The sequence below is a fragment of the Orcinus orca genome, chromosome 2, assembly GCF_937001465.1.
Source record: "Orcinus orca chromosome 2, mOrcOrc1.1, whole genome shotgun sequence".
NCBI lineage: Eukaryota > Metazoa > Chordata > Mammalia > Artiodactyla > Delphinidae > Orcinus > Orcinus orca.
The window spans coordinates 78,989,302-79,061,390 of record NC_064560.1 but is presented as its reverse complement, the minus strand read 5'-3'; the positions used below and the strand labels follow the sequence as shown (position 1 = coordinate 79,061,390).

Sequence of the window (72,089 nt, the reverse complement as noted above, 5' to 3'; positions counted from 1 at the left end):
CCAAACAATCCTATGTATATTAGTAGAAATTCTTGTGCACAGGAATATTGGGCGCTTCCTTGAGATCTTCAATTTGGATTCAGTTTAGATACAAAAGTAACAGTAAATCAATTTCCAGATTGTCTATAAATTCTTTATGAGGAGGGGAATCCTCAGGGACTTGAGGCCCAGACCATCCAGAGAGTGTTTAGTTTGCAATTCCATTTGTACAGTAAATCTCTACCTAGCAAGAAAGCAGAGGTGGTATTACAGTGGAAGAAAGTGTAATTTAGTTAAAGTCTGAGGGTGATTTGTCCTAAGCTGGAACATGGGGAACATGGAACATGTGAGAGTTACTGGAGAAACCTACCACCTGAATACTTTGTCATTTCTGAGGACCAAATTGTGAAATGCATGTAATAGTGGTAGTGTGTAAAATTGATATTGTAGCACCAATATTAATTTTTTAAATTGCAAGTTTATCCTTTAACATTTAAAGAAAGTTTTCTTTTTGACTTTAAGGGTAAAATGGATTATTATTTGCTTGATACACACTTGAAGCACCTTGATTGATTACTTATTTCATTTTTATTTTCTGTTTAGATTCTCAGCTAATGCAGGACAATTATTTTCCCAATGTACTTAACGTTTACAGGTGTCTAGGATGAGAGGATGTAGTTTTGTCTCTAGTCTGATTTTGTTTTTATTATAAAACTCAAAATGATAGTGAGGTAATAGAGATCTGATAATGTGACTATTTCCCATTCTAGGGTGGTTTTTTTTCATATTAAATCCTCTATTTCTGGCTTTAAGTTTATTTGTATCCTGTTCCATGATTTTTAGTACTTATCATCTAATATGAAGTACTTTATTTAATATTTTTTAATGAGTGTCTTCCTTCTTGCCCTAGAATGTAAACATGCTGAGCATAGAGACTTTTGTGTGTCCTTTACTATACTAATACCATAAAAATTAACTTAAATTTGAAAATCAATTGCTAAATTTACTTCAAGTTATTAGTCTGGTAAAGGAGAAACTGCAAGAGAAAATTCAACTTTTTGCTTCTTGAAGAAAAAAGCAAAATTACATAGACTTTTGAGGATGAGTGGAATTTAGGCCAAATTTATAATAAGCAGTATTTTGGGTAGATCAAAGCAAAAGTGGAGTTGGTTGGATGGAGTTGATTTGATCAAAGCCAAATAGAGATGATTGGAAGGATTGGAGAGCAAGTCAGTTCCAGTAGTGTTTGCTAAATGTGGGGATTTAGTTAAAAACCACTTTTGACCACTTTTGCAGCTTCCTGAGTACTGGGTAATTCTACCACGGGAAATTAGAATTTGCAGTATTTTTGTATGTGTGGATGATGTCCTTCAGGCAAGGGTGGCATTTGTTAAAATCTAACCATCAAAACCTGGAAAAGTACAGGGAACATAAAAGTGGGAACATAATGTTCATAATCATCTAGATACTCTTATTTGCCTTTGTAAATAATTGCAGTTTTCCTAAATTAAATGTCTTTAATATAAGTAACATTTGAAATCTAACTTTTTTTGCCCCTTAATAAATACAGTTGACCATTGAACAACATGGGTTAGAGGTGCAAGCAAGTCTCCTCTCCCCAGTTGAAAATCTGCATGTAACTTTACATTCGGCACTCTGTATCTGTGGTCCTGCATCCTAGGACCCACATTCACAGATTGAACCAACTGCAGATCCTGTAGTACTGTAGCACATATTTACTGAAAACAATCCATGTATAAGTGGATCTACACAGGTCAAACCATGTTGTTCAAGGGTCAACTGTACCGATGAAATAGGAAATTTCCTTAAAAATATAACTAGTGAAAAAATCGCAGAAAGAAATAGAAAGTATAAATTGTCCTATATCTGTTAAAGACATTGAATCCAAAGTGAAAATCTTTCCAAATGAGAATACTCCAGGCATAAATATTCTCACTAGTAGATTTTTACAAGTATTTAAGGAAAAATATATTATTAATTCTCATTTTCCCAGAATAACTTAACTAAACCTGATAATGACAGTGTAAAAAATGAATTTACAGAATATGACTACTATGAATATAGATGCAAACATCCTAAATACAATAATAGTAAATCAAATTGCATAAAACATGTCAAAACAAATGCATCAGAACCACTTGGGGTTTACTTATTTAATAAAAGTTTTTCTTTACATTCAAAACGTTATCTAAGACTTCTGATTCCAAATCTGACATGTGAAGGGATCAGAAATCATTATTTCTGCTCTTACAAGATAAAGGTGGGAAAACTGAGAAAATCAACTGATTTCCTAGGATCCATCAGAGACCTGAAGCTGCAGGGAAAACTGCCACCCCAAATTCTGGAGATACAGACATCCATTGAGATACAGGTGAGATTTGCTTATCTGAAACAGAAGCTACAAATTGGTAGGAAAACTTGAGTGGCAATTTAGATGAATAGCTGGACTGAATGTGGACTAGAGTGAAAGGGGGAAACTTCTGGAAACTCTCACACTTCTGTGGGCTTTACCTAGAAGAACCTCACATGTTTCTTATGGTAAAGATTTAAGAAAACCCCCCAAGATGCCCTTAATGGCTCTGGAATTGGAGTGCTGGGGTAGAGTGATCATTGTGAAATACACCCAAAGAAATTTCCATGACAAAGGCTAATCTTCAAGGGAAAGACTTGGGCAAAGTATTATCACACTTGAAGGAAGGGCATTCATCTAACTCTGGTCTCTAGCCATTCTATCTTATCAATCAGAAAACAGACACACACACACACACACACACACACACACACAATTGTCAATAGAGGTCAATGCTTCGAGGAAATAGATTGGGAACACTAGAGTCAGAACAAGGAGAAAAAACTATATTACTGAAGAAATACTTGTGAAGGTCACAGTTCTAAGACACAGGCACATAAAAACAGAGAAAAAAACGTTGTGGATCACCCAACTCCCACACAAACTTACCATTCCACCAATAGGCTTCACTATAATAACAGTGGATTAGAGTTGAAAGAGCTGAAAGACACCAACTCTCTCAGGGGTACTTAGGGAAACCCAGAGTCAAGAGAGGAGACAAAAACAAGCACACTAAAGGAATTTGACACTTCTGATACCTCTAGCAACAGCAAACATTAAACAACATAACCCCTAGTTAGATTACTATAAATCTCATACTAAAGGCTTATTTATCTCAATTCCTAATGCCAGACACAACTCAACAAACAAATACAGTGAAGTTATATGGCAAGAAAAAAAAAAAAACTCTGAAGAGACAAAACAATTAGTGAAACCAGACTCAGGACACAGATGTTGAAATTATCAAATGGGGAATGTAAAATAAGTGTGATTAATGTGTTAAGAGCTCTTAGGGGAAAAGAAGACATCATGCAAGAATAGATAGGTTATATAAGCAGAGAATTAAAAACTGTAAGAACCAAAAGGAAATGTTAGAAATAAAAATCACTGTAACCCAGATGAAGAATGCCTTCAACAGACTTTTCACTAGACTCAACAAGATAGAGGGAAAAAAAATCAGTGATGTTGAAGAGTCCAATAGAAATTTCACAAAATGAAATAGAAAAAAAATAATGGAAAGACAGAACAGACCATCCAAGAACAGTTGAGCAATTTTTTAATGTAATAGACATAATTGGAATACCAGGATGAGAAAAGAGAGAGTACAGAGCAGAAGAAATTTTCAAACTATTATAATAATCATCAAGGATATTTCTAAATGAATAACAAACATCAAACCGCAGGTGCAGGAAGTTTAGAGAACACAAAGCAGGAAAAAATGCAAAGCACACAGACAATAACAACATTAAAGCCCAGGCATATCATATTCAACTGAAGGAAACCAAAGACAAAGTCTTCGAAGAAGCTAGAAAAATACCCACAATGCATTACCTATACAGAATTACAGTGGACTTCTTATCAGAAACCAGGAAAGTTAAAAGAGAGTGAAGTAAAATATTTAACATGTTGCAGGAAAAAAATTCTATCTAGAATCTATATCTAGCAAAATTATACTTCAAAAGTAAAGGAAAAAAAAAAAGTAAAGGAGAAATAAATACTCTCAGACAAACCAAAAATGAGGGAATTCTTGCCAATATACCTGCCCTCCAAGAAATGTTACAAGTTCTTCAGGAAGAAGGAAAATTATACAGGTCAGAAACTTGGATCTCCATAAAGAAAAGAAGAGCATTGGAGAAGAAATAAATGAGGTAAAATAAAATGATTATTTCCATGATTCTTAAATAATCTAAAAAATGTCTAAAATAATAATAGTAACAAAATATTGGTTGATTACGGCATATGGATAGTGAAATAAATGACAGTAATGTCACAAGAGATGCGAAGGAGAAGTTGAGAATACTCTGATCTATGGAACATGTACTACACATGAAGTGGTATAGTGTACTTTTAAAGTGAGTTTGGGTTAGTTGAAAATTTTTATTGTTAAGTTCTAGAGAAACTAATGAAAAAATGAAAAAGGAAGAATAATTGATATGCTAAGAGAGGAGATAAAAAGGAATCATGTAAAAAGATCAATTAAAAACAGAGAAGGCAGTAAAATTGGGAAATGAAGAAACAGAGTAGTGCAGTGACTAGAAAACAGTTATAAACATGGTAGACACTAATCCAACAATATTAATAATTATTTTAAATGTGAATGGTTTAAATTAAAATACAGGGCTTGCTAGAATGAATAAAGAAGCAAGACTCAACTAAATGTCTACAAGAAACTTACTTTAAAATTAAAGATTTAGGTCAAAAAATATAAAGGGATTGAGAAAGGTACATCATGCTAAAACTAATCAAAAGATAGCTGGAGGGCTTCCCTGGTGGCGCAGTGGTTGAGAGTCCGCCTGCCCACGCAGGGGACACGGGTTTGTGACCCGGTCCGGGAAGATCCCAGAAGCCGCGGAGCGGCTGGGCCTGTGAGCCATGGCTGCTGAGCCTTCGCATCCAGAGGCTGTGCTCTGCAACGGGAGAGGCCACAACAGTGAGAGGCCCGTGTACTGCAAAAAAAAAAAAAAAAAAAAAAGATAGGCATGAAGATTATTTAATGTTAAAGGATCAGTTCTTAACAAAGACATAACAATCATAAATGTGTATGTCCCTAATGACAAAGTGTCAAGATAAGTGAGGTAAAAGTTGAAAGAACCAGAAGTAGAAATAGACAGGTCCACTATTACAGTTGGAGACTTCAACACCCCTCTGGCAGTAATGGATCAAGCAGGCCGAAAAACAGTAAGGATATAGGTGATCTAAAGAGCACTATCAATTAGTTAGTCCAGCCGATTCTTATAGACTACTTCATCCATCAAAAGGAGAATACACATTCTTCTAAATCTCATATGAAATAGTCACCAGAATAGATCATATTATGTTCCATAAAACAGACCTTAACAAATGTAAAAGATTCGAAGTTATACAAAGCAACAATGGAATAAAACTGGTAGTTGATAAAGATACAGCTGGGAAATCCCCAAATATTTGGATTAAAAAAAACATTTCTAAATAACAGATATATCAAAGAACATTTGAGAAATTTTAAAAATATTTTGAGTGAAGTCAAATGAAAATAATTATCATAATTTGTCAGATGCAGCTAAAACATTGCTTACAGGGAAAAAATTTAACATTAAATTTATGTTAGGAAATATAAAAGACCTAAATCCACAATCTCAGCTTTTACCTTAGAAAACTACAGAAAGAACACTTTAAGCCTAAAGCAAATAGAAAAAAATTAATAACAATAATTAGAAGTCAGTAAAATTAAGAAAAGGAAAACAGTAGAGAAAATGAACAAAAACAAGAGGTAGTTCTTTTAAAAGCCCAATAAAATTGCTAAAACTCTACCCATGCTAAGCAAAGGAATAAAAACACAAAAATGACCAAAAACAGAAATAAGAATCATCAGTTCTGATGCTATGGATATTAAAAGAATAATAACATAATACTATGAACTCTATGCTCCCAATTAGATAACTTAGATGCAATAGACCAATTACTCATAAGACAAACTACCAAAATTCATACAAGGACAAATACATATTCTAAATAGCCCTAAATCTACCAAAGAAATTAATTAATAGTTAATAACCTTCAAAAAAGAAAACACCAAGCCCGGATAGTTTTGCTGGTTTATTTTGCCAAACATTTAATGAAGAAATAATACCAGTCCTCCACCATTGCTTCCATAAAATAGAAAGAAGGGAGACACTTGGTAATTCACTGCATTAAACCATTATTACCCTAACACCATAACCAGATAAAGACATTACAAGAAAGAAAAACTGCAGACCAATATCTGTCATGAGCCTCCTCAAAAAATATTAGCAAATTAAATCCAGCAATGTATAAGAAAAATTGTACACCACAACCAGGTGAAATTTATTCCAGGTATGCAAGGCTTTTTCACCATTCAAAAATCAATCAACATAATCCATTACATTAAAAGGCTATAAAAAAATCATATGGTCATATGCTATGAAAACTTTTGACAAAATCCAATATTCATTTAACATAAAAACTCTCAGTAAACTAGTAACACAGGGAAATTTTCTGTTTGATAAAGAACATCTACAGAAAGCCTTATAGCTAATATCATACTTCCTGATGAGAGACTTTATGATGCAACATCATACTGGAAGTATGATGCAACATCATGCTGGAAGTCTTAGCTAGTGCAATAAGACAAGAAAAGTATTAAGAAGCATACAGATTGAAAATGAAAGAAATAAAACTGTCTTTATTCAGAGATGACATGATTATCTATAGAGAATCCCAAAGGATCTACTAAGGTAAACAAAACAAACACCTCCTGGAATTAAGTGAGATAAATGAGTATAACAGAGATAAATGATATAAGGTTAGTATTTAAAAAGTCAATTGCTTTCTATATACCAGTTATGAACAATTGGAGTTTGAAATAAATAATATTTTTTTAAATCTCATTTACAGTTGCAATAAAAAAGAAAAAACTTCGGTATACATCATACACATGCACACACAACATGTGTGTGTATATGATCTAAAGGCAGAAAGTACAAAATTCTGCTAAAAAATAACAAGGAAGATATAAATAATGGACAGATATTCTGTATTCATGGATTGGAAGACTCAATATTGTTACCCGACTTTACATATAGATACAATTCAATCCTATTCAAAACCCCAGCAAGTTGTTTTGTAGATATCACTGAATTGATTTTAAAGTTTATATGGAAAGACAAAAGAACTAGAGTTAACCAACCTAATACTGAAGGAGAACAAATTTGGAGGACTTGCACTACCTTATTTTAAGACTCTTATTATAAGCTTACCATAATCAAGACAGCATGGTATTGGCAAATAAATAGACATAGGTCAATAGTACAGAATAGAGAATCCAAAGGTAAATACACACACTTAAAATTACCTGATCTTTGACAGGTGTTCAAAGGCAATTTAATGCATAAAAAATAGTCTTTTCAATAAATGATGCTAGAACAGGGGATGTCCATGTTCAAAAAGGGGACCTAGACACAGACCTTACATGTTACATATAAACTAACTCAAAAGAAACCATAGAACTAAATGTGAAATATAAAACTATAAAACTTCTAAAAGTAAACATAGGAGAAAATCGACATGACCTTAGGTTTTGTGGTGAGTTTTTAGATACAATACCCAAAGCACAAAACCATGAAGAAAAAAATGAGTTGAACTTTATTAAAATTAAAAGCTCTGCTCTGGCAAAAGACACTATTAAGCTAATGAAAAGACAGGACAGATTGGGAGAAAACATTTTCAAAATACATATGTGCTAAAGGCCTTCAATCCAAATATACAAAGAACTCCTAAAATTCAGCAAAAAGAAAATAACCCATTTAAAATGGGCAAAAAATCTGAATAGAGACCTCACCACAGAAACATACAGATGACAAATGAGCATAGGTGAAGATGCCCTACATTATCTGTCATTAGGGAGATGCAAATTAAACAAAAAGATACAGCTACACACCTAGGAGAATGGCTAAAATCCAAAGAACTGGCAATGCCAATTTGTGAAAATGCAAGCAACAGAAACTATTATTCATTGGTGGCTAGCATGAAAAATGGTACAGCAATGTTCACGACAGTGTGGAAGTTTCTTACAAAGCTAAATGTTCTACATTAAGCCACTGTGCTCCTAGGTATTTAACCAAATGAGTTGAAAACTTAGGTCCACACAAAAACTAGCACATGAATATTTATAACAGCTTTATTCATAATTGCCAAAAACTGGCAGTAAGTAAGATATCCTCCAATAGGTTAATGCTTAAAAACCCTGTGGTACGGGGCGATCAGCTCGGTACTTTATGACCACCTAGAGGGGTGGGATAGGGAGGGTGGGAGGGAGGCACAAGAGGGAGAGGATATGGGGATATATGTATACATATTACTGATTCACTTTGTTATACAGCAGAAACTAACACAACATTGTAAAGTAATTATACTCCAATAAAGACATTAAAAAACAACAACAGCAAAAAAAAAACAAACCTGTGGTACATCCACGTTTAAAAATATATATATACACAGATGAATCTTAAATGCATTTTGCTAAGTGAAAGAAGCCAGTTGAAAAGTATATATATGGTGTGCTACCATTTATATGACATTCTGGAAAAGGCAAAACTAAAGATACAGTAAACACATGTAGTTGTCAGGGGGAAGGCAAGGGCTGAATAGATAAAGTACAGCGAATCTATCCTGTACAGCAGTCCCCAACCTTTTTGGCACCAGGGGGACCGGTTTCATGGAAGACAATTTTTCCACCGACAGGGTGGGGTGGGGATTGGTTCCGGTGGTAATTCGAGCGATGGTTGAGGCGGTAATGCAAGTGATCTGGGGAATGGCTCAGGCACTAATGCGAGTGATGAGGGTGCTGATTCAGGCGGTAATGTGAGCGATGGGGAGAGACAGATGAAGCTTTGGTCACTAGCCCGCCGCTCACCTCCTGCTGTTCGCAGCCCAGGGGTTGATACTGTATGATACTGTAATGGCATATACATGACATTATGCATTTGTCAAAACCCACAGAACTTTACAGCACAAAGAGTAAACCTTAAGATACATGAATTTTTAAAAAACCATTTAGTAGTTGGGGGATCCCAGGATGGAATATAAAATGTGAGAAAAGGATTTACTGTATTACAAATGCATGAAACAACCTCACTGATGGGGTTGGAAGGAAAAGGTGCTAATTTAAGTAACTAGGGGAGTTAGTGTAATCTGTAAGATTAAAGGCAAAACAACTGTCCATAGCCCTGTACTTAACTAAATAAAGTCATTTCTCATCGGTGTATGAAACCACTACATATGTATACTAGATTTAAACAATTAAGTAAATGGTTGACAGATGGTGTAAGGTTTCTTGACATTGGAGTAGAAGGTTACAGACAAACAAAAAGTGGTTAGAATTATCCATGTAATAATGGATTCGAGTTGGAAACTTCACTGTGAACTTATGTTCTATATATTGGGTTAACCAAAAAGTTCGTTCAGGTTTTTCCATAACACGAAAAACCCAAACGAACTTTTTGGCCCACCCAATTATATACGTATATACATACGTAGTTACACATATGAATAGTTATAAATATACGTATACACACAGTTACTGTGCACGTACATTTTTCCTTAATCTATCAGTTAAGAAAGCCTAGAAGCAATGATAATCTAGTAACAAATGTCACACCTAGAACCCATATCTTGGTTTCTAATACCACTCTCCAATAAAACAAGCCAGGGGTCCTTTCAAAAATGGCTGATTCTATGAAGGAGCAGGAAATATAAAAGATGAACCTGGAGCATCTTAGATGGCCAGAAAGTAAGGAAGTGCTCATCTCTGTCTCTCGCTCTCTCTCTCTCTCACACACACACACACACACACACACACACACACACACATTGATGGAAGCATGTCAAAGTGACAGGAGCCAACCAAAAAAGATTCCAATGATCAAAGCTGGAGCAATTTGAACAAATAAATACTATAGTATTGAATTAGAAACCAAATATAATTATCCATGAATCGACACTAATATAAAAAAGTGAATAAATTCATTGGTAGAATAGACAAATTTCTTATGCAGAATAATTAAAAATAAATTTTGTAGATACTTTGACTTCAAGGACGTGCAACACAACTCCTCACTCCTCAAGTGTGATCTGTGCATAGTGACTTCCTTGCAAAGAATACAGTATTAAAATGGCAGGTGGGAGGAAAAATAACTTTACAGTGGAGAAACCTGACAAACACTACCTCAGCCAGGTAATCAAGGCTGATTAAATAGTCATGTCATGTTGATAGAATGTACCCTTGATATGAGAGGATGAGAATGGTACTTTATCTCTATGGTCTTCCACCCCAGCATACCCCAGCATAATCCATTACCCCAGCATAATCATGAGATAATAATTAGACAAATCCCACTTGAGAGACACTGTACAAAACACTTGACTAGTTCTCAAAAATGGGAAGACCATCAAAACAAGGAAAATCTGAGAATGTGTCATGGTCAAGAGGATCCTAAGTAGACATGACATCAAAATGTAGCATCCTGTATGGGATCATGGAACAGTAGTAGGTCATTAGGCAAAAACAATGGAAATCTGAAAAAAGGCTAGACTCAATAACAGTGTACCAATATTGATTAGTTGTGTGACAAATATACCATACTAATATAAGATGGTAATAATATGTGAAATGGGATATGGGATATTTGGTAACTCTCTGTGCTATTTTCACAACTTTTTTTTTCACAACTTTTTAAAACAAGCCTAAATCTATTCTAAAATAAGTATAATTTTAAGTAATTAAAAATCATTCAATGTAATTCATTGTAGTAACACAACAGAGGGGAAATATCATATGATCATCTCAAAAATAAAAAGCATTTGATAAAATACAAAACCTATTCCTCATAAATCTCATGGAACTGGGAACTTACCAAAATTCTTTAATGAGATAAAGAGTATTTACAAAATAAGTCAATTGCAAAATCATTGATAATGGAGCTATTGAAAGTTTTCTCCTGAAATTGAGAATAAAACAAATCTTCTATCACTATTTCTATTCAACACTATACTGGATGTTTTAGTGCAGTAAGTCATGGAAAAGGAATAAAATGTGTATAAGGATTAAAAATGGAAAGGTATATGTAGACATCATTATTTAAAGACAACAAAGTGGTGTTTATATGTATATGTGTGTTAATATATATCTCTATCTATCTATATATATATATCCCCAAATGACTTGAAGTAAACAAAATTAGAAAGTTAATTTAGCAAAGTTGCTGTATTAATAAGCAAATAAGTGTAATGAAATGTGTTTACGCAAAACAACAAATATAAAAAAATAAAGATTTTTAAATATAACATTTTCAGGAACATCAAAAATATCAATTACATAAGAAAAGATCAAATATATCATTACAAAACATTATTGAAAGGAAGTAAGTAATACCGTGCAAATGAAGAGATGTATTCAGATTGGCAGGTTTGATTTATATAGATGTTAATTCTCCCCCAAATTCATTTTAAATATTCAATGGAGTAGCATTCCAAATCCAAATCCCATTAGGTGTTTTGTAAATTGTCAGTCTGATTTCAAGAATTACATATAATGCAAAGAGCCAAGAAGAGTCAAGTTTGAGCCATAAAAAGAAACAAAATTGAATTATTTTAGTGAGGTGGATGGACATAGAGTCTGTCATACAGAGTGAAGTAAGTCAGAAAGAGAAAAACAGCTACTGTATGCTAACACATATATATGGAATCTAAAGAAAAAAAATGGTTCTGAAGAACCTATGGGCAGGACAGGAATAAAGACGCAAACATACAGAACAGACTTAAGGACATGGGGAGGAGGAAGGGTAAGCTAGGACGAAATGAAAGAGTGGCATGGACATATATACACTACTAAATGTAAAATAGATAGCTAGTGGGAAGCAGCTGCATAGCACAGGGAGATCAGCTCGGTGCTTTGTGACCACCTAGAAGGGTGGTGTAGGGAGGATGGGAGGGAAACGCAAGAGGGAGGAGATATGGGGATATATGTGTATGTATAGCTGATTCACTTTGTTATAAAGCAGAAACTAACACACCATTTTAAAACAAATATACTCCAATAAAGATGTCTTTTTTTTTAAAAAAAGGAACATGTTAGTTTTTTTCTAAATGTCAACAACTTGAAAAAAAAACTTCATAACTTACATGACAAAATTTCAAAGCATTTCATAAGGTTACAGTAGTTAAGACTGCGTGTACTGACAAAAGATAGAAAACTAGCCTAATGGGAAAAAATAGAGACTTCACAAACAGATCAAATGTTATATGGTTACTTGATCTATAATAAAGATGTCACTGTTGCACATGAGGAAAAATAACTTTACAGTGGAGAAACCTGACAAACACTACCTCAGGCAGATAATCAAGACTAATATAAATAGTCATGTCATATTGATAGAATGTACCCTTGATATGACAGGATGAGAATGGTACTTTATGGTCTTCCTTCCCAAAACCCATAACCCCAGCATAATTATGAGATGATAATTAGACAAATCCCTCTTGAGAAACACTCTACAAAACAAATAACTTTTGTTTTGAGTCCATTTTCCAACCATGCTGAAAAATAATTTCTAGGTGTAATGTAGACACATATGAAAAGCAAAACAATAAAGATTATTGAACATAACATAGGAGAGTAGTATAATGATTTGGTGAATGCAAAAAATTAAAATTGAATAACAACAGCACTAACCATAAAGGAAAAATTGATGAGTTGGTTTGCATCAAAATGAAAACTTCTGTTTATCAAAATGAAAACTTCTGTTTATCAAAGTGTATATTCAATGAAAGACAATTATACATAAGACATAGTAAACTTATACATGTCAAAAATTGAGAAAGAAGACATTTAAACAGGTCCATCACAAAGGAGGATATCCAAATGGCTAATAAGCATGTGAAAAGGTACTCAAGGTCATTAGCCATGAGAGAAAAGAACATTCAAACAATAAACAATCACCAAGATATATAAAAATTTAAAAATCTTCCTATATGTCTATTTAGAATACTCTTAGACTGTGTTCACAAACATAATCCCAGGTACAAGAAAAATTCATATATCTATGCCCTAAAAACATACACATGAATGCTTACAGTAGCACCATTTCTAACAGCAACAACATTGAAAATCAAGTGTCCATCTCGAGTTGAAAGCATAAGTAAACCTCAGAATATGCACACCTTGAAACAACAGCTAGATCTTGGGGAAATAAAAATAGAGAGGCTAACACAGTAGAGGAGGGAGAGCCTCAACAGGGGCTCTCTCACATATAGAATGACCACATTTGTTGGAGCTGGACCAAGAAGCACAATGCTGCTTTACTAAAATCTGGACTGCACAGGGCTAGATAATAAATACCTACACAATGTGGAATAACAAGCTACAAAGCTAAGCTAAAAAATTCTTTAGCACAGGAATAACTCATCCACAGTTTTCAGAGCTGGGTTGAAAAAAGAGTCTGCAGTAGCAATAGGTATGAAGTACAAGTAGAATGAGAACTAACAGAAATGAAAATTAATCTGGACCCTCACCCTCTTCAGTGATTACAGAGAGCTATAATTCCAAATAGATCTATGGACTAATAGAGACTAGCATCTAAGGTGTTTAGGTTAGTTCTTTAAGGAAATATGGATATTATTATGGTTAATTCTTCTCCATGAATGACTCATATTGATGATATGATATGAGAAAAAACTTTAGTTCGTACCTGAGCTTTGCTTTGATTAAATTTGAAAAATCTTATCATTCACTAGTATTATTTCTATGGTGCATTGTTTGGTTAGATCTAAATTCATATATAGACAAATTTACTTGTTAGATTATTTTGAGTTTGCTGAGGTGTTGTGATATTTGTGCATCATAAATGAACTATTCACAATTGAAGGGCCATGGCAACTGCAGCGAGAGTTTTAAGATTCAGGTATAATAAGTGAGATTGAATAAAATTATAAGCAGCCTGATACTGATATCTAACTTCTGAATATCATGTGGCTTCATTAGATTTATTTTAAGTGGAAAATCCATGCTATGAGTGATGCCATTATTTTTTCTGCTCTGGCTTCCTGGAAGATACAGCCAAAAGCTGGTTAATAGCAAGATTTTATTGCTGCATAAAAGCTCCTGACAGGTTCTTGAGGCCAAGGTATCTTATTTGTTTCAAGTTGAATATGTTAGGTGAATCACTTGTCTATATACAAAGGAATGTGGCCCTGTCTTTTTTTTTTTTTTTAGTAATATCCTTCCTGTATAAATCACAGAGGAACATATGAGAAATGCAAACATGAGATACATAGTTTTCTTCTTTGACTACCGCCCTGATCCTTCCTCACAGACAAAAACAAATGGGGAAGAAGACACTTGAGCTCACTTTCCCTGGGGCATGATTAACTACCCAGTTGTCCCGCACTGAATCTCTCAGATCTCCAGTCAACTTGGGACCCAGAATTTAAGGATGCCATTAGTAAAAAATTACAGGACAAAGAAATTATAGGTGTGGGTGATGCCATGGTTTGAGTGAATGAGGACATCATATCTTGAGGAGATGTGATTGCATAAAAATCATGCTTAATAAAATTACTCTGGGGCCCAGCAGAGGTGACAATCCTGGATTACAAAGTGGGAGTGAGGGTTCTTAGCTTCACTGTAGTAGAAACTCTATTCATGGACTTCAGGTAATAAAGCCCATATGGGAAATTTGTTTCATCCACCTCTTCTACCTCTTTCCAGGTAAACAATGGTTTCTTTTATATTAATCAGATTGTGGTGGTTTATTCTCATATTTTTTGAAATCATACCTCAACTCTTTTTTTTTACATTGTGTGTACATTAAATGGATTAGGCTGCCTTTGATAACTGGTAAGTGTGAAACACACTTCTAAACTAGTAAAGACTTACTTCTAGGGCATTTAGCTTTATTCTTTCTGATGATATAAATATCATTATGGGTTCTTTTTCTCCATGAGTGATATATATATAATGGGATCTTCATCAGAAGAATTTCGCTTTTCACCTGAGTGTGCTTTACTGGAAGTTGCAAAAGGTTTGTGATTCATCAATACCAGCTCTATGGTGCAATATTTGCTTGGTTCTAAATGTCCAAGTAGAGAAATTCAAGCCTGTTATATTATTTCAGAGTTTTAATGTGTTACACTTGTGGATCGTTTTTGGACTATGACTATTCAAGGATTCTGGGAAGGGTGAATCCATGCGATCCAGATATTTGTTTTCCTGTGGATGTAAAAATCAATAAAATTAGGAGCTTCCTGGTATCGTATTTACTTTTTAGGAATAATACCCATGAAATACAGTTTTCATTTTTGACTACTGTCCTCTTAGACAAAGACTACTGAGAAAGATGACTTTCTGTCCTGCTACACCAGGGATACATGAAAGCTACACAGACTAACTTCACTGAATCTACCCAAACCCTAATCTACTTTGGCACAAGGTTTTTAAGAAACCCAACCCGGGTTAGACTTTTCAGGATCAAATAAATGTATAAGGGAAGTGCCATGGCTTATGTCATTATGTTAATCCCCAGCATAGGCGCCATTCTTGGGAAAGAATGTAGGAGTGTTCTAGGCTATGCAAAACAGAGCTATGGAAGCAGATATGATTAAGAGTAAAACACAAGTAGTCATTGAAAAGTTGTGTAAGAGACTGTGTCATAGAATGAAAACATGAGGTTGGGCAGTGGTTGCCTAATGACCTGGAAGAAAGGGAATCAAAACAGTCATACTACTAAATGGCAAAATGAGAACTGAAACTACATTGTCATAGAAAAGAATTTATTTTTCATTTCAATAAGAAGAATATCAGCCCTATACTTTTGTATCTCCAGCAACTCAAATAACTGGTAGAATGTGTTAACGGCTGCTGGAAGGACTAGAAATAGTAAGAATCTATATGCCCTTTTCCCTAGTGCTCTGGAGAGATCCACAAAATTTTCCGGAGGTGATCTGCACTGTGTTTTCAGTCTACGGCCCTATACATGGGGATGCATACTGGCTGCTACACAAACTGTTGCCTCCAGTTGACTAATGGAACAGGCACAATGAAGGTAAAATAGTAATCTCCATATTAGGGAGTTCCAAGTCCTCAGGAATCCAACTGTACACTTCCTCCAACAACTCAGGCTATTCTATTCTTTGTACCTTGGAAACCTAACATGAGAGACTACTGACAAGATTCCTCGAAAGCTTTCTGCAGAAGGTAAACTGAGAGAAGCTAAATGCTGTACTCAGAAGCTGAGTCCTTCATTATTTTTCAACACAGTTCACTGAGGCATTTTATAAGTTTACATATATAAATCCATGTGAAGATCAGAATAGACTTATGGCACTTTTGTTGCCAGGAATTTAAATACAAGTAGGAGAAAAAGTAGGTTGATGATAAGAACAGATAATTTCTCAGATACTGGTGGCTACAATCCAGCTTTGAGAAAATATGTAGAAAGATTAGCCGTAAAGAAACTTAAGACTGCAGCTTAGCTGCCTAGTTATAATTATTTACAAGGGAACACAATATTATCTGGAGACCCCAACAAATAAAAAGGCACACCTGATGGAAAGTCAATAATTCACTATTGAAAAGTCAAGACATTGGCAGAAATAATGCTGGAACAGACTGAGGAAGATGCAAGGGATACAACCTAACTCTGAAGCTTTACCACCTCCTCAAGAGGTTCTTTCCCACTCCAGGAAATCAGACAGAAAGTAATTGGCAAATGGTGCAAACTTATGGACAAAATTGACATAATGAGAGAACCTTAGAAATGGGAATGGAATGAACTTACATTTCTGTTTCTTTTCCCCATTTTAAACTTTTCCAGTCCTTTCTTGTGGATACTGAAGCCATGAATTCTGCAATTTCTACTACCTTTCTTGTTTTACTCTAACTCAGAAAAATATCCAAGATATGGGTGTTTCTGGATGACCTATCTGTTCTTTCTCCTCTGAAGTTCCCATGCAAACAGGTATTTCCGTAGAAGAATATGCCTTGTCTTCTGATGTGCTTGATAATTCCAAAAAGGGACTTAACTATGTAACAAAGGGATATGATATTCTATATTCTGGATAGAGTGTTGTTGGAGCACTTGGGATGCAAGGCATCTAGGTTAGTAAATAAGTGCTTTCAAAAACAAAAGGGGGGCTTCCCTGGTGGCGCAGTGGTTGAGAGTCCGCCTGCCGATGCAGGGGACACGGGTTCGTGCCCCGGTTCGGGAAGATCCCACATGCCACGGAGTGGCTAAGCCCGTGAGCCATGGCCGCTAAGCCTGCGCGTCCAGAGCCTGTGCTCCGCAACGGGAGAGACCATAACAGTGAGAGGCCCGTGTACCGGAAAAAAAAAAAGCGGGGGGCGGGGGGGGACTATGGGAGAACAGCAGTCTCACCTAGTGCTGAAAACGTACACCCAAATTACAGGAAATCTATATTTATGGGCGGAAAAAATAGAGAAATTTAATAAAAGGGACGAATCTCATTGTTATAGTTTACAATAAAGAAAAAACATGGCCATGTATAAAACATATTCTCTATCTGTAGCTCAAATACAAGGTATAGAACCAGTAATTAGAGAAATGTGAAAATAGGCATAATAAAGAAAGTATATTTACCTTATAATTCTCCCATATTACCTTAAGAAAGAAAGAAATATTTTACAAGGTCAATCTGTTTATAGATTTGTCCATGATCTGAGAAGAATAAATAAGTCATAATTGGTCTGATACCTGTGGTACACATTCTTGCTACTACATTAACTTCTGTGTCTGAATAAGCTAATTATTTTTATGTAATAGACTTATGTTCAGCTTTCTTTCCTTTACCTTTAGCTAAGGAGTCAATGTTCCTACTTGACTTTACCTATGTAGGCTTTTAATATTTGTGGCAATTGATTCCCCAGAAATTCAGAGATTTATTTACTGTATTCTCTAGGTATTTACAAGAAAAATTAACAAATTGTCTCTGCCTTGATGCTCCAAACTAATTCAATGCTGGTTGATTTATTGATAGCTGCTAATATCTTACATGTTAGTAAAGAAGATACTTTAGCTTTACTAAATTTCTTAGTCTCCCAAGACACAATGTCTTCCTGAATATGTTGCAGTATTATCAAACTGAAGTCAAATATTTGAGATATGTATTATTGGCCAACAGACAGAAGATGGTTGTGTCCTGAACTCAGCCTAATATACAAATGAAACAATGTTAAACACACACACACACACACACACACACACACACACACACACACACACACACACACACACACCCCTCCACTGATTTTGAGAGTTGGTTGTGGATCCTTGCCTTTTATGAAAAGGCTAAACCTCTCCTGCTATGTTACATGAAATACCAAAATTGTAGTACAGACAAAATCAAGAAGCCTTTCACATTCTTAGAATAGCTGTTGTTTCTCCATGTGTATTAGTTTTTAACTTTGATAAAACCTTCTACATGTTCTGTCATAAGATTTAGGGTGCTTCTAATAGCTTATTCAAAACTTAGGCCCTAATTATAGGCATATTGCTTACTTTTCTGTGTTATTAGATTTTGTTGCTCTGGGAATGCAAAGGTATTTATAAGGCATGATAGCAAAAACTCTCTTGATTGAAAGACTCAGGCTTTAATCTTGGAACACAATTTACTTATAGATACCTCATGATGTTACTATTTTACAAGTTTTTAAGATTCATTTCTCACTGTGTTGCCAGTCTAGCTATGAACAAATCTTATTTTCTAATCCTAATACTACTCTGGGCAAGTGTAGCCTCTTGAACCCAGCTACTATGTTGCCTTATCCTGAAAAAACAGGTTGAATATGACTGTCTCACAGTCACTGATGTAGATATTGGACCTTGGTCTGATTCACCTAATATTCCTATTCCCAAAGCTGACTTAATATTGTTCACCGACCCACAAGAGACTATAATAGTATGTTATGCAGTAGTCAACCCTCATGAGATTTTAGATGCTTCTGTTTCCTCAAACATAAAGTTAGTCCAAGTGGCAATGTCTCCTCTTTCATTTATAATTTTATTTGTGTTGCTTTTTTCCTCAGGTAGTCTAGCTAAAGGTTTGTCAATGGTGTTTATCTTTTACAAAAAAAACAGCTTAAAAATATTTATATTGCTTTGTCTAGTCTCTATTTCATTTATTTCTGCTCTGATCCTTATTATTTCCTCCCTTCAGCTAACTTGGAGCTTAGTTTTTTCTTTTTCTAGTTTTTTGAATTGTAAAGTTAGGTTATTTGAGATCTTTCTTTTTTTCTTAATGTAGGCATTTATTCCTATAAAATTCCCTCTTAGAACTGCTTTTGCTTCACCTCATAAGTATGTTGTGTTTCCATTTTCAGTTGTCTCAAGATATTTTTAATTTTACTTTTTATTTCTTTTATGACTTTTTATTTCTTTTTGTGACCCATTAGTTGTTCAGGAGTGTGTTGTTTAATTTCCACATATTTGTGAATTTTCCAACATTCCTTCTGTTATTGATTTCTAGTTTCATACCATTGTGGTTGGAAAAGACACATGATAATCTCAATAATCTTGATTTTGTTAAAACATGCATTGTGGCCTAACATATAATATATCCTGGAGAATATTTGTGTACTTAAAAGAATATGTATTCTGAAGCTATTGGATAGAATGTTCTGTATATATTTATTAGGTCTATAGTGGTCTATAGTGTTAAGTCTGATGTTTTCTTATTGACTTTTTGTCTGGATTATCTATCTATTATTGAAAGTGAGTTATTAAAGTCACCTACTATTATTCTATTGTTGCTATTTCACCCTTCACTTCTGTCAAATCTAAGTCAGCTAGGTGCTTTGATGTTGGGTGTTGGGTGCATATATAATCATAACTGTTACATCGTCTTGTTGAATTGGCCCTTTTATCATTGTATAATGACTTATTTGTCTCTTATTACAGTTTTTTTGTCTTAAAGTCAATTTCCCCTAATGTAAATATTGCCATTCCTGCTCTCTTTTGTTGTCATTTGCATGACATTCCTTTTTCCTTCTCACTTTCAGCCTACATATGTACATAAATCTGAGTCTCTTGTAAACAGCATATGGTTGGGCCTTGTTATTTTAGAGGACATTCAGTCACTCTATGTCTTTTGAATCATGAGTTTAATTCATTTACATTGAAAGTAATCATTGACAGGTAAGGACTTACTATTGTCATTTTGTTAATTGTTTTCTGTCTGATTTGTAGTTCCTTTGTTCCCCTGTTCTCTTGTGGTTTGATAATTCTTTTTGCAGTTATACTGTTTATTTTCTCTCCAACTTTTGTGGATCTACCATAAGTTATTTCTTTTGTGGTTTCCATGAGGCTTGCATTGAACTATCTATAGTTATAATGGTCTAATTTAAACTGATAACAACTTCAAATGCATAAAAAGCTCTACACTTTTATTTTCCCCCATATGTTCAACTTTATTTATTGATGTTGGATTTTATTTCTGTTTTTAAATTGTGAATCTATTAAAAAGTTCTTGTGGTTATAGTTATTCTTAATAGTTTTGTCTTTTCATTTTTATACTATGTAGCAGGATGAAACTAATTTATACGTTATTAAAACTATTAACACTATTCTGTGTTTGTCTATATATTTACTTTTACAAGTGAGATTTGTACTTTCATACACTTTTGTGTTCCTGTTTAGTGTTTATTCATTTCAACTTGAAGAGCACCCTTAAACTTTTCTTGTAAGGTAGGTGACAAACTCCCTCAATTTTTTATTTAACTGGGAAAGTCTTAATATCACCTCTATTTTTAAAGGACAGTCTTACCAGTTTAATATTCTTGATTGGCAAAGTGTTTTTTCCTTTCAGTATTTTGAATATATTATTTCTTTCTCTCCTGGCCTACAAGGTTTCTGCAGATAAATCCACTTATAGTCGTATGTGAATTCCTTTGTGTGTGATAAGTCACTTATCTTTTGCTGATTTCATGGATATCTCTTTGCCTTTGCCTTTTCCAATTTAATTATAATGTGCCTTGGTGTAGACCTCATTGGGTTCAAGCTATTTTGTGACTCTTAAGCTTCATGAAATCCATTTCTCTCCACAAATTTGGTAATTTGTCAGCCATTTTTTTAAAAATAGAATTTTTGTCTCTTTCTCTTTCTCTTCTCCTTCTAGAATTCCCATAATGCAAATATTGTTCCATGTGATGGTATTCCATACTCCTGTAGGCTTTCTTTTTTTTTAAATTCTTTTCTCTTTTTATCCCTCTGACTGAATAATTTTAAATGACTTGTCTTCAAGTTCACTAATTCTTTCTCCTGTTTGATCAAGTACACTGCTGAAGCTCTCTGTTGAAATTTGTAGTGCAATGATTGTATTCTTTAGCTCTAGAATTTCTGTTTGATTTTTTCTTGTTTCTATTTATTTATTGAACTTCACATTTTGTCCAGGTATTATTTTTCTGATTTCATTCAATTGTTTATATGTGTTCTCTTTTAGTTCTCTGAGCTCCTTTAAAACAATTATTTTAAGTTCTTTATCAGGTTGTTGGTAGATATCTATTTCTTTAGGGTTAGTTATTGTGGCTGTATTAGTTTCCTTTATACAAACTCATTAAAGCAACTCATTAAATCTTGGCTTCAGAAGAAAGTCATTCACCAGTCAGCTCAACCTGGGATTATGGGAAGGCCAGTTCTTGGCACCCATAGACAGGAGAGGCAAACTACCAATACTCTGATGTTGGGTGAGGACACTTGCTGGGATCTGTCATAGGGGGAGGTGTGAGTTGGGCCTTATAGTTGGACAGGGCTGCACCTGTGTTCTCTGGTTGGGTGGGATTGGTGGGAGACTCCTTGTTCTAACAATGCTGGTAGCAAGGGCCCTGGTTGGACAAGGCAATGTTGTTGTTAGGAGCACAAGGCTTCTGTAAAGATCTGCAGTATAAGTTACTGTGAACCCATAACCCTTTTCCTTGTTCCTAGCTGTCCCCAGGTGGTATACCAATGCCAGTTCCCTCAGTGTTCCATGTGAGCTGAGAGATAAGTGGGCCTCTCAGACAATGCCCTGAAACCCTGGGGAAGTTGGATGTATGTCTTAATTTCTCCTTCCCCAACTGGAGAAATCATGGGCCAAAGAGATCCTTCTCAGTGTGTTGCTGTTCCAGCTCAGGGAAGGGGGTGACATGTAAAAAGTGAAATGTTTATTCTAACCCTTTTTGATGTAGTTTTCTTGTTTTTCATGCTCCACCAGTGTACTATATATAGCCTTACCCCTGAGGTGTCAGGCATTCAGGACAGCATTTTCATCTGTGTATAGTTGCTAAATTGTTTTTCTGTGAAGGAACTAGGGACAGGGATGCCTATTTACCATCTTGCCAATGTTACCTTAGACTAGCCTTTAGTCTTAAAATGAATATCTATGCTGATAATAAATATCTTTATGGTCTGTTAGGCCACCAGCAAACTTTGGAAGAATGGAGGTTTTCAAACGTTGGTAGAAACTAAAATATTACATGGGAAATGAATCACCAATGTATTAGAGTCATTGAAAATTCTCTAACAGAATTATATTATTGATTGTAAAATTCATACTCTGGAAAAAAATTATCTAAAAAAAGAATTTTCAGACCAAGTTGTGAAAAGAGCTACTGAGTTTTGGACTGGAAAAATTAAATGCCCATTATTTCTACCCAGAAACTCCTATTCATAATTTCAGAAATATCTAACTCTATAATAATTAGAAAATTATAAAGCAAGGGTAAATAAGAATAACACCATAGGAAAATGGGAATTACATGATGGGAATTTTTCTTTACAATATTTCCATTGTATGCTTGGGTGGCTTTTCCATGCTTTTTCAAACAGAAGGAATATACTGAATATTTTAGAATATTGCAACATCTATAATTCAGTAAATAATACAAAGATGTGTTGTTTGAAAAAAATTATTTACAGGTAACACCTAAGATAAATCAAGGAAGCCATCTAAAGCCAATGTTACCTGGAATACGGTGGCAAATGGACTTGATCAAGATTAGACCTTTAGAAGGTATCAAATATTTTTAGTAATGTTGAGTATGATGTTTAGATGGCCAGACATGTTTCCATAGGCTAAAACTGATGCTCGAGCAGTGAAAAACACCTTTCTAAATTATATCGTCTCAACTTTTGGAATTCCTAAATATCTAGAATCCAATAGAGAAAGTAATTATATATTTTGTAATTTAGGAGCTTTGTAACATCCTACAAGTACTCAAATTTTGCCTACTTTTTATCATTTCCAGTTCCTGGACAAGTGGAATTAATGAACCATATCCTAAAATTTATTTGGCTAAATTACATCAAACCACTCACTTGCAGTGGCTCAAAGCCTTACCATTGGTTTCATTAAAATTAGGTTAACTCCTTCTAGTAAGCAAATTTCAAATTTCAATTAGAAGATATTTGAATTTAGGGTTTAAGCCTAACCCATTATCTGATGCAATAAAAAGTAGTCATGATCAAATATAATACTTAAAGAGTTTGCAGGCTTCCCTGGACTTATTTTGCCAGATGCTGGAAAAATTTCCCTGAGGAGGTATGCCATCAATATTGAACAGGAGACCTGGTATATATCAAATTGTTCCAATATCAGACTGATGGTCGTCACACCAGACAGAATCCTACCAGGTTTGTTGATAATTCACATCAAGGTGAAGAAGAAACCCAAGTAGATGCATGCTTCTCTTGTGAGACCAACACCTATGATTGAGTGGGCCACAATTTCCATTAAGAACCTTAAGGTTAAATCCTCTAGATAGTAATTTAAAATAATATGCAGGCTGAAGAAAAAGTTTGTCTAGTGGACAGACAGTAGGAGACATAGATTGTTGTGTTACTTCTTAATTACCTTGACCATTATAATTTTGATACTTATTCTATTTTATATCAGTTGAACATGAAGCTTATAGTATTAGACCTTCTTCCTTTAAAAGTGAGTATATTAACCTCAGGGAATTTTGAATTGATTACAAATGTTCTGAATATGGAGTGAGGACTCACGAAATACATATTTTGCCATAATACTTCAGATCCTTCAATTGGATAGTTTAAATTTAGAAGAATGAAACCCACAGACTATCTATTGATCTATTTACCCAAATAAAACAATCTTAAATATCACCCTTTGTGTTATTGAATATACTAATGGGAAGAAATTTTTAACCAGTCGAACTAAATACAAGTATATTCAAATTGAAAGTCCTTGAACAATAACACAAAACTCCAACTGCTCTCTACGTTATATAGCCATTGGAGCCCAGTTTGACAAAACTGGAATGAATGTACAATGAAGAAGACATATCCCAGCCCAAATTATATAGCATATTTCCTTTAAAAGTCCCAAAATATAGTGTCCCATTAAAAATAAGCCTACCTTATTTAGAACTTAGCAATCTCCAGTCTCCATACTTAAGGTTTCTAGGGTCATTAAATGGACTATTGCTTTTAATATTACTACTTCTAATTTGAGTCAATTCAACTCAATTCTACTTGTATGCAATAGGCTTTATGACTATGAAAAGTGTTTACATGAATATTAAAATGTGTCATGATCAAACTAAAAGAGATTTACTAAATACCATATTTATAGGTAAATAGAAGCTGGGACAACAATTGCAAACTCTATTGATATAGAAATATGGACAAACATACTTAGTGCCTTGGGACAATTGCAGAAAGATGTAATTCAGATGCAAACAGGGTGGAATCAAAACCTAATACAGAATACAACTATAGAGAAAAGTGAAAATGGAATTGAGAAATAATTTGGAATTGGACACCTGGGAATGAAACCCTGCTGCAAAAAAAAAATGTACCTAAATATTTTTCACAAGCCTTCACTCATATAACTGAACAATTAGTTATTCAACAATTGCAATATACACTTACTAGTACTGAAATACAAGATTGCACATACTTAGAACATCAGTTAGATTTGGGCGTGTTACTATATATGGAGAGATTAAATAATGTTGTAAAAAGATTAATCATAGAAGAGCTGAAACTTGGCAATTGCAGACTGAAACTTCTGAAAACAAAACTACTAAAACTAACTTCACTAAAAAACATAAGTTTTCTCCTATACATATGTGAAACTAATATGTTAGATGGGTGCCAGTCCTTCAAGGAGATATATTTGAATTGAGACAATGGTGCCTTAAGAAAAACATATGTGTCTAAATCAATCTATGTGCTTATAAGTAAAGAAAAATTGTTCATCTATTAAGCTTTGTTTAATGATTTATAATTCCTAATAGTGTTGCACCTTTGGGTTCTAGCCTTCGCTCTTTTTCTCTCTTTACATATTACAGTAAGATATACTGCTAAGAGTTACACCTTCTCATTAAGTGACAAATGACAGCCTTACTCATAAATTCATTCCAAATAGATCACTGGACTAGAGAAGTTTCACCCTAAAGCACTTAGACTTATTCATTTAGTCAGCCTGAATATTGATATGGGGTGTTCTTATTGATTGACTGATCTACTTGATGTAATCTTATGACAAAATATTTGCTTATTATTTGAATTTTACATGATTAACAGTTAAGAAAAATTTTGTTAACTGGCATATAGATCAATGTTCAATACTCATCTAGGTCTCTATAATGACTAGACCAATATTTATATAATATTGAATGGGATCCTAATAGTGTCTTGCTGCTTTAGGACCATTGAATAACTTTTAATAAATGACAATTCTGCCAACATAGATTAAAATGTGAAATTCAGTAATTTTCTGTTTCTATTAACCCTAAAGTTGATTATATTAATGAGGAAACTCATATATAAATTTCAGTGCCTGAATATCATGTTAATGCATTATTTTCAGTGTAATGATGTATGTGCTATGAATGATGGAGGCTGCCTGGAAATGAATACTATTTCCGGTAACCTGATACTTGATTTGTAAACTCCAAGTTTCAAGTGGCTTCAGGTGTGCCATTTTAGGAGAGTTCATATGCAATAGACAATGCCAAATATTACCAGTATGGCATTTTGATATATAGATAAATGATGATAATTGGGATGCTCTTGTGTTTTCCTGACATGTTCTGAGTGGTTCTCCAAAGAAACTTGTGTTCTGTGTCATTCTTGTGTAGGGTTGTCAATAGTCTACAACCTCTATACTAGGTCATTTTCTGAGTATTTATCATATTGCTCCATTAAGGAAAAACTTTCAAGAGCCATGTTCCATGAAAGACTTAGTTCTATATTTTGATACTTGTCCTACTCCTGTACACTTAAATAATGAGTACAGAGGAAGAGCATGGTTTGACCTGCAGCCTTGGAGAATTAATGTGAGTCAGGTACCTACCACTGAATATGTCAATATGCCAGTCCAAATTGGTGCCATAATTGGCTGGTACATATATTCAGGTCCAAGTGTATATATGTGTATGGAAAGCCAGGGCTTCAGTCAACGATGAGAACTTACAGTCTTGAAGTGAGATGATGACTTGGAAATCATGATCAATAGAATTAAAATGAAGGTAAACCTAGGTGACAATACAAGGAAATATATATGGAATCATTATTTCCTTTATAGGCATTTTGTTTGGTGCTTGAGACAATGAAACCTTAAAAGAAACTTATGTAAACCAATCCTGTCTATCTACTAAAAAGTAAAAAGAAATACTCATCCTATAAACTTTGTTTCAGAAATTTATAATTTTTAATAGTAAGGTACATTCAGGGATTAGTCCACTGTTTTCTTCTCAATGTGTCTTTGAGTAAGACATTAAACCAAGGAATGCAACACTGCATTGATGATAGGTGTCTAGATTCCTTTAGTCATAGTTATATTCCAAATAGAAAATTGACTGGAGAAGATGCACTCCTAGAATAATAGATTTAAGCAGAAGGTAAACTGAATAGGAATATGGAATTTCCTTTTGAAACAGTGACTGACTTACTTGATGTAAATTTATAAGTTTCATTTGAACATGAAATTAATAATATTGAAGTTGAGAAATTTTGATTCACTGGTCCCCAGTACAATGTTTAATCTACTTCAACAAACAAGATGAAAACAATATTTTTATAATTTTACAGGATTCTAAAAGTAGCTTTGCACTACTTTGAAGTACTAAAGAATCTCCCATAGCTGAAGGAAAATGCCATTAAAGAGATTTGAGATACAGTAGTTGGACTGTTAAAGAGCTAAAATTTTAAGCTTAAAATTTAGTACTTACACTAAGAACAACACAAAATTACAGATCTTAATATGGACCAACTGTATATAATATAATAAACAATTTTCTATAAATCAGCAGTCCCCAAACTTCTTGACACTAGGGACAAGTTTCGTGGAAGACAATTTTTCCACAGACAGTGGGGGAGGGGTGGGATAGTTTGGGGGATAATTCAAGCTCATTACATTTATTGTGCACTTTATTTCTATTATTATTACATTGTAATGTATAATGAAATAGTTATACAACTCACCATAAAGCAGAATCAGTGGGAACCCTGAGCTTGTTTTCTTGCAACTAGATTGTCCCAGCTGTGGGTGATGGGAGACAGTGACACCTGAAGTGTGTTGTTTATGTCCAGTCTACTCCATAATCTCGTTTTGGTTGCTGTCACTGCAGAAAACCCTGCTGCACAAAGACAGGATGTTGGAAATGGAAGCAGGCTTTTCAGTGCTTTTGTGGCAATGTCAGGATATTACGTCTTGACTTTAATCCAGAACGTATGGAGATTTGAAGTTGTCTCAAACATACTTTTAAGGCCACCGTAATTTGCGATCTCAAGCAGTTGATCCTCTTCTAGCACGGACAGTCAATTCACCTGGTTTATTCACAAATGTGTCACGGATCCATTCCTTCCCAGTTTAGGGTATTTTGTGGTTCAGAAGTAATGCTCAAACTTTTTTGAAAGCTGAGATAGGTGATCATGCACCAGCTGGGAGGAAGAAGTCCCTGGCTAAGTGTCTTTCAAAATCTCTGCTAATGTTTGAAACATGTCAAAAAGCCATGTTCAGTTATTGCCCCCATAACTCCAGTTTGGCTTTGAATGCAGCCACTTTATCTGCTGACTTGAACACAGTTGCCATTCTCCCCTGAAGTGACAGATTGAGTTCGTTGAGCAGATTGAATATGTCACACAAGTAAGCAAATTTTGTGACCCATTCTGTGTCACTGAAGTGTGCTGCCAGTGGTGACAGTTTTTCTAAAAGAAATCCCTGGAGCGGCTCTCATAGCTCAAAAACTCAGGCCAATGATCTACCTTTAGAAAGCCATGTCACTTCTGTGTATAGGAGAAGACATATGTGCTCTGCATCCATCTCCTCCCAGAGCTGCGCGAACAGACGTGAGTTAAGGGCATGTACTTTAATACGGTTGATAATTGTAATCACATCCTGTAAAACGCTAATAAGTTCAGGTGACATTTTCCAGCTAGCCAGCATTTCTCTATGGATGACACAGTGTGTAGACTCACATTCAGAAGTGACCTCTTTGACCCGAGCAGTGAAACCACAAAGCCGTCCAGTCATGGCAGCCGCTCCATCCATGCATATACCAACACAAAATGACCAGTTCAGTTTTCCTGATATGTAATCATTCAAAGACTTGGATAGTTCTGCAGCTGTGGTGTTGGTTGGCAACAAAAGTACACATAACATCCTCATGCACATCCTCCTGGAAAATATATTGCACAAAAACAAGCATTGTTGCCTTGTGGTCAACATTGGTAGACTCCTCAACCTGGATTGCGTACCACGGTGACTCATTAATCCTCTCTAACAATTGTGCCTCAATATCCTCTGCTATTTCATCCATTTGTCTATTTATGATGCTAGCTGAAAAAGGAACATGTGCCACCTTTTGAACTGCAGCCTCTCCTAAAAGTTCACAACCAATGTCCTAAGCAGCAGGCAAGATCAACTTTTCACCAATAGTAAGGGGCTTCTTAGCTTTAGCAATGCTGTTAGCCACTAAGAATGATGCTCTCAGTGCAGACACATTTGATGAAGTTGTGGCCTTCAATAATTACTTCTGTTCATCGTGTTCATGTTTTGTTCTTTTGAAAAACTCCAAAGTCTTGTCTTTTAATTCAGGGTGATTAGTCTCCATGTGGTGAAGCAGTTTTGAAGGTTTCAAGGCTTTGTTGGATAGTCAGTTGCCACATATAATACAAAGTGGGCTTGGAGAATGTGAATCACCTGTCGCAATGAACCCATAATTTAAGTAGGACTCTTAGTATTTTCTTTTAAATACAGCTTTTTTTATTTGGCAGTATTGGAGTCTTCTGCTGTCTCATCATTGGGTCTTTCCCAATTTTCAAAGAAGCTCTCCAGCAAAGTTTGTTTTTTATTCATTTTGGCTAGGGTTAGTTGTGGGCTTACCAAAACTGTGACTGAGAAAAGTGCGCAGTATGGGAAAGAGTTGTGGATGGAAGTAGTAAATAAAATAATGGGCAGGCCACGCGCAGACTAAAATGATTGTTGAATTCTGACTTAAAGCCTGCCACCAGATGCAGCTGTACAATTGAAGTACATCAACTCACTTGCCACTATAAATCTGCCACCAGATGCAGCTTAATTGTCACTTGCCACTCACAGATAGGGTTTTGATGTGAGTCTGCAAGCAATTGATTTATTATGGTCTCTGTGCAATCAAACCTCTCTGCTAATGATAATCTGTATTTTCAACCACTCCCCAGCTCTAGCATCACCACCTCAGCTCCACCTCAGATCATCAGGCATCAGATTCTCATAAGAAGCATGCAACCTAGATCCGTGGCATGTGCAGTTCACAGTAGGGCTCACACGCCTATGAGAATCTAATGCTGCCACTGATATGAAAGGAGGAGGAGCTCAAGTGGTAGTGTGAGCAATGGGGAGTGGCTGTAAATAGAGATGAAGCTTAGCTCGCTCACCGGCCACTCACCTCCTGCTGTGTGGCCTGGTTCCTAACAGGCCAAGGACTGGTACCAGCCTGTGGCCTGGGGGTTGGGGACCCCTGCTATAAATGATGCCAGAAGATTCTCATTTACAATTGACTATGCTAGTGTCACTGAATGAGAAGTATTTTTTCTCAATGAGTGACCAACTAACTTTAAAGAATTATCAAGGGCAAATCCAATATTTTTGATGAGATATTTACTGATCTGTGGTTGCCAGGTGATGATGTGATTTTTTTAACTAAATATATAAGAAGGCATATTTACATTGATTATGAAATTCATTTCTTCTGTACCTACAAAGTGGGTAAGATATTGAAGAAAACACACAATATAACAATGGCTTATTAACCATGTTCAAAAAGGCTAAAATTCATGTTCAAGCATCACTAAAAAATCAAAATGACAACTGTACTGTTATTTTATTTGTAATCCAAAGACTCATGTGGCTTCAAAAATAGAACTTGAGGAAGTTCTTATGCAAAGAGAAAAATACAGAGATAACAATATAGATCAGTGTTTAATAAAATAAAATTGATCAGTGAAATGACCTCATGTTTCCTAAACACTAAAGGTGGAAAAAAGGAAAACTAATTCACAAACATTCTAATTCTACAGGAAAAAATGAAAGGTAAACAAAACTATAATAACATTCAAAAAATATATAATGATAATTAAAAAACAGAAATATTTAGGATGTTTAAATGAACATATACAATTACATCAACCCGAAAATTGAGAAAGTAAAAAAGGAAAGAACAAAAAATATTGTATATAATAAAAAATAACACTAAAAATATTTCTTCTAAATGTCAAAAAATATTATGGAAATAATATTCAGCATAATGTATTAATTTTAAAATATTTTGTGGTACGCATGTTGAAGAAAGAGGAAAATGATACATGAAAATAGCAGAAAAGATTAGAAAATAAAAATTATATTATCGTCAAGAGAGATGATGGTCTAAAAATCATGCTCAACAGGATTGTGCTGAAGCACAAGGGAATTGGTCATCCAGGGGCAGGAGGATGCAATCTTCCTGTCCCTTCCAGAGCCCTTGGATGTGGGTGTGGATGCACCCTATCCTTCTAGGAAAGCATGTGAGACTTTACCTTGTCTAGGGACTTCCATGTGGACAAGTCATGGTCCTGTCTTTGGCTTTCTTTCCTGATTCCTAGTTCCACAACCCGCCCAGAGGCCTTAGGCGGGGCCTTCTTAGCCCTTTCTTTTCAAATTGTGTCTTTCAGTCAGACTTTCTGGCAAGGGTCTCGCCACAGCCTGAATGATTCGAGGTGAGTGGCTCTCTTTGGTCCCTGACACAGGCCTCAAAGGACATTGGATTATGTGGGATGCCCAACTAAAAGCAGTCAAGAGAGAGGAGTCCTTTCAGGAACCTCAGTCGTCCCAAAGGGGGATTTCTGCTGTGGCACCACAACTAAGGGCTACGATCTTAGGAAATGAAAAACCTTTCATTAGACCTGAATTCTAATCAGATTGCACATGGAAGAAATGTTTCCTTCCCTGGGCCCCTGAGGAGCACACCTCAAAGCAGAGTACTCTGATCAACTGAGGGGACAGTCATTTGTGGTGTGTATTTTGCAGTCTCCAAAGAACCATTGGTAGAGAAGAATCATGCCCCAAGACAGGAGATGGTGAGAGGCAGGCAAGAACCCATCCACCAGGTCTTGGCATGTAGACGCTGCTGGCTATTGAGAGAGCTGAAGGGCAGCCCCTGGGTTTAATGGGACTTGGGCAGGTAACTTTCAGGGATGGTGGGGTCTCAGTGAGGTTCATTGTTCCTGATACTCCCTCTGGTGGATTTTGCTTCAACAACTAGCAGCCATTGCATCTCCTGTGGAGTTCTTCCACTAGGGGAGACACTGCCCTCAAAGAGAGCACCTTCAAGAGGAGAAACCCCTTTTGAGTGTGCCTACCTAGTAAGGTTGTTGAGAGCCCTTCTGAGCCCTGGTATCATCTCCATTGTGAGGCCCTGTTGCCCGAAGTGGAGGGGGACCAAATGATGTGGGCCAAGGAGGGAGTAGTTGCACTGCTGTTCTTTGGGGGCCTTCGATGGTCCATAAAATGGGCTGCTGCACCAAAAGATGATGGCTCTTATTCCCGGCCTGAACGTTCACATGCAGGGCTTTGCCAGGTTGACTAGTGCTCAGCCCATGGGCCCATCTCCAGATAATTTCTTCTTCAAGCATCCATTCCATGGGAATTCATGGCCTTGTTTTCTGTGTTTTGGCAGGCAAGTGGCCAAGCCGAATGTCCCATTGACTGCCCCATGCTTGCATGGACCAGAATCGAGCCCAAAGGAACATCTCTGTTCCCCAGCACACGTCCAGAGAGTTTTGGTGGCCAAGAAGCCATGGCAACAGGCCTTCTGATGGGAGGTGAGCAACTGATGCTCTGCCTTCTCTCAGCAGTCTTTTAGATATTCGTCATTTCTTCATTCCTTGACACATTTTTTATGTATGCATTCATACACAGATCCACACGTCCACTGGTTCATTTATGTTTGTTAGTATATATAGAAGGAGGGAGGGAGAAAAATAAGGAGCTAGGGAGGTAGGGACCTAGAAAGGTAGGTAGGTGGGTTGGTAAGTAGGTTGGTAGATAGGTAGGTAGGTAGGTGTTAGGTATGCGTTTCAGATAGATACTTATGTCAATGCATATAGGTACATTTGGTCACTCTGTGTTTATGCATGTATCCCTGTTGGTATGTCTTATAGTATCATCCGATGCATGAAGATGTACATGCAACTACACCCAATGCCTAACGCTATGGACTAGGAGTTGACACAAATGTCCTACTCCTCTCTAAGCAGAAAACGTCACCAGGAGAAGGAAGATATGAGTTTGGACTGCTGCCTATGGTGAAATCAATGTCAGCCTTTGTCCATCACCTGGAAGAGATAGAAAGTCACGTCTTTTTGAGCATCCTCATTTCCAGAAAGCATCTGAGGTAAGACTACTCAAGTGCCAGGGCACAGAGGTGTGGGGATTGCCTTGGTCGGGTCAACGATGAGAACTCATATGGTCCTGAAGAGACATTATGACCTAACAATCATTCTCAATAGGATTATGCTGAGGCCCAGTGGAGGTGGCCATCCAGGGGCAGGAGTTTGTGAATCCTCCTGTCCCTTCCAGAGCCCTGAGGTGTGGGTGTGGAGCCCTCAAGGAAGCCCTTGAGACTCTACCATGTCAAGGGTCTTCCATGTGGCGAAGACATGGTCCTGTCTTTGGCTTTATTTCCTGATGCCTGGTTCCACAGCCCAACCAAAGGCCGTAGTCGGGGCCTTTCCTTAGCTCTTTCTCTTCAAATTATGTCTTTCAGTCAGACGTTCTGGCAAGTGTCTCACCATGGTCTGAATGATTTGAGGAGAGTGGCTCTCTTTGATTTTTGACAGAGGCCCCAGTGGACATTGGACAGTTGGGGAGGCCCGGACAGTTGGGGAGGCCCATCTCAAAGCTGTCAAGAGGGGGGAAATCCTTTCAGGAACCTCAGTCTTTGCAAAGGGAAGATTTCTGCTGTGGCACCACATCTAAGGACTAGCTTCTCAGCCACTTAAAAGCCTTTCATTAGAACTGAGTTCTAGTCAGGTTGCACATGTAGGCAACGTTTCCTTCCCTGAGCCCCTGGGGAACATCCAGACGTACGTAGGTAAATAGTCGTTAGGTATGCGTGTCAGGTAGATGTTTATGTTAATGTGTACAGGTACATTTAGTCACATTTTTTGTTCATGGAAGTGTTCCTGGATGTACAAGACATGTGTTGGTATGTCTTGTATCATCATTCGATGCATGAAGGTGTACACACATGACCCCCAATGCCTAAGGGTTGGACTAGGAGGTGACACAGCTGTCCTACTCCTCTCTAGCCAGATAACATCCCCAGGGGAAGAAAGATCTGAGTTAGGCCTGCTGCGTATGGAGCAAGTGTTGTCTGCATTGGTCCAGCACCTGGAAGAGACAGAAACTCACGTCATTTGGGACATCCTCATTTTCAGAAAGCTTTGGAGGTAAAGCCTACTCAAGTGAGGGGGCACGAATGCGTGGGGAGTGCCTCAGTTGGGTCAATGATGTGAACTCATATGGTTAAGAGAAATGATGGCCTAAAAATCATGTTCAATAGGATTACGCTGAGGCCCAGTGGAGGTGGCCATCCAGAGGCAGGAGGTTGGGGATTCTCCTGTCTCTCCCAGAGACCAGGGGTGTGGGTTTGGAGGCCCCCTATCCATCTAGGAAAGCCCTTGAGACTCTACCGAGTCTAAGGGCTTCCACGTGGCAAAGACGTAGTCCTATCTTCACCATGCTTTCCTGATCCCTGGTTCTGATGCCCACCTGGAAGCCATAGGCGGGACCTTTCCTTAGCTCTTTCTCTTCCTATTGTGTCTTTCAGTTAGATGTTCTGGCAAGGGCCTTACCACGGCCTGAATGATTCGAGGTGAATGACTTTCTTTTTTAGACGGTGGGCCCAGTGGATGTTGGACTATGGGGGTGGGCCATCTCAAAGCCTTCAGGAGGGAGGAGTCCTTTCGGGAACCTCAGTCCTCACAAAGGGGGGAACACTGCTGCCCCACCACATCTAAGGACTAGCTTCTCAGGCACTTCAAAGCCTTTCATTAGACCTGTGTTCTAGTCAGGCTGCACATGGAGGCAACGTTTCCTTTCCTGGGCCCCAGTGGAACATCCACACAGGTCTGTGTGTACCTCAAGGCAGAGGATGCTGATCTACTGAGGAGACAGTCACTTTTGGTGTTTGTTTTGCAGTCTCAAAAGGACCATTGGTAGGGAAGAACTGAGCCCCAGGACAGGAGAAATTGAGAGGCAGGTAAGAAACTGTCCACAGGGTTTTGGCAAGTACATGCTGCTGGCTACTGAGAGAGCTGGAGGACAGCCCCTGAGCTTAAATGGAGCTTGGCCAGGTCACTTTCAGGGATGGTGGTGTCTTGGTGAGGCCAATTACACCTGATGGGACATCTGATGGATTTTCCTTTGCCCAATCGGGTCCAGTGATTCTCATGGGGAGCTCTTCCTCTCTAGGAGCCACTGCCTTCAAAGAGAGCACCCTCAAGAGGAAATAACCCTTCTGAGGGGGCACTCCTAGTAAGGCCGTTGAGAGCCCTTCTGAGCCCGGGGATCATCTTGATCGTTAGGCCCTGTTGTCAGAAGTAGAGTGGTGGCCACATGATGTGGGCTGAGGAGGGAGTAGGTGTACTGTTGTTATTTGGGGGCATTCGGTGGGCCACTAGAGGGGATGCTGCACCAACAGATGATGGCTGTTGTCCCCAGTCTGAAAGTTCCCATTCAGGGCATTGCCAGGTTGACTGGTGCTAAGCCCATGGGCCCATCTCCAGATATCTGCTTCTTCCAGCATCCATTCCATGGAATTCATGGCCACATTTCCTTTGTGTTGCTGGGCAAGTGACTAAGTCCAATGTCCCATCGGCCACCCCATGCTTGCACAGACCACCATCGAGCCTGGAGGAACATGTCCATTCTGCAAGACACGTCTGTAGAGTTTTGTTGGCCAAGAAGCCCTCACCCCAGGACTTCTGATGAAAGGAGAGGCAATGATGCTCTGCCTTCACCTGGGAGTCTTCAGGGATTCATCTATTCTTCCTTCCCAGAAACATTAGTTTAGTACCTATTCATGCACAGATCCAACTGTCCACTGGTTCCTTTATGTTTCTAAGTCTGGATGGAAGGAAGGAGAGAGAAAAGTAAGGATAGGAAGATAGGGAGCTAGAAAGGCAGGTAGGTGGGTCCGGAGGTAGGTAGGTTGATAATTGTTAGGTATGCATGTCAGGTAGATGCATACAGGTACATTTAGTCACATTTTGTGGTCGTGGAAATGTTCCTGGATGTACAAGACATGTGTTAGTATGTCTCATAGCATCATTCAATACATATAGGGGTACATGTATTACCCCCCCAATGCCTAACTAGGAAGTGACACAGCTGTCCTACTCCTCTCTAGCCAGATAACATCCCCAGGGGAAGGACGACCTGAGTTTGAGCTGCTGCCTATGGAGCAAGCGATGTCAGACTTGTTCCAGCACCTGGAAGAGACAGAAAGTCACGTCCTTTTGGGCATCCACATCTCCAGAGAGCATCTGAGGTAAGCCTACTCAGGTGCCATGGCACCGATACGTAAGGAGTGCCTCAGCTGGGTCAATGATGAGAACTCATATGGTCATGAAGAGAGATGAGGACCAAAAATCATGTTCAATAGGATTACGCTGAGGCCCAAAGGAGGTGGCCATCCAGGGGCCAGAGTTTGGGGGAATATCTTGTCTCTTCCAGAACCCAAGGGTTTGGGTGTGGAGACCCCTTATTCCTCGAGGAATGCCCTTGAGACTCTACCGTGTCTAGGGGCTTCCAAGTGGCAAAGACGTTGTCCTGTCTTCACCTTGCTTTCTTAATCCCTGTATCCAATGCCTGCCTGGAGGCCATAGGCGGGACCTTTCCTTAGCTCTTTCCCTGCAAATTGTGACTTTCATTCAGACAATCTGGCAAGGGTCTCCCCACGGCTTGCATAATTCGAGGTGTGTGGCTCTCTTTGATTTTTGGCAGAGTCCACAATGGAGGTTGGACTATGGGGGAGGCCCACCTCAAAGCTGTGAAGGGGGGCATTCTTTTCAGGAACCTCAGTCCTAGGAAAGTGACGGATTTCTGCTGTGGCACCACATCAAAGGACTAGTTTCTCAGGCACTGAAAAGCCTTTCATTAAACCCGAGTTCTAGTCAGGTTGCACCTGGAGGCAACGTTTCCTTCCCTGGGCCCCTGAGGAACATCCACACAGGTCCCTGCACACCTCAAGGCAGAGCACACTGATCTACTGAGAAGATAGTTACTTGTGATGTGTGCTTTGCCATCTCCAAAGAACCATAGGTAGTGAAGAATCATGCCCCAGGCCAGGAGATAGTGAGAGTCATTCAAGAACCCATCTACCGGGTCTTGGTAAGTACATGCTGTTTGCCATTGAGAAGCTGAAGGGCAGCCCCTGAGCTTTAATGGGACTTGGCCAGGTCACTTTTAGGGATGGTAGTGTCTCAGTGAGGCCAGTTGTTCTTGATGGGCCCTCTGATGGGTTTTGCCTCCCACTCTCATCCAGTGATCCTCCAGGGAGTTCTTCCTCTGTGAGGCCACTGCCTTCGAAGAGAGCACCCTCCAGAGTAGAAACTCCTTCTGACTGTCCGTTTCTAGTAAAGCTGTTGAGAGCCCTTAGGAGCCCTGGTATCATCTCCATTGTGAGTCCCTGTTTCCCTGAAGTAGAGTCATGGCCCCATGATATGGGCTTAGGATGGAGTAATTGCACTGCTGTTGTTTGTAGGCCTTGGGCATGCAATGGATGGAGAGGCTGTGCATCAATAGACAGTAGCTCTTTTCCTGGCCTGAACATTCCCATTCAGGGCTTTGCCAGTTTCACTGGTGCTGAACCCATTTGCCCATCTCCATATATCTGCTCCCTTGATCAACCAATTTTGGGGACTCATGCCCTTCTTTCTGAGTGTTGGTGGGCAAGTGGCCAAGCCCAATGTGCTGTCAGCCACCCCGTGCTTGCACAGACCAGGATCAAGCCTGGAGGAACATTTCCATTCCATAAGACAAGTCCATAGAGTTTGGTGAGCCAAGAAGCCCTTGCCCCAGGCATCTGATGGGAGGATAGCCAATGATGCTCTCTCTTCACCTGGGAGTCTTTAGCAATTCATCAATTCTTCCTTCCCTAATACATTAGTTCTGTATTTATTCATGCACAGATCCATTGGCCAATGGCTCATTTATGTTTGTAAGTCTGGGAGGAGGGAGGAAGACAGAAAAGTAAGGAGATAGGGAGGTAGGGAGCTAGAAAGGTAGGTAGTTGGGTCGGGAGGTAGGTAGGTAGATAGGTATTAGCTGTGCATTTCAGGTAGGTGTTTATGTAAATGCATACAGGCACATTTGGTCAGATTTTGTGTTCGTGGAAGTCTTTCTGGATGTACAAGACATATGCTGGTATGTCTCGTAGCATCATTTGATGTATATAGGGGTTCATGCATGACTCCCTGATGCCTAACGGTATAGACTAGGAGTTGACACAGCTGTCCTACTCCTCTCTAGCCAGACAATGTCCCCAAGGGTAGGATGATCTGACTTTGGCCTGGTGCCTATGGGGCAAGCGATGTCAGCCTTGGTCCAGCTCCTGGAAGAGACAGAAAGTCATGTCCTTTGGGCAGTCACATTTCCAGAGAGCATCTGAGGTAAGCCTACTCACATGCCAAGGAACGGATGTATAAGGAGTGCCTCGGTTGGGTCAGTTATGAGAACTCATATGGTCCTGAAGAGAGATGATGACCTAAAAATCATGCTCAGTAGGATTACACTGATGCCCAAAGGAGGTGGCCATCCAGGGCCTGGAGGTTGGGGATTCTATTGTCCCTTCCAGAGCCCTGGAGTGTGGGTTTGGAGGCCCCCTATTCCTGGAGGAAATCCCTTGGGACTCTACCTTGTCTAGGGGCTTCCACATGGTGAAGATGTGATCCTGTCTTTGGGTTTCTTTCCTGATCCCTTGTTCCTCTGCCTGCCCAGAGGCCATAGGCGGGACCTTCCTTAGCACTTCCTCTTCAAATTGTGTCTTTCAGTCAGACATTCTGGCAAGGGTCTCGCCACAGCCTGAATGATTCGAGGTCTGGCTCTCTTTGATTTTTGACAGAGGCCCATTGGAAGTTGGACGATGGGGAAGGCCCACCTCAAAGTCATCAAGAAGGGGGAGTCCTTTCAGGAGCCTCAGTCCTTGCAAAGGAGCGGATTTCTGCTGTGGCACCACATATAAGGACCAGTTTCTTGGGCACTGAAAAGCCTTTCATTAGACTTGAGTTCTAGTCAGGTTGCACCTGGAGGCAATGTTTCCTTCCCTGGGCCCCTGGGGAACATCCACACAGGTCTGTGTGCACCAGAAGGCAGAGCACACTGACATACTGAAGGGACAGTCACTTGTGGTGTGTGCTTTGCCGTCTCCAAAGAACCATCAGTAGGGAAGAATCGTGCCCCAGGACAGGAGAAGTTGAGAGGCAGGCAAGAACACTTCCACTGGGGCTTGGTAGGTAGATGCTGCTGGCTATTGAGAAAGCTAAAGGGCAGCCCCTGAGCTTTAATGGGAGTTGGCCAGGTTACTTTCAGGTATGGTGTGGTCTCGGTGAGGCCAGTTCTTCCTGATGAGACCTCTGATGGATTTTGCTTCACCCACTAGTGGTCAATGAGTCTCCTGGGGAGTTCTTCCTCCCCGGGAGCCCCTGCCTTCAAAGAGAGCACCCTCAAGAGGAGAAACCCCTTCTGAGTGTGCATTCCTAGTAATGCTGTTGAGAACCCTCCTAGCCCTGAGATCATCTCCATCTTGAGGGCCTGTTTACCAAAGAAGAGGGGTGGCTCCATGGCATGGGCTGAGGAGGGAGTACTTACATTGCTGTTGTTTGGGGGCCTTCCATGGGCCACAAGAATGGACACTGAACCAACAGACGATGGCTCTTGTCCCTGGCCTGAACGTTCCATGAAGGGTTTTGCCAGGTGGACTGCTGCTGAGCCCATGGGCCCGTCTCCACATATCTGATTCTTCCAGCACCCATTCTGTGGGATTTCCTGGCCCCATTTTCTGTGTGTTGGTGGGCAAGTGGTCAAGCCCAGTGTCCCATCGACCACCCCATGATTGCGCAGACCAGGATCAAGCCCAGAGGAACATCTCCATTCTGCAAGACACATCCATAGAGTTTTACTGGCCAAGAAGCCCTTACCCCAGGCCTTCTGATGGGAGGAGAGCCAGCGATGCTCTGCCTTCACCTGGGAGTCTTTAGTGATTCGTCAATTCTTCCTTCCCTGACACATTAGTTATGTAACTATTCATACACAGATCCACTTGTCACTGGTTCCTTTATGTTTGTATGGAGGGAGGGAGGGAGGGAGAGAGAAAGGCAAAGAGGTAGAGAGGTGGAGAGCTAGAAATGTAGGTACGTGGGTTGGTAGGTAAGTAGGCAGATAGGTAGGTAGATGAGTGTTAGGTACGCATTTCAGGTAGGTGTTTATGTTAATGCATACAAGTACATTTGGACACACTTTGTGTTCGTGGAAGTGTTCCTAGATGTACAAGACATCTGTTGGTATGTCTCATAGCATCATTTGATGCATGTACATGTACACGCATGACCCCCTAATGCCAATGGTATGGACTTGGAGTTGACACAGCTGTCCTGCTTCTCTCTAGCCAAAGTCCCCATGGGAAGGAAGATCTGAGTTTGGTCCACTGCCCATGGAGCAAGTGATGTCAGCCTTTGTCCACCACCTGTAAGAAACAGAAACTCAGTTCCTTTTGGGCATCCTCATTTCCAGAAAGCATGTGAGGTAAGCCTACTCATGTTCCAGGGCACAGATGAGTGGGGAGTGCCTCGGTTGGGTCAATGGTGAGAACTCATATTGTCCTGAAGAGACATTATGACCTAACAATCATGCACAATAGGATTACACTGAGGCCCAAAGGAGGTGGCCATCCAGGGGCCAGAGTTTAGGGATTCTCCTGTCCCTTCCAGAACCCTGGAGTGTGGGTGTAGAGGCCACCTATCCCTGGAGGAGAGCCCTTGGGACTCTACCATGTTTAGAGGCTTCCACGTGGCAAAGACGTGATCCTGTCTTCAGCTTTCTTTCCTGATCCCTGGTTCCACTGCCTGCCCGGAGGTCCTAGGTGGTGCCTTTCTTTAGCTCTTTCTCTTCAAATTGTGTCTTTCAGTCAGATGTTCTGGCAAGGGTCTCGTCACGGCCAGAATGGTTTGAGGGAGTGGCTGTCTTTGATTTTTGACAGAGGCCTCAATGGACTTTGGGTTATGGGGGAGGCCCACGTCAAAGGCGTCAAGAGGGGGAAGTCCTTTCTGGAACCTCAATCCTCGCAAATGGGGGATTTCTGCTATGGCACCACATCTAAGGACTCAGTCAGCTGATTTCTGCTATGTCACCACATCTAATGACATAGTCAGACTGCACATGGAGACAACATTTCCTTCCCTGGGCCCCTGGGGAACATCCACACTGGTTCGTGCCCACCTCAAGGCAGAGCACACTGATCTACTAAGGGGACAGTCACTGTTATGTGTGCTTTGCCGTCTCCAAAGAACCATCGGTAGGGAAGAATCATGCCCCAGGCCAGGAGGTGGTGAGAGGCATTCAAGAACCCATCCACTTGCCCTTGGCAGGTAGACACTGCTTGCTTTTGAGAAGCTGAAGGGCAGCCCCTGAGCTTTAATGGGACTTGGCCAGGTCACTTTTAGGGATGGTGGTGTCTCAGTGAGGCCAATTGCTCCTGATGGGCCCTCTGATGGGTTTTGCCTCCCACTCCCATCCAGTGATCCTCCTGGGGAGCTCTTCCTCTGTGGGAGTCAATGCCTTTGAAGAGAGCACCCTCCAAAGTAGAAACTCCTGACTGTCCATTTCTAGTAAAGCTGTTGAGAGCCCTTAGGAGCCCTGGTATCATCTCCATCATGAGCCCCTGTATGCTTGAAGTAGAGGCATGGCCCCATGTTATGGGCTTAGAACGGAGTAATTGCAGTGCTGTTGTTTGTAGGCCTTGGGCATGCCATGGATGGAGACGCTGCACCAATAGTCAAGGTTCTTGTCCCGGCCTAAACATTCCCATTCAGGGCTTTGCCAGTTTCACTGGTGCTGAGCCCATTTGCCCATCTCCATATATCTGCTTCCTTGATCATCCAATTTTGGGACTCATGTCCTCGTTTTTTGAGTGTTGGTGGGCAAGTGGCCAAGCCCAATATGCCATCAGCCGTGCTTGCACAGACCAGGATCAAGCCCAGAGGAACACCTCTGTTCCCCAAGACTCATCCTTAGAACTTTGCTGGCTGAGAGTCTCTCGCTTTAGAAGGAGAGCCAATGATGCTCTGCCTTCTCTTGGAAGTTTTTTAGGGATTCGTCATTTCTACATATCTTGACATATTATTCATATATACATTCATGCACTGATCCACTCGTCCACTGGTTCCTTCATGTTTGTAATAATGTATGGAGGGTGGGAGGGAGGGACAAAAGTAAGGATTTAGGGAGGTAAGGAGTAGAGAGGTAGGTGTTTGCTTTGGTAGGTATGTAGGTAGATACTTAGGTTTTAGATATGCATTTCAGCTACTTGTTTATGTAATGTGTATAGGTGCATTTTGTCACTCTTTGTGTTCCTGAATGTATAAATTTTGGTGTGTCTTGTAGCATCATTTGATCCATGAAGGTGTATAATGCATGACCCCAATTCCTAAAGTGATGGAGTAGGAGTTCTCACTGCTGTCCTACTCCTCTCTAGCTAGACAACTCCCCAGAGGAATTCAGTTCCTTGTTTGGCCTGCTTCCCGTGGGTCAATCAATGTCAGCCTTGGTCCAGCACCTGGAAGAGACAGATACCAACTTCCTTTTGGGCACCCTCATTTCCAGAAACATCTGAGGTAAGGCTACTCAGGTGCCAGTGCCCCAATGTGTGGGGAGTGCCTCGGTTGGCTCTATGATGAGAACTCATATGGTCCTGAAGACAGAGAATGACCTAAACATCATGCTCAATAAGATTACACTGAGGTCCAATGGAGGTGGCCATCCATGGGCAGGAGGTTGGGGATACCCCTGTCCCTTACAGAGCCCTGGGCTGTGGGTATGGAGGAAGGAAAGCCCTTGAGACTCTACCATGTTTAGGGGCTGCCACATGGCCAAGACGTGGTCTTGTCTTTGGCTTTTTTTCCTGATCCCTAGTTCCACCGCCCCACCCAGATGCCACAGGCGTGGCTTTTCCTTATCTCTTTCTTTTTATTTGTGTTTTTCTCTTATACCTTCTGGCAAGGTTTTTCCATGACCTGAATGTTTCGAGTTGAGAGACTCTCTTTGGTCCTTGACACAGGCTTCAGAGGACTGTGGACTCTGAAGGAGGCCCATCTTAAAACATCTGGAGGTGGGAGTTATTTTGGGAACCGCAATCCTCATAAAGATGGGATTCCTTCTCTGGTGTCTTTTCTACATTCTAGGATCTCAGGCTCTGAATAGCCTTTTGTTAGACTTGAATTCTGGTCAGATTGCACATGGAGTCAATGTTTCCTTCCCTGGCACCCTGAACTACATCCCCACATGTTTCTGCACATTTGGAGGCATAGAATGCTGATCTATTGAGGGGACAGTCACTTGTGGTGTGTGCTTTGTGGTCTCCCAAGAATCTATTATATGGTGTGATCTAGCCCCAGTCTGGACTCATTCAGATACATTCATGAACCAGTCCACCGATCTTCGTTTGTAGACACTGCTGGCTATTACTTGAGCTGAAATGTGACCCCTGATATTATGTAGGGCTTTGCCAGGACATTTTCAGGGATAGTGGGCTCTAATTAATGCCAGTTGCTTTTGATGGGCCCTTCTCTTTGTTTTCCTACTTTCAGTGGGGCCCATTGCATTTCATGTGGAATCTTTTTCTCTGTGGACACTGCCCTCTTATATTGCCTCCCACTCCCACAGTTCTGGAAAATCTGTTACAGCTCTTTGGTGCCATTGTATCATCTCAAACTTTAGACCATTTTGAGGCAGGAGTTAGAGTGGTGGCCCAAGATGTGGTCCTAGTGGGGGAGTAGTTGCCTTTCTGTTTTTTGTTTTTCATTGTCTGGCCATGACGGGGTCCCAAAACTAAAAGTTGATGGCTCTCTTTTCAGGCCTGAAAGTTCCCTTGCATGTTTTTGCCAGTTTGACTGATGGTAAGCCCATGGGCCAGTCTCCAGATATTTGCTTCCTAGAGTATAAATCCACGTGACTTCACAGCCACATTGTCTGTGTGTTTATTGACAAGAATACAACCCCAATGTCTCGTCTGCTACCCATTGTTTTAAGAGACAATGAAGAACCAGTATGAATTTCTTCATTCTTTAATCATCCTATGTTGAATGAATCAACTATTGCATAATTAATGATTCTTTTTGTGCATTTAATGTATATTTCTCTTTAGATATGAAGGAATGTCAAACATAAGTCATTTATCTATAAAAATTTTATGTCTAATCATTTAATACTCTCCATTATTTTTCTTTTAGTTAAAGACTATTTAGTAAGATGACTTTTTGGACATTGTTTTTGACTCTACTTTTACCATCAGATCTTCCTGCATTCAATCTGGTCACTTGTACACCAAAATTAAAGCTTTCCATTCTGGGTAAGACTTTTCTGGAACTGTTTTATTTATATTTGTGAATAGTCATGTTTTGTGTTTATGATAAAAATTAGTTATTTCTTGAATAAACTCTTAATATCTGATCCTAATTAGCAGGAAGTTTCCAAATGTTTCAGTTTGATTTTAGTACTCTTCAGTTTTAAATTCTTTGGAATTTTGATACTAATTCATGGTGCTTTTTGTTCTCATTTTTTCTTTCTGCATGTCTGGTTAATAGGTGATATCCCAGTCTATGATGTTATGTGAGTGACAGCACCAATGTACAACGTGGTGGCTGTAAAGTTCCAAATAAAACATTGGACAAGTGAAAAGCAGGGCTCTCTGATAGTTTTATTCAATTGGGAAACATAAATATTATAATGGGTTTTCTTCTCATAAAAGACTGGGCTACTTTCCAAGATTCTTATGAGAATTTTTTTGTTTTTCTTCTGAATTTGCTTTAATTGAAACTTGAGAAGTTTTGTTATTCTATAGTGATATTTATTATAACCTAAAAATGCTTAGACATATTCATTCTTATTGTATATTTCCAGGGTGGTTATAGTGTTGTGATATGTTTTAATCACTGGCAAACTACTCACAATTAAGAGACCCAGGCAATTGAGGCCTCAAGTTTGAGATTCATATATATGCTTTGCCTATGATATGTGATCTTGGATAAAATATATGCAAACTGACATCTCTTTTAATGTTTCTGACTTTTACATTGCTTTACTTCTTTCCTTAGAAAGGAAGTACCTGATGTGATTAATTATTGTTGTTCTTGATATTGCATCCTTGAAGATATGCAAGTCCAAGGACTTGTCAAATATCTATTTGTTTATGTCTGTGATTGATATATCTCTAGTCTACAACAGAAGTATTTTGGACTTTTTAGAGTAAGAAAAATATTCTTTGTGTAGAAATTATAGAATAGTCCACACGAACAATACATACATGAGAGATATAGTTCTCATCCTTGACTACTGTTATTTTCAAATCGAATAATAATGAAAAAATGAAATCTCAATCTCCTGAAGTACCTGGTAGCTACCCAGGAATGTTGTAATAAATGTTCCAGTCTCCAGTTTACTCTGACACCAGGGCTTAAGGGTACATATATCTGGTAAGAATTTTCAGGACAAAATGATTATATCTGTGGGTAGTTTTATAGTTCAAATCAATAAGAGCTTTTCTTTTTCCCCAGAGTTATTGAGGAATAATTGACAAATATAATTGAATATATTTCAGGTGTACAACATGATGGTTTGATACACTCTACATCATAATATAAATACCAAGATCCAGACAATTAACACCTCCATCCCCCACCCCACAGTTAATTCACGTGTGTGTGTGTGTGTTGAAAATGCTTAAAATCTTCCCCCAAATTTCAAGTATGCAATACTGTATTCTTAACTATATTCACCATGCTGTATATTAAATCTATATACTAGATTAGATTAGTTACTAATCTAGTAACTAAAAGTTTGTACCCTTTGATCTAATCTTCCTAATTCCCCTTCTCCTCTATCCACTGGTATTCTATTCTCTGTGTCTATAAAATTGGCCTTTTAAAAGATTCTACATATAAGTGATACCATACTGTATTTTTGTATCTCTGTCTGGGTATTTTCATTTCACATACTGCCCTCCACGTTCATCCATGTAATAACAAATCACAGAATTTTCTTATTTTCTATGCATAATATTTCATTATTTTATATATGTATACATTTTCTTTTTCAATTCATCTATGAATGGATATTGTTTCCATATCTTGCCTGTTGTAAATAATGCTACAAAGAACATGGAAGTGCAGGTATCTCTTTGAGATACTGATTTCATTTCCTTTGGCTATATACCCAGGAGTCAGTTTGCTGGATCATATAATCTTCTATTTAAAATTTGTTGAGAAAACTCCATACTGTTTTTCATAATGGTGATAACTCATTGTAGTTTTGATTTGTATTTCCCTAATGATTAATTATATTGAGCTTCTTTTGCATTTGTCTTCATTGGAAAAATATATATTCAGGTCTTTTGCCCATTTTTAATTGAATGATGATGATTGCTATTGAGTTGTACAAGTTCCTTATGTATTTGTGTATTCATCATTTATCACATACATGGTTTGAAAATATTTTCTCCCATTCTGTAGGTTGTCTTTTCAATTTACTAGTTGTTTCCTTTGCTGTGCAGAAGCTTTTCAATTTGATGTAGTCCTACTTGTTTAGCTTTACTTTTGTTGCCTGCACTTTTAGTATCATATCAAAAATTTATGGCCAAAACCAACATCAAGAACTATTTTACCCATGTTTTCTTCTAGGAATTTTATGGTTTCAGGTCTTATGTTTAAGTCTTTAATACATTTTGTGGTAACATTTGTGAGTGGTATAAGTTAGGGGTCCAGTTTCATGCTTTTGCGTGTGGTGATGGAGTTTTCCCAACACCCCTGGTTGAAGAGACGATTTTTCCATTGTGTATTCTTAGTTCCCTTGTTGAAGGTCTGTTGAATATATATCTGTGGTTTATTTATGGGCTCACTATTCTATTCAATTGATCTATATATTTGTCTTTATGCTGGTAACATACTTTTTAAATTATTGTAGCTTTTATTTTATTTTTAAAATTTTATTTCATATTGAAGTATTGTTGATTTACCATGTTGTGTTAGTTTCAGGTGTACAGCAGAGTGATTTAGTTATACATATACTTATATCTATTATTTTTCACATTTTTTCCCATACAGATTATTACAGAGTATTGAGTAGTGTTCCCTGTGTTATACAGTAGGTCTTGTTGATTATCTATTTTATATATAGTAGTGAGTATATCTGTTAATCCCAAACTCCTAATTTATCCCTCCCCCCACATTTCCCCTTTGGTAACCATAAGTTTGTTTTCTAAGTCTGTGAACCTGTTTCTGTTTTGTAAATAAGTTCATTTGTATAATGTTTTAGATTCCATATATAAGTGATAACATGTGATAATTTTCTCTGTCTGACTTACTTTACTCAGTATGCTAATCTCTAGGTTCATCCATATTGCTGAAAGTGGCATTATTTCATACTTTTTTATGGCTGAGTAATATTCTATTGTGTGTGTGTGTGTATATATATATATATATATATCACATCTTCTTTATCCATTCATCTGTCAGTGGACATTTAGGTTGTTTCCATGTCTTGGGTATTGTAAATAGTGCTGCAATGAACATTGGGGTGTATGTATCTTTCCAGATTATGGATATATATTCTCTGGATATATGCTCAGTAGTGGGATTGTTGGATCATATGGTACCTCTACTTTTAATTTTTAAGGAACTTCCATACTAGTCTCCATAGTGGCCATACCAATTTATATTCCTACCAACAGTGTAGGAGGATTCCCGTTTCTCCACACCCTCTCTAGCATTTATAGACATTTTCATGAAGGCTTTTCTAACTGGTGTGAAGTGATACTTCACTGTAGTTTTAATTTGTATTTCTGTAATAATTAGCAATGTTGAGCATTTTTTCACGTGCTTTTTGACCATCTGTATGTCTTCTTTGGAGAAATGTCTATTTACATCTTCAGCCCATTTGTGTTATTGTGTTGTTTGTTTTTTTATATTGAGCTGCCTGAGCTGTTTGTATATTTTGGAAACTAAGCCCTTGTCAGTTGCATCATTCGCAAATATTTTCTCCCATTCTGTGGATGATCTTTTCATTTTGTTTATGGTTTCCCTTGCTGTGAAAAAGCATTTATGCTTAATTAGGTCTTAGTTGTTTATTTTTATTTTCATTACTCTAGGTGATGGGTCCCAAAAGATATTGCTGCAATTTATGTCAAAGAATGTTCTGCCTATATTTCCCTCTAAGAGTTTTATAGTATCTTGTCATACATTTAGGTGTTTAATCCATTTTGAGTTTATTTTTGTGTATGGTGTTAGAGAATGTTCTGATTTCACTCTTTTACATGTAACTGTATGGCACCACTTATTGAAGAGGCTGGTTTTTCTCCATTGTATAGTCTTGCCTACTTTGGCATACATAAGTTGACCATAGGTGTATGGGTTTATTTCTGGGCTTTCTATCCTGTTCCATTGATTTATAAGTCTGTCTTTGTGCCAGTATCAAACTGTTTTGATTACTGTAGCCTTGTAGTATAGTCTGAAGTCAGGGAGGCTGATTCCTCCAGCTCCTTTTTTCTTTTTCAATATTGCTTTGGATATTTGAGTCTTTTATGTTTCCATACAAATTTTAAGATTTTTTTGTTCTAGATCTGGAAAAAATGTCATGGGTAATTTGATAAGGATTACATTGAATCTGTAAATTACCTTGGGTAGTATAGTCATTTTGACAATATTGATTCTTCCAATCCAAGAACATGGTATATCTTACCACCTGTATGTGTCATCTTCGATTTCTTTTATCAGCATCATATATTTTTCTGAATACAGGCCTTTTGCCTCCTTAGATAGGTTTATTCCTAGGTATTTTATTCTTTTTGATGCAGTGGTAAAGGGGATTGCTTCCTTAATTTCTCATCATTCCTTGCTAGTGTATAGAAATGCAACAGATTTCAGTGTGTTAATTTTGTATCCTGCAACTTTACTGAATTCATTGATGAGCACTAGTAGTTTTCTGCTAGCATCTTTAGGATTTTCTATGTATAGTGTCATGCATCTGTAAGCAGTGACAGATTTACTTCTTCTTTTCAATTATTTCTTTTTCTTCTCTGATTGCCATGGCTATGACTTCCAAAACTATGTTGAATAAAATTGGTGAGAGTGGACATCCTTGTCTTGTTACTGATCTTACAGGAAATGCGTTCAGCTTTTCACCATTAAGTATGATGTTAGCTATGGGTTTGTCATATATGGCCTTTATTACGTTGAGGTAGGTTCCCTCTCTGCCCACTTTCTGGAGAGTTATTATCATAAATGAGTGTTGAACTTTGTCAAATTATATTTTTGCTTCTATTGAGATGATCATATTTTTTTTCCTTCAATTTGTTAATGTGGTGCATCACACTGATTGATGGATTGATCCCTTGATCATTATGTAGTGTCCTTCTTTGTCTCTTGTAAGAGTCTTTATTTTAAAGTCTATTTTGTCTGATATGAGTATTGCTACTCCAGCTTTCTTTTGAAAGCTGTGGATTTGTGGATATTGAAAAATTCTTGAATGCCTTGGAAACATCCCATTTGATCATGGTGTATGATCCTTTATTATGTATTGTTGGATTTGGTTTGCTAGTATTTTTTTGAGGATTTTTGCATCTATGTTCCTTGGTGATTTGGCCTATAATTTTCCTTTTTTGTGGTATCCTTGTCTGGCTTTTGTATCAGGGTGATGGTGGCCTCGTAGAATGAGCTTGGGAGTGTTCTTTCCTCTGCAAGTTTTTGGAAGAGTTTCAAAAGGATAGATGTTAACTCTTCTGTAAAAGTTTGATAGAATTCGCCTGTGAAACTATCTGGTCCTGGATTTTTGTTTGTTGGAAGATTTTTCATCACAGTTTCAATTTCAGTACTTGTTATTGGTCTTTTAATATTTTCTATTTCTTCCTGATTCAGTCTTGGAAGGTTGTACCTTTCGAAGAATTTGTCTATTTCTTCTAGGTTCTCCATTTTATTGGTGTATATTTGCTTGTAGTAGTCTCTTATGATCCTCTGTATTTCTGTAGTGTCAGGTGTAACTTCTCCTTTCTCCTTCCTAATTTTATTGATTTGAATCATCTCCCCCTTTTTCTTAATGAGTCTGGCTAAAGGTTTATCAATTTTGTTTATCTTCTCAAAGAACCAGATTTTAGTTTCATTGATCTTTGCTACTGTTTCCTTGGCTCTATTTCAATTATTTCTGCCTTGATCTTTATGATTTCTTTCCATCTACTAACTCTGAGTTTTGTTTGTTATTTTTTCTCTAGTTGCTTTAGGTGTAAGGTTACATAATTCATTTGGGATTTTTCTTGTTTCCTGAGGTTAGATCGTATTGCTATAAACTTCTCTGTTAGAAATGCTTTTCCCGTGTCCCATAAGTTTTGGATCATGGTGTTTTCTTTTTTGTTTGCCTCTAAGTATTTTTTGATTTCCTCTTTGATTTCTTCAGTGATCCATTGGTTGTTTAGTAGCATTTTTTTAGCCTCCACATATTTGTGTTTTTTACAGTTTTTTTTCTTGTACTTGATCTCTAATCTCATAGCATTGTGGGTGGAAAAGATACTTGATATGATTTCAATTTTCTTAAATTTACTGAGGCTCAAATTTTGGCCCAAGATATTATCTATCCTGGAGAATGTTCCATGTGCACTTGAAAAGAATGTGTTTTATGCTTGGATGGAATGCTCTATAAATATCAATTAAGTGTATAATGTGTCACTTAATGCCTATGTTTCCTTATTGCTTTTCTGTCTGGATGGTCTGTCCATTGATGTAAGGGGGGATGTTAAAGTCCCCCACTATTATTGTGTTACTGTCAATTTCTCTTTTTATGGCTGTTAGCATTTGTCTTATATATTGAGGTGCTCCTATGTTGGGTGCATATATATTTACAAATGTTATATATTCTTCTTGGATTGATCCCTTGGTCATTATATAGTGTCCTTCTTTGTCTCTTGTAACAGTCTTTAAGTCTATTTTATCTGATATGAGTATTGCTATGGCATCTTTCTTTTGATTTCCGTTTGCATGCAATAACTTTTTCCATTCCCTCACTTTCAGTCTGTATGTGTTCCTAGATCTGAAGTGGGTTTCTTGTAGACAGCATATATACAGGTTTTGTTCTTGTGTCCATTCAGCCAGTTTGTGTCTTTTGGTTGGAGCATTTAATCCATTTACATTTAAGACAATTACTGATATGTTTGTTCATGATGCCATTTTGTTTATTGTTTTGGATTTGTTTTTGTAGGGTTTTTTTCTTCTCTTCCTCTTTTGTTCCTTTCTCTTCTTTTTGATGACTACATTTAGTGTTGTATTTGTATTCCTTTTTCTTTAGTGTGTGTATCTATTGTAGTTTTTTGGTTTGTCATTACCACGAGGTTTTGATATAGCAGTCTATATATACAAAAGATTGTTTTAAGTTGCTGGTCTTTTAATTTTCAACACATTTTCAATATCCTGCATTTGTACACTCCTCATAATTGCTCATTTTGATATCATATTTGTATGTGGATGATTTCCTACCTTTACTTTTTCTTTGCCTTTACCAGTGAGCTTTCCCATTTGTAATTATTTTGTTTCTAGTTGTGACCTTTTCTTTTCCACCTAGAGAACTTCCTTTAGCATTTGTTGTAAAGCTGGTTTGCTGGTGCTGAATTCTCTTGGCATTTGCTTGTCTGTAAATCTTTTGATTTCTCTGTTGAATCTGAATGAGGGCCTTGATGGTAGAGTATTATTTGTTGTAGGATTTTCCCTTTTATCACTTGAAATATATTATGCCACTCCCTTCTGGCCTGCAGAGTTTCTGCTAAAATGTCAGCTAATAACCTTATGGGAATTCCCTTATATGTTATTTGTTGTTTTTCCCTTGTTACTTTTAATATCTTCTCTTTGTGTTTATTTTTTTTTCAGTTTGATTAATATGTGTCTCCACATGTTCCTCCTTGGGTTTATCCTGCCTGGGACTCTCTGCATTTGCTGGAATTGGGTGATAGTTTTCTTTCCCTTGTTAGGGAAATTTTCAGCTATTTTCTCTTCAAGTATTTTCTCAGGCCCTTTCTCTCTCTCTTCTCCTTCTGGGACCCATATAATGTGAATGTTGGTGCATTTAATGTTGTCCCAGAGACCTCTTAAACTGTCCTTATTTCTTTTTGCTCTTTTTTCTTTATTCTGTTCTGCAGAAGTGATTTCCACCTTTCTGTCTTCCAGCTCATTTATCTGTTCTTCTGCCTCATTTATTCTGCTATTGATTCCTTCTGGTGTATTTTTCATTTCAATTATTTTATTGTTCATCTCTATTTTTTCTTTATATGTTCTAGCTCTTCATTAAACATTTCTTGTATCTTCTCAGTCCATGCCTCTATTCTTTTTCTGATATCTTGGATCATCTTTATTATCATTAGTCTGAATCCTTTTCAGGTACATTTCCTATCTCCCCTTCACTTAGTTGTTCCTCTGGAGTTTTATCTTGTTCCTTCATCTGGAACATATTCCTCTGCCATCTTATTTTGTCTAACTAATCAGCAGGCTGCAAGATTGTAGTTCCTCTTGCTTCTGGTGTCTGCCCCCTTGTGGATGAGGCTTGTTCAGGCTACCTGGTTAGAGGGACTGGTGCCTGCCCTCTGATGGGTGAAGCTGGGTTTTGTCTCTCTGGTGGACAGGGCCATGACAAGGTGTGTGTTTAGTGGTGGCTGTGGCCTCAGAAAGACTCTAAGTAGCTTATCTGCTAATGGGTGGAGTTGTGTTCTGGCCCTGTTGGTTGTTTGGCCTGAGGCATCCTAGCACTGGAGCCTAAGGGCTCTTGGGTGGGGTCACATCTTGATATCTAAATGGTCTCTAGAACAGCTCATGCCAATGAGTACTCCCCAGTACCTCCACCACCAGTGTCCTTGTCACCTTAGTGAGCCACAGTCACCTCAGGCCTCCTCAGGAGACCCTACAAGTCCAGCAGGTAGGTCTGGCCCAGGCTCCTCTGAAGTCACTCCTTTTCCCCTGGTCCTGGTGTACACAAGAGTTTATGTGCACCCTCCAAGAGTGTAGTTTCTGTTTCCCCAAAACTTGTGGAATTCCTGCAATCGAGCCCCACTGGTCTCCAAAGCCAAATGCTGTGGGGGCTCCTCCACCCAATGCCAGACCCCAGACTAGGGAGCCTGACATGGGGCTCAGAACTCTCACTTTTGTGGGAGAACCTCTTCAGTATAATTATTTTCCAGTTTGTGGGTCACCCACTTGGTGGCTATGGGATTTGATTGTATCATGAATGTGCCTGTCCTACCATCTTGTTGTGGCTTCCTCTTCAGAAGTAGAATATCCTTTCTCTAGGTTCCAGGTTTTTTTGTCAATGGTTGTTCAGCAGTTTGTTGTGATTTTGGTGTTTTCATGAGAGTAGGTGAGATCAGGTCCTTCTACTCCACCATCAGCCTTGCATCCAGGCTGCTGGCTCCCTCAGGTCAGTTCAGCTCTCACCACATGAGACATCTGAAAGACTGAACTGGGCAGCTCAGCCCTTGAATAGCCATTCCACTCCTGTGAAGATATTTTCTGAATAAGCATTCAGCAACCATGCTAGCTTCAGAGCAGTAAGTACAGTTGCCCCTCGGTGTTCACAGGGGATTTTTTTCCAGGACCCATGAGGATAATAGAATCCTGGGATGCTCAAGTCCCTTACATAAAATGGTGTCACTGTAGCTTTTAATATATTTTATTTTTTATTGAAATACAATTGATGTATAATATTATATTAGTATCGGGTGTACTAACAGTCATTTGACATTTATTACATACATTATGAAATAATCACAATAAATCTAGTAACAATTTGTCCTCATATAAATTTATTACAATGTTATTGACCATATTCCTTATGCTATATACTACATTCCAGTGGTTTATTTAGTTTATAATTGAAAATTTATACCTCTTAATTCCCTTCACCTATTTTGCCCATCCCCAACCCATCATCCCTCTGGAAACCACCCATTTTTTTCTCTGTATCTGTGAGTCTGTTTTTATTTTGGTTTTTTGTTTGTATTGTTAATTGAGTCCAAAGATAATTGAGATCATATGGTATTTGTCTTTATCTATTTGACTTAATTCACTTAGCATAATGCCCTATAGGTCCATCCATGTTTTCATAAATGTCAAGATTTCATTCTTTTTATGGATGAATAATATTCCATTGCATACATATACCATATTGTTTTTATTCATTCACCTATCAATGGACACTTATACTGTTTCCACATCTTGGCTATATAAATAATGCTGCAATAAATATTGGACTACATCTATATTTTTTTGAATTAGCAGTTTTTTTTTCTTTGTGTAAATACTCAGAAGTTAAATTGCTGGATTATATAACAGTTGTATTTTAAATATCTTGAGGAACCTCCATACTGTTTTCCATAATGGCTGCCCCAATTTTCAATCCCACCAACAGTGCATGAGGGTTCACTTTTCTTTATTTTTTTCAATGATTTTTAAAAATAAATTTCTTTATTTTTTGGCTGCATTAGGTTTTTATTCCTGGGCACAGGCTTTCTCTAGTTACGGTGAGCATGGGCTACTCTTCACTGCAGTGTGCAGGCTTCTCATTGAATTGTCTTCTCTTGTTGCAGAGCACAAGCTCTAGGTGTGTGGGCTTTGGTAGTTGTGGCACACAGGCTCAGTAGTTGTGGCTCATGGGCTCTAGAGCACAGGCTCAGTAGTTGTGGTGCACGGACTTAGCTGCTCCACTACATGTAGGATCTTCCCGGACCAGGTCTCAAACCCATGTTGCCTGTATTGGCAGGCAGATTCTTAACCACTGTGCCACCAGGGAAGTCCCAAGAGTTCATTTTTCACCACATACTCACCAATGCTTATTTGTTGTCGTTTTGATTATTTAATGTCATTCTGATAGGTGTGAGGTGGTATCTCATGTTTTTAAATTGCATTTCCCTGATGTTTAGTAATGTTGAGCATCTTTTTATGTATCTGTTGTCCATCTGTATATCTTCTTCAGAAAAATGGCTGTTCAGGTCCTCTGCTCGTTTTTTAATTGGATGGTTTCGTTTTTTTGATGTTCAGTTGTATGAGTTTGTTACATACTTTTGATATTAACTTCTTATCAGATATATCATTTGAAAATATCTTCTACTATTTATTAGGCTGCCTTTTCATTGTGTTGATAGTTTTCTTCACTATGCAAAAGCTTTTAGTTTAATGTAGTCCCACCCACCCTTTTTTTTTTTTTGGCTTTTTATACCTTGCCTGAGACAAATCCAAAAAAACATTGTTAAGAATGATGTCAAAGAATGTACTGTCTAGGTTTTCTTCTAGGATTTTTATGGTTTGTGCTTTTACATTTAAGTCTTTAATTAATTTTTTTATTTTTGTATATGATGTGAGGAAGTGGTCCATTTTTATTCTTTTGCATGTAACTGTCTGGTTTTCCAAAAAACATTTATTGAAGAGGCTCTCTTTTCCTCCACTGTATATTCTTTCTTCCTTTGTTGTAGATTAATTTATCATATAAGCATGGGCTTATTTCTGGGCTCTGTATTTTGTTCAGTTGACCTCTGTGTCTGTTTTTGTGCCAGTACCATACTGTTTTGATTACTGTAGCTTTGTATTATAGTTTGAAATTAGGTACCATGATACTTCTAGCTTTGTTCTTTTTCTAAAGATTGTTTTGGCTTTTTTTTAAGGTTTAAATAAAATTTTAGAATTATTTCTTCTTGTTCTGTAAAAAATGCCATTGGTATTTTGATAGGGATTGAATTGAATCTAAGTTTGGCTTGGGTACTATGGTCATTTTAAAAATATTAATTCTTCCAATCTATAAGCAAGGAGCATATTTCCATTTATTTATGTCATCTTCAAGATTTTTCATCAATGTCTTATAGATTTTTTAGTACAAATCTTTTACTTCCATGGTTAGATTTATGCCTGGGTATGTTATTTTTTTGATGCAATTGTAAATGACTGTTTTCATAATTTCTCTTTCTGATAGCTTGTTATCAGTGTATATAAATACAACAGATTTTTGTGTGTGAATTTTATATCCTTCAACTTCATTGAAGTCATAGAAGAGTTCTAGTAGTTGTTTGGTGGAATCTTTAGGACTTTTTTTTTCTGTATGCGGGCCTCTCACTGTTGTGGTCTCTCCCATTGCAGAGCACAGGCTCCGGACGTGCAGGCTCAGAGGCCATGGCTCATGGGCCCAGCCGCTCCGTGGGATCTTCCCGGACCGGGGCACGAACCCGCATCCCCTGCATCGGCAGGTGGACTCCCAACAACTGCGCCACCAGGGAGGCCCCCTAGGATTTTTTATATATAGTATCCTGTCATCTACAAACAGTGACAGATTTACTTCTTCCCAATTTAATTTCCTTTTTTTTTTTTTTGTCTGATTGCTGTGGCTAGATATTCCAATACTATGCTAAATAACAGTGGTAAGAATGGGCATCCCTGCCTTGCTCCTTATCTTAGAGATGATGATTTTAATTTTTCACCATTGAATAAGATGTTGGCTGTGGGTTTGTCATAAATGGCCTTTATTATGTTATGTTCCCTCTATACCTAATTTGTTGGTATTTTATATTAAATAGATGTTGAATTTTGTCAAAAGCTTTCTCTGTATCTATTGAGAAGGTCATATGATTTTTATTCCTCAATTTGATAATGAGGAGTATCACATTGATTGATTTGTTAATATTGAACCATCCTTGCATCCCTGGGATAAATCCCACTTGATTATGGTCAAGTGTGATCCTTTTGGTGTATTGTTGAAATCAGTTTGCTAATATATTTTTGGGAATTTTTACATCTATGTTCATCAGTTATATTGACCTGTAATTTTCCTTTTTTTATATTGTCTTTGTCTGATTTTGGTATCAAGGTGATGCTGGCCTTGTAGAATGGGTTTGAAAACGTACTTTCCTCTTCAATTTTTTGAAATAGTTTGAGAAGGATGAGCATTAACTATTCTTTAAATGTTTAGTAGAATTCACCTGTGAAGCCATCTAGTCCTTGACTTTTGTTTGTTAGGAGTTTTAACATTAATGATTCAATTTTATTACTGGTAATTGGGTGTTTATACTTTCTATTTTTTCCTGATTCAATCTTGGCAGATTATATGTTTTTAGGAATTTATTCATTTCTTCTAGGTTTTCCATTTTATTGGTGTATAGTTGTTCATAGTAATCTCTATGACCTTTTGTATTTCTGTGGTGCTGATTGTAACTTTTCATTTTTATTACTGATTTTATTTATTTGGGTCTGCTCTCTTTCTTTCTTGATGATTCTTTGTCTCATTGAATTTTCTATTGTTTCTTAGTCTCTATGTTTTTTAATTTCTGCTCTTATGTTATTTCTTTTAATAACTTTTGGGTTTGTTTGCTCTTTTTCTAGTTCCTTTAGGTGTAAGGTTATTCTCTGAGATTTGTTTGTTGGTTTTCTAAAGTAAGTTTGTATAGCCTACTATAAACTTCCCTCTTAGAACTGCTTTTGCTGCAAAGATTTTGGAAAATTGTTTTTATGTTTTCATTTGTCTCCAGGTATATTTTTAGTACCTCTTTGGCTATTTAGTAGCATATTGTTTAGACTCCATGTTTTTGAATTTTTGCTATTTTTTTCTTGTAATTGATTTCTTGTGTCATATCACTGTGGTTGCAAAAAATGCTTGATCTGATTTCAATTTTCTTAAATTTATTGAGACTTGTTTTGTGGCCTAGCATGTGATCTATCCTGCAGAATGTTCCATGTGCATTTGAAAATAATGTTTATTCTGTTGCTTTTTTATGGAATGTTCTACATATATCTATTAAGGCCACCTGATATAATGTTTCATTTAAGCTTAGTGTTTCCTTATTGATTTTCTGTATGATTGATCTGTCCATTGAGGTAAGTGTGGTGTTAAAGTCCTGTACTATTATTATGTTACTGTCAGTTTCTTTCTTTATGTTCGTTAATATATGCTTTATGTATTTAGATGGTCCTATGTCGTGTGCATAGATATTTTCAATTGTTATATCTTATTACTAGGTTGATCACTTAATCATTATATAATGTCCTTCTTTGTTTCTTGTTACAGTATTTGTTTTATTGTCTATTTTGCCTGATACAAGTATTGCTACTCCAGATTTCTTTTGTTTCCATTTGCATTGAATACATTTTTTCATTCCTCATTTTCAGTCTGTGTGTATCTTTAGATGTGAAATGAGTCTCTTGTAGGCAGCATATATATGGGTCTTTTTTTGTATCTACTCAGTGCCATTCTATGTCTTTTGCATGGAACATTCAGTCTATTACAATTAAAGTAATTATTGATAGTTATGTACTTATTGCCACTTTGTTAATTGTTTCCTGGTTGTTTTGTGGGGGTTTTTTTTATCCTATGATTTCTATATGAACACATATATTCTGTGGCTAGGGAGTACAGATCTATTGGATAAAAGGAGTATCATATTTTATACTTTGCATACTTTAATAATCTTTTAAGTGATATTACCCAAGTTCACAGTTAACTACTCTTTCTTTGTTTCTATCATACTGGATAAATATATCAGCATTGAAAATTGCCCCAGTGCAATATCACTTCATGTATCATTCTAGACAGAAGAATACTGGGAAGCTTCCCGAGTTGCCATTATAACCAGTGTTACTAAAATCAAGTCAAATGTCTACCTGTGCCATTTTCCACTACAAGTTGGATGAAAGTGGTAAATTGTCAAGAGCATTAGTGTGTGTAAGGAACGCTTATTTGTTGGTAGTTGTCCTGTCTGGATCAAGGATGAGCATAAGTATCAAGGTTACTGAGATCCTGCTGAGTGGCCTTCTAATAAGACAACACTCTCAGAACTGGCTTAATTTTTAACCTCCTCAATAATAGCACAATACTCTTACCATGTGTCTTGCATTTTTAAGTCAGAGGTACTTTTACATCATAAGATATTTATAAAGTCTTTATTGGATGGAATACAACTTTAGAATTTTCCATTTGAGATAACTGCTGTGTCACTTATTTGCATAGTTCAGTACAGAGGATTATAGGCAATTTGCAAAAAGTAAAAAACTCAGAGAGGAAACAAGTGGATAAATGAAATGGCAATGGTGACAATGGATGAAGCAACTGTGATGTTTCTGGCAAGGAAAGCCTATATGATTAATTAAAATGGAACCAATGTTATGCTTATTTTTAATTAATTTAATTCATTGTATGATCTGATCTATTTTCTTTGTGATATTTTGCTGCAGGTCAAAAACTAGAACAAGTTACTCTTCTTTCAAGTGAACAAGTTATTTTCAGGGAAGAAAAGTGAGCAGCTACTCTGGTACATTCAAAATTCTTATGTGTTTTATGACTAGTGATGTCAGTAGTCAATGTGAGATCGTTCAGAGACTCAAGGAAGAATATTTTTATGATAGATATATTTTTTCTTGTGAATGTCTCTACATAGTTCAAGGAATTCTCATTATTGTTTCTTCCCTTTTTAAAATGTTTTTAAAAAGTAACCTGAATAATTTTGGAGAGTCATTGCTGTAATTCCTTTTTTCACTATTTTGTATTGAATGACAATAATCTTGTAGTTAAATACAAGTGTGCTAAACATTGATATTTTTAATCTATATCTGGAACATTCAGAACATAGATGCTTCTACTTATATTTGTACTGTAATTATACTACATATAACTTTGCTACACTAATTACTCTTCAAATTTTTAGTTGATTAAGTTTTTTCTGTGTTTTCCCAATGGATTTTATCTAATTTTATTAGAACAATCCAAGGTCACTTTTTTCCAGTTATATATATAAGAATTCCATTATTCAGGTACTAAATAGGATGTCTACTCTACCATGTACTGTTCTTTATTCATAGTGCAGTAGATAAGCCTGAAGGAAATAAGCCTGGCTGTGGAAATGCTTATTTGTTGGGAGGGTGCTTGTCTGGATCAATGATGAGCACAACTGTCTGAGGATGCTGAAGGACTCATTCCAGATGTCAATCTGAGGTCCATATGAATGCCCCTCTAATAAGACAAATAAGACTCTCAGAGCCTGGCTCTATTTGGTGACCCCTGAGTAACAACATAATGCCACTGTTAGCATGCTTTTTTCTTTCTCACAGAAAAGGGCATTAGTGTCCTATCTTATAAGGCAGTATGTACCTTTATGATCAGTGATCCATTTTGCTTTATTTTGGTCACTTTGAACAGAGTCATAAATATGACTATATATACATGTATATGGGAAATATGTTCTTGTGTAATGAATTAGAAAATGAAAAGGATTGAATTAAGAAGGGGACAAGCAACTGTGATGGGTACTGAAAGTCTCAGTAATGTTGAACTAAAAGAAGGAAACACTGCATGTGTACAGTAAATAATGGTAATGGTACCAAATTTTAGTTCTTTGTTATTTTTACTACTGAACATTTTCTAAGACTCTGCTTTTCTTTTTGTTATGTTTTGCTGAAATAGAAGGACTGGAATCAGGTCTTCCAATTCAGAGGACAGGGGTGAGTAGCTATTTGAAATTCATATTTCATATGCTCTGTGCCAGGTCCTGAGGTCTCTCTGTTTATCTTTTTAGAGGCTTATTTGAGAATATTTTGATGATGTGTCCTTTTTCTATTTGAGACCCTCACGAAGGTCACTTACATTATTGAATCTTTATAATTTCTTCTTTCATTTTAACTCTTTTCTGCTTTGATGGAAAAATGTAGAATTTTAGAGAATTTTTGGTAATTTCATAGTGGATCAAAAAATTATTGTAGTAAAATCGGAATCTTCCAAAATACTATCAGATTTTCCTCATCTGTTTTATTGTTGGGATTTCAGGACACAGGCTCAATTATTCATAGGCATTTGTGGTCACACTGCATTGCTTTTTTGTTTCTACTTTAATATTTGTGGATTGGCATAAATTAGTTGTTTCTCATTTTTGCAACATGGAAAGTTGTATGAGAAATTTTGTTAGATCTCTTTAAGACCATGAAGTTTTTATACAATAAACGTTGCCATATTCTTTTGAAACCCAAAATAGTTCAGTTTTCAATACTGTGTTGGGCTAAAAAGAAAAGGTATTATGTTAGAGATATCAAATGGAGAAATATGAAATATCATATATGGCATCATTATTTCTGAAAGTTGAAATATGCATCACTAAAAAGAGTGGTCTATATATTTCCTGGCAAGCTATGTTGAAGATTATGTGTTACCTGGTACTTTGAGATGAATGCCCTAAGGACAGGTAAACATTTTTCTTGACAAAGTTCTGTCACAGATTCTATCAAGAAGTACTTATGTTTATATTTATTATGTATTGTTTATTTATATTTATTCTATAGAACCATAGAAGATAATTCTAAAGAGTTGATAATAACTAAAAAAAATAGTCATAGATCAAAAAAGGAAATTGGTTTAGCCAGATATTGAAATGAACTCTAGAACCTTGATCATTAACAAACTTTTGAGCAAGCATATGAATAGCAGGAAAAATGGGACATGTTTTTACTTTTAAAAATGTCTTCTCGCAAACCCTGTTTTGCATATTTGTTACTATTAGTAGATTCACAGAGCCATGAAGTCAGGGATACTGTCTCAATCCAAAGAGTATAACACTATATTGATGCATAATATATATTCAGTAAATTGCCCATATTATTACTCTACAATAGTACAGGATTCAGACACAGAAGCAGAATAGGACTGGCATAATAAAACCCTTCCTTATGACCAGCTCCAACCTCTTCTCCCCAAATGCTGCTCCTTCTGAAAAATGTACTTTATTTTTATGTTTTTTTTAAGTTTATAAAAATGAACTGTATAATTTTTTTCTCTTTGTGACTACATCATTTGCACAAGATTCTTACTAATCAGATGAACATTTTATTTGAAACATCAAATTCATTGTTGTGTTAGTAATATGCTCTTCTTATTTTGTAAGTCTTTATTTTTTAGGTATTTTATTTTTAAAATAGCAGTATGTCTTTTAGATTAAGCATTTTGTGTTATCTCTAATTCTTGATTAATCTTGCCAGGAGGGTTTCAATCATACTAACTATTTCAAATTACTAATATTTGTTAATATTTCCGATTACCTGTCTGCTTTCTATTTTGGTGTTTTTCTGCCCTTAATCTCATTAATTTTTCTTTACTCTTCTGGAGCTTGATTCAGTCTCCTTGATCTAGCTCTTGTGATATATAATCTATTGATTTTCAGCCTTCTTCAATTCTCATATATTGCTTTTTACTCTAAACTTCCTTATAAGTCACAAGAGCACAAGTTTGGCATTCTTCATCCTTCTTATTCCTCACATAAATGTATTTTCTAATTTCTTATTGATTTATTTTTGAATTATGGATTATTTAGAAGGACATTGCTTAATTTCCAAACAGCTGGACTTTTTCTATCGATTTTTATTACTGATTTCTAACTTGATTCCATATGATAAAAAATACTTTGAATATATTTTATTACTTTGGAATAATTTTGTATCTCTCTAATGGCCCAGAGGGTGGCATAATTTAGTGAATATTCCATTTTCACTGATTATTACATTAGCATGTAATTATTTCATTGTGGATGCAGTATTCTATCTTGCCAGTTATTTCCATTTTGAAATTGCCACATCCATATCTGATGTGTATTTACTAACCTATGATCTGAAAATGAGTTAGTCATTGAAAGTCATGTAGGAGATTGTCATGGAAATAAGGCACCTGGGTTGTTTTTGGTATGCTTGTAATATTTGTATTACAACCTGTGTGTGTTGATTAGTTGCTGTGTTGTTTGGATGGCAAATTAATTAAGCTTTACAATTATACTGCATGCTCTTTTCTACACATATATTTTAGTAGAAAGTTTAAAATATCCCATCAAAATAGACCAAATGTTAGCTAATAAATTTCCTAGGAATATTGTCTACTAAATAATGTGTTATTTGGGGACTAACAATTGATGTCTTTAGGATAAGTCAAGAAGTTCTCTTTTAAACACAGATATTTCAGTAAATCAAACATTGCAGTAATGTTAAATACTCACAGCCATGCCATAACAGCCTTTCAATTCCAATCACTTGAATACTATTATTAATTTCAAAACAAAATTTGTATACTAAGGTTCAGATGTTCTGAAAAAGCTATTGTTTAGATAAATCATACAAGATTTTATTTATAATAATAAATTCTGATAATTAATTTAAGATGACAATGAGAGGGCAAAATTGATTACACTGTATTTAAAAGAGTGTTAACATGAAGAAATTACTCAGGATAGCTTCCTAGTAGGAATTTTTAAGATTCTGGTACTACGTGTGTTTCTTTCCAGATAACTTGAGAAGATTTATATTTGGTATATGGATTTTTCTTTTCATTTCTTTGTGCTGGCAATTCATGTTTGAGAATGAACAAATAAGAAAATAAATATAAAGCTATAAGTTATGGTGTCATGTTAAAGTAGTAGATTAATGACACAGAATACAAAGAATTTTAATCTAGTGGTAAATCTTGAAAATTATTATCATTTCATTGAAAGTCTAATAGCTACTGAAACACTCTTATTTTGCACCAACCACCCTATAAACATTGTGTGGTTTATTCAGATGAGAGCCTAGATGTATGTTTATGTATGTATGAGTGTGTTTGTGAACTTGACACAGAGAAATAAGAACATATGGTTGCCAGTGTGCTTTGTATATATAAGGTTAGGGTCATGTCGACTCAAACTTACATATCAAACATGGCTTACCTAACTCTGGGGTGTGCCCACAAATCAAGCATTTCCAATAAACATAGGTTAAAGTCTCTTTGCCCTCAATATTCACAGGTTATCTTGTCAGTATTTTCTAAGTATACTATTTGTGTGAAGATAAATCCAAGGTCATTTCTCCAGGCCAGCTTTAGTTTTGTGGTAAACTTATTATTTACTTACAAAAAATGCTAATTAGATTGAGAGACTGTGGCAAAGTGGGCATGATTGAATAGAGATTGGAGTGTAAGTTAGTGACGCTCTTGGTTTGGCTAAGCAGGTCTAAGAAAAATGGAAAAGCATATATGGCAGGAAAGCATTAATATGATTCCATCTAGAGAGTTTGGCTAAATTTTTGCAGATTAGAAATATGGGTGTTGTCCCTAAATAGAAAAAGTAAAAGTTTTTAAAAAAGTATTACTGGAGAGAGAAAATTAATGAAAATATTGTAAGTGCAGATCAAGTAAAAATATAGTTAGATCGAGTGATACAATCAGTAGATCAGCACTTGACAATAACAGTATTGTTCCAATGTGAACAAATATTGCTTAGGAGAGTGAGAAAAGATAAAGTTGCTAACAGCAAGCTTATATGGGATGTAGTTGTGGTGTTGATTGCTTTTTGCTCCAATAATCTAAGTGATAAATATTTAAAATTGATTTCTGCCACATTATTTATTCTGTTCTAATTTTTGCATGTGTCAACATTACCGTATTCCAAACTGTGCCATCCCCATAGAGAGAAGTGTTTCTGCAGAAGTTTATGCAGTTTCCAAATTGCTAGCTTCAATAAACTAAAGCTGAAACATTTACTAAAGCTGAAGCATTTATTGTCTTAATACAAATAATAACTCTGTAGGAATGTAACCCAGTTATAGAAATGCTAATTTGTCAAGAGCTACCTTACCAAGATCAATGGTAAGCATACTTGTCTGGGGATTCTAGATTATTTCCAGACATTAATCAGAGGTTCCAGCTGGATGTCTATTCATAGGAAGAGAACACTTTAAAAATTGGACCAATATGGTGACCTCCTCAGTAATTTTATGATGCCTCTATGCACGTGCTTTTCCATTCTCTTATCAAATTGCACTGTCATAATACCTTCATTAGGCAGACTTCATGCTTAGAGTTTCACATTAAACAGAGTTCTGGTGTCATATATTTTAAACTATTTGTTGTTAACTGTGAACAAATATTGAAATAAAAGTTTAAATATAGAAACATATAAATAACTTAAAAAGTCATCGTGACTATAGATTATGAGTGTTATCAGTAATATTGGGAAATTATAAAGGAATATAGAACATTTAGATGTTACATAATGGCAATGAGACCAAATTTTATTTTATTATGATTATCATTTATGCATTTTCTCAATTAATATTTACTTTTTCTGACAATTTTTTTTTTTTGCATAGAATTGCTACAACTAGTATCAGCACATAAGAGAATAGAAATAAGCAGCTCTGTCCATGTGCCTTTTGGAATTCTTCATATACTGGGAGGACCATAAATTGTGTCTTAATAAATTTAAAACAATTAAATTAATATAAACCATGTTAATTTAATTCCACAATGTGATGGAATTAGAAATCAATAAAGAATATCTCTTGAAAATCCTCCAAAGAATTAGAAATTGAAATTAGCATTTCTAACATATTCATTCGTCAAAGAAAATTATACAGCATTTTGAAATGGAAAAGATTAAAACATAACATGTCAAAATGGGTGGGATACACCTAAAGCTGTATTTAGGGGGAAATTTATAGCACTAAAATGCCTATATTAGAAAAGAAGAAAGATCTCAAACCAATGACTTTATTTTCCACCTTAAGACATTTTAAATGAGCAAACTAAACCCAGAGAAAGAGAAAGAAAGGCAATCATACAGATAAGAGCAAAATCAATAAAATAGAAAATAAATATATTTATAAAGAAAAATAAATGAAATTGAAAACTGGTCAGTTGAGAAGAAGAATAACATTGACAAAATTATAGCCAGATTAAGGGGGGGTGGAAGACGCAAATACCATTATCTGGAAATGTGAGAAAGGGGTATCATTAGAGATTCTATGGATATTAAAATGTTAATAAGTGGAATTTATGAAAAACGTATGCCAATAAATTTGAAAAACCCGAGTTCATGTACCCAATGCACAGTGAGGACAAACAAATCAAAATATCAGAGCTTGGAGCCAAGAAAATTTTAATGCAAGGGCCATGCAAGGAGAAAGAAGTGACTCATGCTCAAAAGACCCCAATTCTCAGATGGGTTTTAGGGAGGGATTTTAAAAAGCAAGGTGAGGGAGAGGAGTCACAGTGTGTGTGATCAGCTTGTGTACAATCCTCCGATTGGTTGATGAAGAGGTAACAGTGTGTTGTCACAAGGGTTAACATTATCAATCCTCAGACTTTACTGTCTGGGGGCTACGTGCTCATGGTCATCAAGTTGTTAATTTCTTCCACTTGTGGAGGTCTTAACGTCAGTAAACAACTCAGTAAATGTACATCACATACTGTTTAGGTACTTCAGAGAGGAACTAAAGATTCTGAGACTGCCATATGGCTGATTTACTGTTTAAATTGTTACCAGTTCTCCTAGCCCAACTGCTACTTTTGTCACTACATGTTCACATCCTTTCAATCATTAATTCTTGAGCCAGACCTTTGTGACTCATGGGAGGCCTTGGGAGACTACAGCTTTTCTACAAACAACAAGCAGTCAGAGGACATGGGGGGAGGGCCCTGTCCTGGGAAAGGACCATAGAATCCTGCTTAGTTAAAAAATGAAATGGAAAAATTTATTGAAGGATACAAACTACCAAAATTCAATCATGAAGAAATAGATAATCTGAATAACCCTCCTTCAGTGAAATAATAACTTGTAATTAAAATATTTTCCACAAAGAAAACTCCAGGCCATATAGCTTCACATGAATTAAAAAATAATTCTACACAATTGTCTATAAAATTTAAAAGAAGGGAACATTTTCTACTCATTCTATATGAACAACTTTAACTTGATTTAAAAAAAATGCAATTTAAAAAATACACAAAAATATTCCTCATGAGCATAAATGCAAAAAGTCTAATCAAAACTGTAGTAAATGAAATCCAACAATATATAGAAATATTGCATGACCAAGTAGGGTATATCCAAGGACTGCAAGGATGTTTTAACCTTTAAAAATCAATCAATGTAGAAAAAGCACTTCTGGAAAGTCAGAGTAAAAAAACCTTCAAAAAATCTGCTCCTGGGCTTCCCTGGTGGCGCAGTGGTTGAGAGTCCACCTGCCGATGCAGGGGACATGGGTTCATGCCCCAGTCCGGGAAGATCCCACATGCCGTGGAGCGGCTGGGCCCATGAGCCATGGCTGCTGAGTCTGCGCGTCCGGAGCCTGTTGCTCCGCAACGGGAGAGGCGACAACAGTGAGAGGCCCACATACTGCAAAAATACAAAAAAAAATCTGCTCCTCTATAAAATTAACAAGAACCATGACCAAAAATGGTCAGAATTAATTTTGCAGAACTTTGGAAATTAACCAAACGCATATAGAATGTCAAAAAACATTTATTCAAGAAAACTGGCTGACTTTCACTAAGAACAGCAAGTTTTATAGCATTTTAATGTTCCAACTTCCAATACCTCTCTCCCTAGCACTGTGGCAGGCTTGAAAATAGTAGGCTAACAGCCATCAAGGGAGGAAGAACAGGTTTGGAGATCCCCAAAATGTCCTGTCCTCAGAGAATTGTTACCAGTTGACCTCTCTAAGGTCCCTGAAAAACTCCATTTACAGGACTTGTATTTTTTTGGACTAAGAGCTCACTCAGTGGGGTAAATCCAATTCCAGAACATTAGTTAAAAGGAATCCATGGAAATTTCTGAGTATGACATGTCCCTGAAGTGTTGATATGAACTGGGTCAAAGAGACTGGCCAAAAAACTAAAAAAGGAAATCTTGGGAATGAGATATTCAAAGTATGTTTTGAAAAGCTCAGAATATTCTTTTTTGATCTAGAAAGCTATATACATGTGCAGAGCTGCATGCCAGGAAACACCTGAGAAGGACCTAATCAATTGCCTCTGGCTTTCTTTGAGGCTCTGTGCAATCAAAAGGTGAAGGCTAAAGAAGAGGTGTAAACTATCTGAACACTAAATGTAAGTCCTAACACACACACACACACACACACACACAGCCTCTTAGCAAAGGGCAAGAGACATATTGATTAGAGGCATTGTAGGTAATATTGGTCTAATTATTAGCTGACCACTAAGATAACCAAGCAGAAGCTTCAGTGTCCACATATTGCTGGGAATACAGACTTTACAGAATTAGTCCAGGAAAATCATTTTTAAGACAAACAGCAATAACAACAAACAACTACAACAATAAACTTTTGGAACTGAGGATATCTGGTTTCCAGAATTGCCACATTTTATATAAAATGTCCAGTTTTTAATGACAAAAAAAATTACAAGGCATGCAAAGAAACAAGAAAGCATGGCACATACACAGGAAAGAAGTCAATAGAAAGTATCCTTGAGGAAGGCCAAATGTTGGACTTAATGGACACAGACATTAAATTAGCTATTAAAAATCTATTCAAAGAACTAAAGTAAAGCATGTCTAAAGAATTAAAGGGAAGTATAAGAATTATATCTTACCAAATACAGAATACTAATAAAGAGAGAGAAATTATAAGAAAGGACCACCTGAAAATTCTGGACTTAAAAATAAAATAACTAAAATTGAAATTACACAAGAAGGGTTTCAACAGCAGATCTGAGTGAATAGAAGAAAGAGTGAATGAACCTGAAGATAGCTTAGTTGAGATTATCCAGTATGAGGAACACAAGGAAAAATAAAAAAGTGACTAAGCTACAGAAAACTGTGAGACATCATCAAACATACCAATGTACTTATAAATTGAAGCCCTAGAAGGAGAAGATAGAGAAATATTTGAAAACATAATAGCTAAAAACTTTCCAAACTTGATGAAAACATTAATCTACACATCCAAGAAGATCAACAAATTCCAAGTAAGATAAACTCAAAGAGATCCAGACCCAGATGCATCATAGTCATACTGTTGAAAGATAAACACAAAGAAAAATGGCTCAACATGTACTCGTGATCCTCAGTAAGCTTAAAAACTAACTTCTAATAAGCCATGTGGACCAGAAGGCAATGTGATGACATACTCAAAGTGATGGAAGAAAAAATTCTCAACCAAGAATTCTATAGCCACAAAATCCATCATTTAAAAGGGGAGAAATTAAGCCACTACCAGATTAAAAAAAGAGAGACAGAATTTCTTGCTATGAGATCTGTTCTACAAGAAATGTTAAAGGGATTTCTTCCATCTGAAATAGAAAGACACAGGAGAGTAACCCAAATCCACATGAAGAAATAAAGAGCACTTTAACTAGTTACCTTAGCTGAAACTACATATGTAAGTATAAAAATAAATATGTTTTGTTTGTAACATTTTTCTTCTCCTATTTGATTAAAAATATAATTTCAATTATAAATTTGTGCTGATGGTCTTGTAATTTATATATTTGTAACTTATATGACAATAATAACACAAAATAAGGGGAGGAAATGAAGCTATATTGATGTTAAAAATATCTATTTAACCAAAAAAAAAAAAAAAAGAATAAAGGACAAATTCAGGGGGAAAAACACATAAGACATATAGAAAATTAATAGCAAATTGGCTGTCATAAATCCTACCTTATAAGTAATTATATTAAATGTAAAATGAATAAACATTCCAATCAAAAGGCAGAGATTTCTAAATTGGGGGAAAAACCATGATTAACTATATTCTGTGTACAAGAGATATACTTTAGAGTCAAAGCACAAATAGATTGAAAGTAAAAGGATTAAAAAAAAGATATATCATGTAAACTGTACCTAAAATAAAGCTGGAGCAGCTCGGACAAAATATTCTTTAACAAAAGTTATTGTTAAAAACAAAGAGCATTTTAAAATGATCAATCTATAAGACATACAATTATTAACATATATACTGAACAACAAAGCACAAAATCACAAAGCAAAAACTGCTAGAATTAAAAGGAAAAAATAGATGATTCAACTCTTAAAGTTAGAGACCTCAAAACCCAATTTTCAATAATAAACAGAACAGAGTAATGCCAGCAAGATGGCAGAATAGGAAGTCCCCTGCTTGTATCCTCACTCAGGAACAGTAACTTGGCAGCCATTTACAGACAAAAGTGACTTTGTGGGAGCTTTGGGACTGAGGTTGGAAATTGTGAAACACCAATAGGGTTCAAGATCAAGGAGGATCACGTTGAGAAAACAAGCCAATGCCCAGGAGGCTGACTTGCCAACTATAGACCCAACTGCAGAACCCAAAACATCTCCATGCCTCAATGGGCTCAGCTACAGCCCCATATGGTTTTGGTCCTGCCACCATAACCATATATCATGGTACCCAGGAAACATCACACATGACTTTGCCTCAGGCAATAAGCCCACAGACCTTGGTCCTGCCTGTGGACCCTGAAATGACTCATGACCCAGCTCTAGCCCTGTCAGCCATTGTCTTCAAGCAGTACTGCCAGCCTAGGGATCTGGCAGGGGACACACCAATTATTGTCCCCAAACATACTGAAATAGTTCTATAATTCAGCTCCAGCCCCTTCTAGCTGAAGTCTGTGAGAAGTCCTGCCATTCCAGGGAATAAGTTGGAAACATACCCATCTGTACTTTGGGAGATCGGGAAACAGCCCTGTAACTCAACTCCAGCTCCCCCGCACCCAGCCAGCCACTTCCCATGAGCAGTCCTACCTGCCCAGGGACCCACTGGAAAATTCACCTGTCATGTCTCTGGAGGGAGGCCAGTGAACTTTAGTCAGACAGTAGACCCTGAAGCAGTCTTGTGGCTCAGATCCAGATCCTTCTAACCACATTCTCTAAGCAGTCCAGCTAGCCCAGTGACCTACCAGAGGACATGCCAGTTAGTGTCCCTTGGTGGCAGGCCAACCAACCTTAATCCACAACAGATCTTGAAACAACTTTGTGAATCAGCTCAAGCCCCTCCCTGCCATAATCCACAAGCAATCCTGTCCACCCAGAGATCCACCAGAAGACCCATCTATGCCCTCAAAAGTAAGTCCACCATGGTCTGAAATGGCCCTGTAACTTGAGTCCCATTCTTATCAGATATGGTCAGGGAGTAGTCCTACCTGCCCAGGGACCTGGTAAGAGACACCTCATCATGCCTCCAGAGTCAGGCATACAAACTCCAATTCCAGCTGTGGATCATGATGCAGCCCTTGGACTCAGTTCCAAACCCTCTCAGTCATGGTCCAATGCCAGTCCTGCCTACCCAGGGACTAACCCAGTTACATGGTTGAAGCTCTCCAAAGAATCTCTTGGGAACCATCCCTGTCCATACACTTGGTAACAGATTCACCATCTGTGGATCCAACTGTGGACACTTTTCCCAGTTCTAGAACTTATGAAAAAGGTCCTGGAGACAGTCCCATCTTCCAGACACAAGACAGGAGCTATGCCTGCCAGAGCACCTTGTAACAGGCCCACCAACTACAAACACCACTGCAGACCCAGCAATACATGACCTGGCTCTAACCCAATCTACCTACAATTCCCTGGGTAATCCCATAAGTACAAGGAATCTACAGAATTTATTTCCTTGCCAAAAACACTCTGGAAAAACTGAAAAAGTGTTTTCTCCTTCCAATGCACACCCCAATGCAGGATACACAAACCATGAAGACTCAAACAAAGGAAACCAATAAAGTTCCAGTAACAGATTCCAAAGAAGTGTATATTTATAAATTGCTTGACAAAGAATTCAAAATAATCATCAAAGCTCAGTGAGTTACATCACAGTAGAAAACAAAAAATCAAGAAAGTAATGCATGAACAAAATAATAAGTTTAATAAAGAAACAAAAATCACACATGCACATGCACACACACAATTTTGGAGTAAAGAATACAATGATAGAACTGAAAAATTCAACAGAGAGCTTCAACAGGAGTCTTGATTATGTAAAACCAGAATAAAACAAATCAGCAAACTCAAAGGGAGATCATTTGGAATTAGACAATGACAAGAACAATAACAAAAAGAACAAAAAAAGAATGAAGAAAAACTACGTGAATTATGGGATGTCAATAAACAAACAAATATTTACCTTGTCAGAGTCCCTGAAGAGGAAGAAAGAGAGAAAGAAGCAGAAAGATTTCTTAAAGAAATAATACCTGAATACTTCCAAAATCTGGAATAGATATGGACATGAAGGTATGTGAAATTCAAAGGAACCCAAGCAAAATAAAGAAGAGCCTGAGATATATTAAAATCAAATAGTTAAAAGTCAAAAACAGGGACTTCCCTGGTGGTGCAGTGGTTAAGAATCTGCCTTCCAATGCAGGGGACATGGGTTCAATCCCTAGTCTGGGAAGATCCCACATGCTACAGAGCCACAAAGCCCAT

At 37.1% G+C, this 72,089-nt stretch overlaps 11 non-coding genes across 11 annotated transcripts; all 11 read left to right on the top strand.

Annotated features, from left to right (window-relative positions):
- The first annotated feature begins 14,616 nt into the window (after positions 1 to 14,616).
- LOC117202043 (small nucleolar RNA SNORD115) lies at positions 14,617 to 14,692 on the top strand. Its single transcript, XR_004484220.1, has one exon. It is a non-coding gene; the product is annotated as a small nucleolar RNA SNORD115 (small nucleolar RNA).
- Positions 14,693 to 26,530: 11,838 nt separating this feature from the next.
- On the top strand, positions 26,531 to 26,609 carry LOC117202040 (small nucleolar RNA SNORD115). The gene has a single exon (XR_004484217.1). It is a non-coding gene; the product is annotated as a small nucleolar RNA SNORD115 (small nucleolar RNA).
- Positions 26,610 to 30,941: 4,332 nt separating this feature from the next.
- On the top strand, positions 30,942 to 31,019 carry LOC117202041 (small nucleolar RNA SNORD115). The gene has a single exon (XR_004484218.1). It is a non-coding gene; the product is annotated as a small nucleolar RNA SNORD115 (small nucleolar RNA).
- Positions 31,020 to 33,040: 2,021 nt separating this feature from the next.
- On the top strand, positions 33,041 to 33,121 carry LOC117202037 (small nucleolar RNA SNORD115). Its single transcript, XR_004484214.1, has one exon. It is a non-coding gene; the product is annotated as a small nucleolar RNA SNORD115 (small nucleolar RNA).
- A 977-nt stretch (positions 33,122 to 34,098) lies between these two features.
- On the top strand, positions 34,099 to 34,176 carry LOC117202038 (small nucleolar RNA SNORD115). Its single transcript, XR_004484215.1, has one exon. It is a non-coding gene; the product is annotated as a small nucleolar RNA SNORD115 (small nucleolar RNA).
- Positions 34,177 to 36,199: 2,023 nt separating this feature from the next.
- Positions 36,200 to 36,279, top strand: LOC117202034 (small nucleolar RNA SNORD115). Its single transcript, XR_004484211.1, has one exon. It is a non-coding gene; the product is annotated as a small nucleolar RNA SNORD115 (small nucleolar RNA).
- A 2,042-nt stretch (positions 36,280 to 38,321) lies between these two features.
- Positions 38,322 to 38,402, top strand: LOC117202035 (small nucleolar RNA SNORD115). The gene has a single exon (XR_004484212.1). It is a non-coding gene; the product is annotated as a small nucleolar RNA SNORD115 (small nucleolar RNA).
- A 2,050-nt stretch (positions 38,403 to 40,452) lies between these two features.
- LOC117202036 (small nucleolar RNA SNORD115) lies at positions 40,453 to 40,533 on the top strand. Its single transcript, XR_004484213.1, has one exon. It is a non-coding gene; the product is annotated as a small nucleolar RNA SNORD115 (small nucleolar RNA).
- A 2,006-nt stretch (positions 40,534 to 42,539) lies between these two features.
- Positions 42,540 to 42,620, top strand: LOC117202039 (small nucleolar RNA SNORD115). Its single transcript, XR_004484216.1, has one exon. It is a non-coding gene; the product is annotated as a small nucleolar RNA SNORD115 (small nucleolar RNA).
- A 17,171-nt stretch (positions 42,621 to 59,791) lies between these two features.
- LOC117202075 (small nucleolar RNA SNORD109A) lies at positions 59,792 to 59,858 on the top strand. The gene has a single exon (XR_004484249.1). It is a non-coding gene; the product is annotated as a small nucleolar RNA SNORD109A (small nucleolar RNA).
- Positions 59,859 to 64,501: 4,643 nt separating this feature from the next.
- LOC117202077 (small nucleolar RNA SNORD109A) lies at positions 64,502 to 64,565 on the top strand. The gene has a single exon (XR_004484251.1). It is a non-coding gene; the product is annotated as a small nucleolar RNA SNORD109A (small nucleolar RNA).
- The last annotated feature ends 7,524 nt before the right edge of the window (positions 64,566 to 72,089 follow it).